General features: G+C 42.6%; 1 pseudogene; it reads right to left on the bottom strand.

The window, feature by feature from the left end:
* Window positions 1-36699: 36699 nt before the first annotated feature.
* LOC121463254 lies at window positions 36700-37955 on the bottom strand (annotated as a pseudogene).
* Between the last annotated feature and the right edge of the window lie 34134 nt (window positions 37956-72089).

Genomic DNA, 72089 nt, shown 5'->3' with positions numbered 1-72089 from the left:
TCTGCATTTTCCAATATTCAAATCAATGAATTCATTAATTATACTTAAAAGTTCAAGTCAGACTTAGTTTCACAATTGGAAAACGTAAGTGAGCAGGACGATGTAGACACTTGTCCTGCCAACATTTTCTGTGGAGTCTGAGTAAGGTCACCCTTTTCAAGTACATTGAAAACCTCCCAACAGCAGCAGCACCCAAAATAAGTCCAGGTGAAACAGCAGCTCCATTCCACAAAGACCTCAAGAACTGATGAGCCTTGCCCTGCCTGATTCTTCTAGAGAAGACAGCATGTCTAGATTACTTTTGTCAGCAGAGGTTGACATGCCCATTCCAGCCAGCAGCATCAGGAAAGAAAAGAAACTAAGTCGTGTATTATTCTTTTTCTTTTCTTTTCTTTTCTTTTCTTTTCTTTTCCTTTTCTTTTTCTCTTCTCTTCTCTTCTTTTCTCTCTCCTTTCCTTTCTCTCTTTCTTCCCCTCCCTCCCTCCCCCCTCTCTTTCTTTTTTTCTTCATTTTCTTTTTTGAGACAAAGTCGGTGGCTGGCTGACCAGCTGGCAGGGAGTGGTGATGACCCTGAAATTCTCAGTTTCATGTGGGGCTGGTAATGGAACTCAAGCCTTGTGTATGCTGGTTGAGCACTGTTGACCTAAATCCCAGCTCGCTTCTGATTAGTATTTCAATGTTAAATATGCCAGTTTCACTTCCTTCTGAATGCCCAGGACAGTCTCTTGGCCAAGCATCCTCTATCAAGGAATGCTGGGGAAAGGAATGTGTTTGGATGACCCAACCAGCTCAAAACTGGCCTAACTTCCTGCTTCTTCATCTCATTGCTCCTGCCATAGACGCACATTCTCTAATCACTAACAGAGGATGCATTTTGAAATCTTTGTTCTCTCTTCACTTGTAAAGTCACAGGTAAAAATAGGTTTTAAGACAAAATCTTAACGATAATGAAGACATTTGTAGAATCATATGAACCACCACGGTTGACTCAAAATGAAATAAAAAACAGTAGATAATGTCTGAACTCATTATCACTGGCAACAACTTTTCTTTAGTCAAGAAAAGAACTGACCCTAATATGTAATTTTACCAAATTCTCTGGTTTTAAAATCATCTCTTTTTATACCAAGTGTCACAGAGAATAGAGAGCAGTCAGTCTGCATTCAAGGGAACAGAGCCTAAGGAAGAACAGGCAGGATGAGACCAGAGCCAAAGGCAGTCACAAATCTACCTAGTGCTTATGAAATGTTAGGGGTAAAATGTGGATTTTAGCTGGCTTTATACTGAATTCTTAAGTTTACCTGGGTGGATTTCTGTTTATTTATAAAAATTCAGGGGCTGACATACTAGACATTGGTTTTAAATGTCTCCTGTTGCATTTTCTCTCTCTGATCTTTTGTAAAATATGCCTGTTCAGCTGGCAGTGGTGATGCAGAGCTTTAATCCCAGCACTAGAGAAGCAGATGCAGACAAATATCTGAGTTCGAGGCCAGCCTGGTCCAGAACACAGCTAGGTAGAGAAACTCTGTCTTGAAAAACACAAACAAGCAAACAAACAAAAGATGTGTCTATTCTTTTAGGGCTCATATGTATTATTTTACAGGTGTGTAATAAATTGTAGTATAATGAGCAGATTTAGCCTCTTTTCTAAGATCGCAAACCATTTCTGTGGCCTCTCTAGTACTGTGATGAATAGGTAGCAAGCATTTCAGTTTGTCTTTAAGAAATTCAATGTAATTTTAGTTGTAATGTTTCCTGTTGAATTAATCTGTTTAGTCAGATATTTCTTATGGTATTTATGCCCATCTTTCTTTTCTTTTGAAATATTTATATATTTGTATGTTCTTCATTGCCAGTGGTGTATTTGCTCGGGAATTTCTTCATCTCACTGAGAAACAATTTCATTGTGTATTCAATTCTCTGACTCTTGATTGTTCATTATATTTCAAAGGCTGGTCTGTTCTGCTTTCATAAATGTTACTGAAAAACCATCTCCCAGTATAAATGCTTTTTAAGTACACGATCCTAGGCTGGTTTTTATGACTCATGTTTTTTGGGATTCTTTTGTGTTTTGAAGGTTATCTGCACCGTGTCTAGGTATGAGTAGAATTTTATTATTCATTTGGGGATTTCACAGAATTGTATGAAGAGGGTGCCCTTGCAGGTTGTGTTCAGCCCTCTATGAAAGTGAAGGCGTATTCGATAGGTACACTAAAATAACCAGACCAGCTCAAAACAACAGATAAAATTTAATAATTGAAAACGGGGAAACTCACGCGACCAGAGTAAAAGTTCCGATGACCAAACGGGTCAGGCGAACACCGCGCAGAGAGCCTGCACACCTATCTCCCCTGTTTGACTACCTGGCTCCGGGTGGCTACACCCAAGCCAGATGTGATTGGCTGAGCTTCCTCATCGCCTCTAGATCTGCGAGTTCAAGTCACCACAGATCGAAAATATCTCAAACAATGTGCGTCTGTCCAGAGCATCAAACCGTTATTCTAAAACAAGAGTGTGATGCCTGCTTACATAGCCTTCACGCTGTGCTGAGTGCGGGTTGCACAACCCCTAATATGAAAACCCAAGTGCTCAAAATTCTAACACTTTTTAAGAACTGAAACCGAAGCAACTCTGGGTTTTAAAGGACTTAATTTTTTTTTTTTTTTTTTTTTTTGGTCATGGATGCTCAGTAGGAGACGTATACAGCTACTACAAAAGGAAAAGAAACAGGAAAAGAAAGAAAACTCTACATTTAAAACTCATCCAGTTCCAAGCACATGGATTAGGGACATCCAGTTGTTAGTGACCAAACATGACTTAAATCATTTATCATGCACTTCATTTTATGTGAGGGAACCAAGCATCCTCTGATGGTGTCTCTCAGGGGTCCTGGACACCATCCCCCACTATCAACTCCCAAAGATGACTGCACTTCTAAGGAACTCTCTGGAAGCTGTGAAACATTTTGTATTGTAAAACTAACAATGTTGAAATTCGAGATCTTCCTATGTATGTCTTGTTTTTCTTCCAGATTTCTCCCAAGGGACATAAATTTCTTGGACAGTGTGCAATTATTACTGTGAGTAATTTTTCTTCTGAACATCGAGTGCTAATTCTTTGAAGTGAGTTCTGCAATACCTTTTCCCCGGGGAGCTTCCGCCACAGCTTCTGACATTAAAACCAGGATTTCAACTTCCTAGGCTTGGCTGTGATTCTTTATTTTACTTATTTCCATCTTTCTCATATGGACCGCATACCTTCTTTTCTCATGAATTAAGAAAAATAGTTAATTAGTAAAAGAATTCAAGCGGAGTTGCAGGTGAGATTCCTCAGGAGAGATAACCTTTCCTCTTCCTTTCACCACGAGAAAGAACGCATGCGCGTTTTTCTCTCCGTGGTGTGCAATGAGATCCATTTTGGGAGACTATTTTGTGGAGAACTGTGGGGTCCTCTTCGAGCTGGCCTCGGGTTTTAAACTTGTCTCCTGTATCCATTTGCCCACAAAAACCAGGAACCACGTAAGGAACCAGGGTGTAGGAAGAAATGGCAGCTGTCCAGTGTGCTCCTTACCTCTATGGGATTCTGCGTCCACGTTATAGAAATATTTGCATTCCTTTGATGCTAGCTCAGAAGTTCCCTTGAAATTATTTCTAAGAAAAACTGCCAGCCACCAGTTGCCTTGAGGTCTAAGCCACCATGTTTTAGAAAACGAGGCGATCCTCTTGTGTCTGCTAATGTTTCTGGTGTGGTTATGCTCTCGCTCTCGGCTCGCTCACAAATCCCCGCCCCCTCCTCCGCTAGGGAGCGCTTATTTTCGTTGTGTTCTCTAGCGTTGCGATAAGATTTTCATGCTTGCCCATTACTCCTCTCATGACTCTTGCAAACTGCGTAGCTTAAGATCCAAATCCACAGTCTTTCTAATATCCGTGGTTCTCCACTTCTGCCCCCTGCCTCAGCCGCTCACTTCTACCAGCGAGCTCATCTGGAGCCACGTCCTTAGACAGCCTTAAACCACTTTGTAGCTTCCTTCCTATCTTTCCTCACTCATTCTCATATTCCAGTTTGAATACTTCTGTTATTCTGGAGTCCTCATGGCCCTGGTCACCCAGTCTTACTCCCAGGTTCTCGCTCCAGGGCCCCTCCCTTCGGTCGTTGTGTCTATCCTTCACTCTCGTACCTCACTGGTCTGACAGCTGTTGAAGCTGCTGAAATCCACATCTCCAGCGATCGCTCCACGTCCCAGTCACATCACGTGTTCCCTTCGGGCAACCGTTTAAAATCACTGTCTACCGGGTGATCAGAAAGGGAAAGGTCTTTAGTTTGGATCATTGTTCTTGAGGCTGGAAAGTCAAAACCTTGGTGAAAACAGTTAATAAGTATTAAGAGTGGTGAATGAAAGAAAGAAAGAAAGAAAGAAAGAGAGAGAGAAAGAGAGAGAGAAGAAGAAGGAGGAGGAGGAGGAGGAGGAGGAGGAGGAAGGAAGGAAGGAAGGATAAATGAATGGGAATTCTACAAATCCATGTTAAGAAATTCCAAATTAGAGAACTCCCCTGAGGCTGGGTGCCTGGCAGCTATGGCAACAGGACCATCAGGCTGTTTGTTCATATCTCTGTGGAACAGGAGCAGAGACAAGATTGGAAGCTAAGCTGGGACCCACTTTCTGCAGCCAGACCACAGCTCTCAAAGGTTCCACAGTCTCCCCAAATCTTTCCACCACCTGGGAGACTGAGTTTAAACACTTGAGTATATTGGAGGCCGTTTCACCTCATCATAAGAGGCAGATCCATAGTTTTGCCACCTCAGAAGCTAGTGACACATCTCAAGATACACAGACCTCCACAGAGCTACCTTCCTTCATCCTCCGCATCCTGGGCACCTCTCTGCCGATAGCACATCTATACCGACCTCCACAGAGCTACCTTCCTTCATCCTCCGCATCCTGGGCACCTCTCTGCCGATAGCACATCTATACAGACCTCCACAAGGCTGCCTTCCTTCATCCTCTACATTCTGGGCTCCTCTCCGCCGATTGCACACCTATACAGACCTCCACAGAGCTACCTTCCTTCATCTTCTGTATCCTGGGCTCCTCTCTGCCAATAGCACATCTATACAGACCTCCACAGAGCTACCTTCCTTCATCCTCCGCATCCGGGGCTCCTCTCTGCCGATAGCACATCTATGCAGACCTCCACAAGGCTGTCTTCCTTCATCCAGAGACAGTGAGCCCTGCATCCTGGGCTCCTCTCCGCCGACAGCACATCTTCAGTGCTTCACATTATACTCCCTGCAGATAACTACGGTGATGCTTAGTTACATAAATGGTTTCAAAGCTACTGTTAAGTCCAACACTTACTGTGAAACAGTTGTTCAAGTCCTTGGGGCAATAGAAGTCTTACTCAGAGCAACTCAAACTCAGATAAAGGGTAACTGGAATCAACTCATGATGGAGTTGCAGCCACAGCAATGCAGGAGGAAAGAGCAGAAGGGAGAAGCCATTGAAAGGTGCTGGGGGCTCCCATTCTTTGTGAGGGGATGGGAGGATCAAAAAAGGAAGACTAAGTACCTGTTTTTGTTTTGTTTTGGTTTGTTTTTGGAACCTTCATGTCTTTCCTGTTGTGGTGCAAAAAAAAAAAAAGCAACTGCAAAGAGAAAGGGTTTACTTCAGCTCACAGTAGCAGTGGACGCTTGAAACAGTGGGTCACATCACATTCAAAAATCAGAAACCAAAAGGGATGAGCACATGCTATTCTCCGCTTCTCCTCTCCACTTACAGTTTAGGTCCGTCTTTTCTCTGCCTTGGGATGGTCCTGTCCACAGTTAGCATGGATTTTCCCACATCAATAACAATTTACTCAAGCTGATAGTGAACACTGCCATCATGCCCTGTAATGTCACTGGTGGGACAGGACGCCACTGGGTAAGGAAGAAGCCCGGAGCAAGTGCTTCCGGCATTCTTTCCAGGAGCTGGAGAGGTATCGCCAGTCCTCTTCACACCGCTTCAATCTTGGCAGTTTGTGGGTTTCTTTTGAAGGATAAATGCTTTTATATAAAAGCACTATAAGATTGTTCTAGTTATTCTGAAGGATTTTGTAGTTGTGAAAGTTATTTTTACCAAAAAGAAGGGGGGGGCGAAGATTTTTAAAATTCTAAGCCTATAGGAGACAATGTACCTGTACTGGCTAAGGAAATATATCTCCATCAACTAATAGTAAACAAAGGTATTAAAATACACACCAATTTATTGTATAATATAGTATAGTTATATATTACATAATAAATGTATCATATATAGTAGGGTGTTATTGCAAATCAAATGAAAAATGATAGCATGTTCAATATAGCGCATAGGAGCCATAGGGGTAATAGTTTTAGTGTTCAAGGTAAAGTCCTAAATACAGGCAAAATTATTTATTTATTTATTAAAGATTTCTGCCTCCTCCCCACCACTGCCTCCCATTTCCCTCCCCCTCCCCCATCAAGTTCCCCTCCCTCGTCAGCCCAAAGAGCAATCCAGGTTCCCTGCCCTGTGGGAAGTCCAAGGACCACTCACCTTCCAGGTCTAGTAAGGTGAGCGAGCATCCAAACTGCCTAGGCTCCCACAAAGCCAGTACGCAGGCAAAATTTTTTAATTGATACAAAAAATGAGAGCAATTGTGCATCTCTCCATTGACACTTTTCCCTGCAAAACAAACAAACAAACAAAAAACAGCTTTTATGACCAAGGTTAAGAGCTACTCATGTCTATATTAACACGAACATTTAAGCAGCCATGTAACAGCATGACCGTTTAGTAAAATAATAATGGCATACTTTAGGGCCTATGACCTCCCCAGCCATAGACTTTTGCCTAGGATTGCAGTGACAAGCATGAAGTTCCCTCTTCTGGAACAAGCCTCAGATTCAGTCAGAAAGTGGTATCTCCTAACATCATGCCACCGTTACACCTTGTCTTAGCTATGTTCTGTCGCTCTGAAGAGACACCATGACCATGGCAACTCTTATAAAGGAAAGCATTTAATTGGGGCTTGCTTACAGGTCAGAACTTTAGTCCGTTACTCTCATGGTGGGGAGTACGGTGGCACACAGACAGACATAGTTGCTGAGAGTTCTACATCTGGATCTGCAGACCCCAGGAAGGAGAGACACTGGCCCTGGCTTGAGCATCTGAGACCTCAAAGCCCACTCCCAGTGACACATTACCTCCAATAAAGCCACACCTTCTAATAGTGCCACTCCGTGGTGATCACACATTCAAATCTGTGAGTCTATGGGGGCCATTCTTATTCAAACTTCCATATTCCATTCCCTGGTCGCAGTAGGCTTGTAGCCATAGCATAAAGCAAAAATGCATGCAGTCTAACTTCAAAAGTTCCATAGCCTGTAACAGTCTCAGCACTATTTAATAGTCTAAAGTTCAAAGTCTCTTCTAAGACTTCTAGTCTCTTAACTGCAACCCCCTGTAAAATCAAAATAAAAAATCAGATTACATGCTACCAACACCCAGGATATGTATTGCCATTCCAAAAGGGATGGAAGGGAGTGTAGGGAGGAAATATGGACCAAAGCTCCTGGCTGAAGCACTCCCACAGCATGTGACTTTTCAGATTGTTTCTTGTACATTTATGAAGAATGGCATTTTAATTGGGATTGCACTGAATCTACGGTTTGCTTGATAGGATGGTCATTTTGAAAATGAAGCTAATGAGACACCAACATCAGAAGCTACAAAGGCAACTCTTAATGATTATCTCTTAATTATTAATAAAAAGTAAATATGCCACATAAAAACATTAAGAGATTGAAAGACCAAGCAAGATACAGATTTGGGGCAATACAGGATTGATAGCCTTGACCAACCAAGAACTATTTTTACTATAAATAAAAAAGCATAAAAGGATAAATGTAATATATATTATAATATTAATTATAGTTATTTTTATTTTTTAATTAATTATATTTTATGAGGAAATTTTACATGGTTGATAAATATACAAAAGAAAGCTAACTGTTATTATCAATACAAGACAAATTCACATTAGAAAACTGGTTACTAAGCAGTTTTTTTTAGTTTTAAAGTTTAAATTTTATTTTATGTATATGCATGGTTTGCCTGCACATGTGTCTGTGCATTATGTGTGAGCCTGGTGCCCTTGTAGACCATAAGAAGGTGTCAGATCCCCTGGGCCTCAAGTTACAGAATGTTGAGCTACCTTGCAAGTTCTGGGAATTGAACCCAGGTCCTCTGTAAGAACAGACAGTGCTCTTAAACACCCAGTCAGTTCTCCAATCTCCTGTGCACCTTTTCAGTGTATAATAAATGGTATTACATTCTGGGTTCAAGCACTATGTAGTTAATAAATATGTATCAAAGGTTAAATTATACAAACCTCTTAACTAGGCCTTATATTTTTAGGAGTTTATTCTAAGAAACTAACCGGACACATAGTCATATACACAAAAGTAAAGGCATTCAATACAAATTGTCTATAACAAGAAAACCTCTGAAACAACTCACATTTTATCCCACAGATCCATCCTTTCTGTTTAATTCTACTCTAGCAGAAAAGGGGTTTGTGAAGAGATCCCCGCTCCGTCTCTGCACGAAAGGCCTCAGTTCCATTCAAACTGGCTCTGCCTAAAGGGAACTGAGAGGTATGTCCTTCCCTGCTGAGGAAAAAGAAATGCAGATGAGGGTCTAGAAATGTCTGCTATTAACCATTAAAGTAGTTAGGAAGAAATGATCGAAAACCCATTATTTTGGAAGGAAAATGATAAGTTTTGGAAATCATTTATTTTGACATAAGAGAAATAAGACAGGGGAAACATGCATATATATGAATTGCAAAATGTAGAAGGATTTCTGTGCTGAAAATCCTCTAGCGAGTGTGTTTGAGCAGTGGGATTATGGCCACCTTAGGTTGTTCATTGTTTGACTTGAGTTTAGATGACACTGTGTAGCTCTGTGAAGCCTGGTATGTCACATCAGGCTTCAGACGGTGGATTAACTGTTCTGACACACTTAAACCTCTCCATAACTGACGGGGACTTTGTCATCTCCTTTAACAGATAAAAATCTAAATCAGAGTTTGAGCAGTTTAACCCAATATTAGTCAATGAGCAGTGTCATGAGGTCCTGCCAACTACAAATAACCCACGTCTTTTTTTTTAATAGGTGTAGTAGAGATTTACTTTTTATATCCAATAAAATCTCTTCATCCCTGCAGACCAGGGTTCCTGGAGCCTTGCCATGTGAATCATAGCTCAGGTCTGAGGTTACTCGGGAGACACATTTCTGAGACAGCACCCTTTGTGCTTGGGAAGGTGTTTCACGTCTGCCTTGTGAGTGTGTTTGTAACTTTCCCTGAACAATCACTCCCTTTCTTGTTGATTCCCTTCATTCCTTGTAGACAGTTCTTCAAGGAGCGACTAGGCCAAAGCCTCCACCCCTTCATTTTGCAGCTGGTCCTTCCTGGGCCCTGGGCCCGCCATGCCTCCATTCTTGGACACGGATGCCCATGGACCACAAGGGCAGCTAACATAGACTCACCCCAGGCAGAGTTTCCGCTAGCTCTGTGTCCCCTGCCTGCGTTCATACCATAGTGATTGCACTGTATCTCGTGCCATGCTCTATTCCCACCTGAGCAACATCTGTTGACTTAGCAGCTGGCTCAGCCGAGCCAAGCCCTCTCTCTGCTCTTTGATTCTCTGATATCTCACAGTGTGGCAGCCATGGTGCATCGTCTGATCAGAACTCTTCTTGTACTGCTGTTCAGTCACAAAGAGGCCAAGCTTCCCCGGCTAGTGGACTGGATGATGCAGAGGGTTGGTGCTGGCCCGTCATATGGGGTGCAGGACTCTAAACTGCAGCTTCTCATCTTCGGCTTCATTTCTGTGGCTGCCAATGCAAATGACGACAGACATGGTGGGTTGAAACGATGGGAGTATATTCTCTCACAGCTATGAGACCATGAGTGTGAACTTGAAATTCTGGCAGGTGTAGCTTCATCCCAAGGCTTTGATGGAAAACCCAGTTTGTGTTTTCTTCTAGTAGCTGGTGCCTGCCAACGGTCCTTGTTGAGCCTTTGCTTATAGATGCATAATCGCCTTCATATGCTCCCCACACACACTCTGGGGAGTGGGGTCGTAAGTCATCTTACTACAAAGACTGGGGTCATAAGTCATTACTACAAAGACACTTGCCATTTGACTTAGGGCCCAGGTAGATGATCCAAAGTTATTTCATCCTGAGACCTTAGACGAGATGTGCAAAGACTTCTTTTCCAAACAAGATCACATTTATAGGTCTTAGATAAATGTGTATAGGGCAAGGCAGAGGTGAAAGCATCCGATCTGCTATGCTCAGGGACTTCAGGACAACCTGGCCAAAACTTTCCCAGAGATCCACTATGATCAGAGACCTTCTTGGCTAATCATTGTTCTCCCCTGTCTCACATGTGGTAGGCCGGCATGGTTCCAAAGGTTCTACCTGCCTAGTCTTACTCTTTTATTCTTTGTATTTTCTTTAATTAATCTCTACTTGTCTATGTCCATGTTGGTGACTGCTCTTTGGGGTTCCTGGGACATCCAATATCTATACATGATTAATCTCTGTGTCTTGTTGAACATCAATGTCATCTTTCTTCTTTTCACCCTTCAGTACAAAAGAACACAGGAGTTGCTGTAGGCACTGACCAGGTTTTGGTCAACTTGGTACAAGTTAAAGTTTTCCAGCAAAAGGAGACAGCAACTGAGGAACGGCCCCCAGCAGATTAACTATGACTGATGTACAAAGGCCCAGCCTACTATGAATGCTATGAAAGGTGCCAACCCTGGGACAAGTAGACCTGGATTATAAAAAACAAAACAAAACAAAAACCTAAGCAGGCCACAGGGAGTAAACAGTAAACAGCCTTTAAACAGCATTCAACTTCAGCTTCTGCCTCCAGTTTCCTGACCTGAGTTCCTTCCCTAACTCCCAGCAGTTCCATGGAACTGTAAGATGGTCTTTCCTCCCCAAGTTGCTGTTGGTCAGTGTTTTATCACAGCAACAAAGACACAAACTAAAACAATACACAATAGTCTACATTTTTGGTACCATTGCTCCTTTTTTTTTTTTTTTTGGTAGTTGCATAGGACAGACTTTCTCGGCATATTTCCAGTCTTCAATGCATTGCCAGATTGCTTTACAAAAACAGACTGATGTACTCAATCGAGTTCACTAGCCAAACCCTCCTCTTCTTCTCTCCCTCGAGGAAGGACATCAGAAGGTGACTTGGAGAATCTGTAGCTACTGCATCCCAAAAGTCAGTAATATGTAAGCTAGGACCGCCCTCTTCTTACTAGTATCACTTCGTTCTTATTTCTTCTCACGTATAAGTGTTGCAACATCGTAGTTAACACATATACACACAGAGATTGACAGCCTACAAATGCGTCCATCTGAGGAGTGCAAAGAATAGAATCATGCTTTATGAATGGAATCGCAAACCATTTTGCAACCACAGTAATAAATGCGGTTCGGAAAATATTAATGCACTTCAGTTGGTAATTGCATTTGCCATTATCAAGTGCTCAGTAATATAGTACTTAGCTATTCTAAAGTCACTCAGGTATGCTAGACAATTACACATGAATCTAGGGGAATTGCTGTATTTAGCTTTCCTCAATTATAGAACTGTGTATTGTATTCAGGTATTTTCTATATCAAGTTCATGAAACAAGATCATCTTATTTCTTTTTTGAGAAATTAGTAATTTTGATTGACAAGTCATAATTGCATACATTTATGGGATACAGTGTCATGTTTTGATATATGTAAACAATGTACCATGATTAAATCAAGGTAATTAGCCTATCTATCATCTCACTTATAGTGAGAATTTTTAATACGTTTTCTTATTTTGAAATATATAACATTGTTTTTGCTTAGAGTTGCCCTGCTCTGCAATCTTTCCAACCCTCTTCCTATGATTCATCTGAAATTGTGTTGCCTTAATCAGTGACGTGCCATTCACTCCATCCCAAACACTCTCCTCTGAGCTCGAATTTGTTAAGGTCCACGTGTAAGGTTGTGCAGCATTGGCTGTTGTGCCTTGCCGTGTCGCTAACATAATGCCTTCAGGCTTTGAATTTCTTCCTTTATAAAGGCTGAGTATTATTCCATTGTGCGTAAGACACTATGTATGTTACATTTTCTATCCTTGATGCATATTTAAGTTAATCCCATAGCTTTGCTATTGCGAATCATTTTGTAAGGATTGTGAGAATGCAATAGTTACTTTACTATATTTGATTTCAGGTGTGTGTGTGTGTGTGTAACAGAAATGCATTTGGAGGTCCCATTGTCAAGTTTCTGGGTAGCCTCTCTTTTCCATAATGGCTATACTGATAAACATTCTCACCAAAGATGCATGAGTTCATATTCTCTGCATCTTCCCTAATACTTCCTACCACTCCTCTTTTTAAGTATGAAGCCACCTCGCTGGATGTAAAGAATCCTCTCATTGCAGCCAATTCGCTTTCCCTAATGGTTAGCCAGGACCTTTTCATATTAAAACCTCATTAGCTGCGTGGTCTGCCGTCTGCCGCTGTTTTCTTCCTTCTCTTAGCCATCCACCTCTTCACTTTGTTGGATCCTTAGCTGCCCACAGCTCTTTTTAGTTAGATGTGGTCTGGTTCCTCTAGTCCTGCTTCTCTTTTGCCTGTGCTTTATTTTTCTTGTGTTATTGTTCCAGGGTCTTGCTATGTAGGGCAGTCTGACCTAGAACTTATGATCACCCTGCCCTTGCCTCTCAAGTGTCACTTTGTGGGAATGTGCCCCAATATCCCACACCCACATCCGTGGTGGAGAGACCACCTTTCCAACAATGTGTTCTTGTGCCTTTGTCAGAAACTCAGTAGACTGTGAATGTGTGGATTTATGTCTCAGCTTTCAACCGAACATTCCTGGTCAATGTGCCTGCTTTGAAGACAATGCTAGGCTGCTTTGATTCTTATCACTTTATGTTTTGAAATCAGGAAGTGTGGCGCCTCCATCTTTGTTCCTTTTGCTTAAGATGGGTTTAGTCATTGAGGGTATTTCACAGTTCCCCAGGAATTTAAGAGGTGGATTTCGCAATTCTATTAAATATATCACTGAGAAACTCATTTTCGTTTGCTGCACACCTGGAGTCCCCACACTCAGGAGGTGAAGGCAGGAGGGCCAGAAGGTCAGAGTCACCCTCAGCTACATCGTGAATTCAAGGCTGGTCTGAACTTCCTGAGACCCTTGCCTCAAAAAAAAAAAAATAAACAAAGCCATTCACATTTTGATCCATATCATACTGTACCTGAAGGTCCTTTTGAGTAGTGCAGCCATTGTCATAATAGTGACCCTTCCAGTCCATGATGTAGGGTAGTTTTCCATTATTTGTGTTTTCTTCAATTTCTCTCAGTATTATGGTACTCGCTTATAGTGTAGTTTTCTTGGTTGAACTCAGACCTCAGTCTTGAGTTTTCTATTATAAAGATGATTGCTTTCTTAATTGAAAAGAGTTTCTTCATATCCCCCTTTAAAGGTGTTGGCCTACTTTCTACCCACTTATACCCAAAGCAGCTTTGCCACTGTCCTTTTGTGCTTGCTTAGGTGGTATATAGGATCTTTTCTTCTGTGCATTGCTGCTTTGGCTGTCTGATAGCCTTGCTTGGTTGTGCGTGTTGGACCTTTCCTTTTACACTGTGTGCAGCTATAGGCTTTGCCATACAGCTTTACCAACTGTCTTGTCCTACCATTAGCTGGCATCTGAACTCTCACTGTGTTTTGTGATTTTGACGTCAACTTTGTTTTTTACTTTTTAACTTATTGTAGTTACAGTTGCTATTAGCAGTGTTGTTTCTTAACCTTCAAGGTTGAGATGAAAACTGCTTTATACGTCAGCCGTATAGTATTAGGGAATTCCAAGCATGATTGTCCTTGCTGGTGCCATGCGGGTTTTTATGTTTTCACGTGGATATCTTTACTTCTTGCTGCCATAAGTGAATAGTGGCGATGGTGGATGGTGGTGGTGGTGGTGGTGGTGGTGGTGATGGTGGAGGTGGTTGTGGTGGTGATGGTGATGGTGGTGGTGGTAATGGTGGTGGTGGTGGTGATGATGGTGGTGATGATGGTGGTGGTGATGATGGTGGATGGTGGTGGTGGTAGAGGTGGTGATGATGGTGGTGGTGATGGTGGTGATGATGGTGGTGATGGTGGTGGATGGTGGTGGTGGTGGTGGTGGTGGTGGTAATGGTGGTGGTGGTAGTGGTGGTTGTAATAGTGGTATTTAGCCTCTCTTACTGTGCCTGTGATAGACCATACCAATTAGGAATAAAGAAAAATGAGAAAGGGTGTTTTCACTGCTTTCTGCTTCCATTTATAGATGTGATATGACCAACTGCTTTAAGCTCTTTATTTCCTTGCCATGATGGATCCTAAAACTATGCATCAGAATAAGCTTTGTCTCCTTTCCGTGGCCTTCCTCTAGGCATCTCATCAAAGCAACTTGAAGAGAAACTAGAACAGTGTGCTGAACATCCTTAGATTTTGTTTGTCTGGGGAAGTTTTACTTTTCTTATTTCTGAAGGACGGTTTTGCTGGGCAGCCTTGATAGGTGTCTTGTTTCCCTTCAGAACTTTGCATCTCCTTACTTACAAATTTTCAGTTGAGAAGCCCACTGAGTCATGCTGGAACTCCCTTGAATGTGATAGTTCTTGTTGCTTTGGTTTTTTGTTTTTTAGCACTTGGCTGTGATGTGTTGTGGTAAAGCTCTCTTTGAACTGAGTTTGACTGTTGACCTCTGAAGACAAGCTCTGGTTGTTTTCCTCTCATGATCTGGGAAATGTCCAGTCCTTGCGGCTTTAAATGTGTCTTCTAGCCCTTCTCCCACCCTTCCCTTTCTTATGTGAAGACTTGCTCAATTAATACTGCCCCGTAACAATCCTTTTCCATTCCTTTTCCTTCTGTGTCTCTGGTCCATCGTTTTCATGGCTCCTTTTTTTTTTTTTTTTTTTGCCTTCAAATATCTTACATATGAGGAGATGACACTCTCTTCCAGTCTTTTCAAGTATTGTTAGGAGAAAATGACTTCTGCTACTTATCCTGTCTGGGGGAGCAAACCTTGGGGTTGAGCTCTTCTGCTGTGCGTCACATGGGGATACTGGCTCTTCTCCATCACCCGCTGAGACAGTTCCGACATTGTCATCAGTCAGATGACATTGCTGACTGAACTTTGTGATTGCCTCTGACTAGGAGAGTTTCCATTGTCTTCCTTATCTGAGAAGCATGGTCTTAGAAATCTGTAGTTGGCGAGGGCTATGTGATGGGCCTACAGGTTGTATTAGGTTTCTGGGGTTGCTTCTTGACACGTGGAATAAGCACAGTTAGACACAGTGTTCCAAGGATGTGTGCCAAATAGGGTTTGCATCTTGGCCTAGAATATTCTTAAGCAGGACACCAAATTTGATTGGGCTTCTGTGAAAGTGGGGCTGGTGGCATGTTCTCTGCCTAACCTGCAGTCTACAGTTGCTTCCTGACATGAGACACCAAGAATACCAGGACTTGGGTAATCTGTGGGTAGGGTCAGTGACCTCTGTGTGGATAATTGTTGATCCACAGTTGCTTTCTGGCTTCGGCAAGACTTAACACATGCACTGGATCTGTGTTGAATCCCATCTGCATGAATGTTAGAGCCGTACAGCCCTGCCTCTTGTAATTTCTGACCTATTGTTACACCTTGATGCAAAAAAGACTTCCTAAGAGTGACCTAACCATAGGGAAAGCTAGCTAGAATGCAGTCTAGAAGTTCCGTGCGTGGATTTCAAGAGCACAATGCTATCGTGTAGGCCCATATTTCTATATGGTGTGGCAGCCAGGCTCTGAAGCCATAGGCCCCACCTGAGGTGGTCACATAGCCCTGCAGGCAAGCTGTCACTGCCCTAACAAAAGGTCAGGATGTTGTTGCTCCTTTCTTTGTAATTTGGAGGATGCCTTATGGAGATGCTGATTCACGCCTACGTCACAGATAGCATACACAGCAGACAGGTAGATGCAGACGTGACAAAATGCCATTCACCTGGTTTCCTAGGAGACAGAATGCTGGTGTATTTCCCGCTCAGTTTATGTTTTGGTATAAAAGCTGTTTGGAGAATAAACAAGAGGAATTCTTCAGGATGGGAACTCAAGACTTCATGAGGGACCACTGAGAATCTCCCTCCCGATAAAGCCATGTAAGTTGTGTCTTTATTCCCGTGCCTCCATGCCAGTCAAGAGAGAGAGTTTATGTTGGGGTCTGGTCGAGAGAAGTAATTGAGGTTCCAGACTAGCACTGGACCCCGACACTATCGGCTAGTTTCCCTCACACAACAGCACCATTGGCTAGGATGCAGAGTAACTACCAAGATCTGCACACTCACCCATGTGAGATCTGCACACTCACTCATGTGAGATCTGCACACTCACTCATGTGAGATCTGCACACTCACCCATGTGAGATCTGCACACTCACTCACTCATGTGAGATCTGCACACTCACTCGTGTGAGATCTGCACACTCACTCACCCATGTGAGATCTGCACACTCACTCGTGTGAGATCTGCACACACTCACCCATGTGAGTGTGCACAGATCTGCATACTCACTCACTCATGTGAGATCTGCACACTCACCCATGTGAGATCTGCACACTCACCCGTGTGAGGTCCGCACACTCACCCGTGTGAGGTCCACACACTCACTCGTATGAGATCTGCCTTCACTGTCTATTTCTAATTGCTCTTGGTGGAACCCTTCCAGGATTCCAAAACTGTCTAATGGTCTGAGATAGAAGTGGACCTGTGTGAAAGATCCATTGTGGCAAATGGTGGGGCAGCTGAGTGTCTGCCTCTAGCTCCCTTTTCCTCGGCAGGAGCTACGTCCAGGAGAATCCTCTGCTTCACGGAGGGGTGGAGTCTTCAGAGAGAACTGTTCTGGCTGTCGTTTGAGCACAGCCTATCTCTCCTGCAGTTTAAAGGGCAGCTGGCTTCATTTCTGAGTCTGGAATATTCCAAGTTATATTCCTGCCTACAGATAGTTGCCAGGTGGATTTCTGAGGGGAGAGAGGGTGGAGCCAGGAAACTTCTATTCTCCTTGTTGATAGCTGCTTTAGAATATAGAAAACAGTTCTTATATTACAAAGCTATAACACAACTGTCTATATAAGTCTCAGAAAAGTTGTACTAAAATTACTTCCCTTTCCCAATCCCCATTAAAAAAATAATGTCCTGAGCTTATTTTAAGGGGAAAAGTTGAGGTGTTTAAATCCAAGATGGTTTTCATTGTTTACATTTTTTTTTTCTGAGGCTCAAGAGATGCTGTGTGGGTAACATGCTTACCTTGTGAAGGTCTGAGTTTGAGGTCCAAGAACTCACATACAGCTGGTCATGATAGCACATGTCTGCAACGCTTGCTCCTAGGGTGACATGCGAGGCAGAGACTGAAGAATCTAGAAGCTTGCAGGGGAGCTAGCCTGGCATATGCAGCAGCAAATCCTCAAACAAACGGAGAGAAAGGACTGGTACCCAAGGTGTTCTTCTGTTCCCCACAGGCACAGTAGCATGTAGATACCCACATGCACACATAAATGCACATGTCACATGTTGTGGGGTATTGTGCACTGTGAAGTGGTATTGCTGTGATTGGTGTGATCAAAAGCTGAACAATAAATAGTTAGGCAGGAGAGATAGGTGGGACTTCCGGGAAGAGGAGCAGGATAGTTGAGATGCAATGGAGACACAGGAAAAACTGGGCACACAGAATGGGAGAGGGGTAGAAAACACATGGTAGAACAGAGATTAATAAGAATAAGAGTGAATTTAAGTTATAAGAGCTAGTGGGACAAGCCTAAGTTAAGGCTAAATTTTCATAATTAATAATAAGTTTCCCTGTTGTTACTCGGGAGGTGGAGACCCAAAGAAAATCCAACTATAGTCACACACACAATTTATTTTTTGCTTTTTGTTTTTTTTTTTTCAATTCAATACTCCTAAGTTACGGTGGCCATGGATCACTCTGACCAAAGCTTTGGGGTACGAATGCTACACTCAGACCGCTTATAGATTAAGTGATTAATTTAGTCCCGGAACTAGCATACGCATGGAACAATATTCAGACTAAAATGAACTCTTACACTGTAGCAGTCTAACCCTGATTGGACCGCATCACAGTCCTTGTCTATCCCATTGTCCTAGTCATGTGTTTCCATAAGGAAAAACCCTGTTGGATCATATTTATAAATGTCACTCAAGCTATTTATAAAACTAAGCTTGATTTTTTTAAAAAAAATTTTTAAACACTATCCCATGTGCTGGAAGTTTTGATGTGCAGAGACACATGTTTAGCTAGGGTCTGGGAGCAGTGTACCTCAAACACATTGCAAACCTTCGTGTACTGAGAGCCCCTAACACAGTGCTCTCCAGTAAAGCGACCTCTTTGGTTGAAAAGGTCTGCCCCTGCTCATACCAATCACAAGACCGAACTTAGGAAGTTAAAAGATTCGAAGCCAGTGTGTTCCATGTACCATCCCTAGACTGAGTCGAAGGAAACTGCCTCTCAGTCAGTTCCACTACTACAACAAGGTTTTGGTTGGATCACAGAAGTACCCAGAGAGTCTAAATGTCAGCGGAAGGCCGCAGGTTCTCCAACTGTTCAACAGACATGGCGCTCCAAAGCAGAGCTCAAGGAAAGTGACTAACTGTTCAGGTTAGTGGGGTTAAGGCGCGGTTTACCATGGAAACCAGGACCCACTGCTAACGATCCCAGTTCTCCGACCCCTGGAGTCCACCGCTGCTTTTTCAGAAGTCTATGTGAGGCAGAATCACCAGGGGATAGTTAGGCTTCCCTGGAATTGTTGCAAACTTCCATGACGATTGATGGCGCTTAGTTTCCAAACACCAGGGAAGAAAATTCTGGTCCATTAGTCCTAGAGTCCGAGTTTGTGGTGTGGCACTCGGCATCCTTTCAGAGGTCTGTTCTCCCTGTCCGCCTTTCTCATGTCTGCCACCTGTAGTACTGGTACACCGGATACACCGGATACACTGGGGCGCAGAGGAGTCAACCCCTGGGGTTACGGAAATAGAACTGCCTGTTACTGGGCCACTTGCCCAGGTAACTCAGCACACATTTCTTCAGCCTTTGTTATGCAGTAACTACTATTCAGCTCCCTCCAGACACTGCAGTGAACAAAGGAAGCAACAGGAAGCTGTGCTCAGCAAGCTTATGTTTTAAAGAAAGGGAAAAGGCCAATGAAAGACACTTCAGGCTCTGCAACACGACCAGCTCCTGCTTTGAAGGAACAAATAGAAGTGTCTAATACAGAGCTTCTTAAACTGTGTAGGAACTGCCTGGGGGTTTTTACTAAAATACAAATTTTGATTCAGTGGATCTGGAGTGTGGCTTCTCAGTGATGCTCATACCTTGGTCTATAGATCACACTTGATTATCAGGTTTTGTACAGGCACAAGGGGTTACACCTGAAGGCAAAGCTCGAACATCGACCCTGCTTAGGGAAGACAGACTCAGCATTGTCACTGGTTCGAGGTCTACAAGAGAATCTTTTGTTTCAGAAAGAACTCAAGATTGAGGACAAAAAGCATGGAAATTACTACAAGGAGGGATGTTTTGGAAATAGCAGCCACCAAAGCATATGTCCCCACCCTGGCTAACTGCCAATGGTAAGACCCATTTTTGCCTTGGTTCTCACAACAGTCGTAACTGAGTGTCTGAAAGTGAACCAAATACAACTTTCTAAATTCTTAAAATCTCCCACCTTCACTTTCCCCCAGTGTGTTATTTCTTTATCCCCAACAGGATGGCCAGGACACTGGGGCTATTCATCCACCTCTGCAGGGTTTGTCTTAGAAGGGGCAGCTTCCTTCACTGCTCTCAGCTGAGCTGGGAGAGTTCCCGCTAGAGCATGGGGAACAAGAGGCGTGTGTGCGTGGATGGTCCTGACCCACTGAGACTCATCCTGGTACCACTTTAGAGCTCCCATCGGCACTCAGCAGAACCACAAGCCCTGTGACAGCCAAAGGCAAAAGTACCATTGTGAAGCTGAAGACAGCTGCTTCCACAATAGGGCTAATTGCACACTGCATCACAGACCTAAATTAGTAGTGAAAACAGTTATAAAAACCGACAGACAGTGAAACATGACTCACTTAGAAACGGCTGCCAGCCAGGCACACTGTCCTTGGCCACTGTTCAAAAGCCCACACCTGCATTTTTTGAATAGTAAACACAGAAGATGTAATTACTAGGAAAACATATGCCACTTCCCCAATGTGACACTACTATTTTCTTCCTTGCAACCATGAATGGCATGATTCTAAACTGACCACAATTCTTATCTACTCGCTGGAGTCTCCACAGAGAAACCGAACCCAGCTAAGGCTTAGGATGAGTTACTATTCACATATTAGGAACTGTCTTTAGTTTGTACAGCCTCCAATGGTGCGTTTCGCCGATACAAAACTTCTCAATGTCTTCTCAACAATCAAGGAAAACTTCAATTTTGATACCTAAGAACTATCTATTCCCAGGTGCACGTAAATACACGACTCAGCTGAAATACCCAGCAGCAGAGAGTCGGGGCGTCTTCCCTAGCTCCCTTCTCAGCTGGCCAGTAATTGCTGTCTCCATAAGAAACAGATGGTCCCCAAAGACTTCATCTGTCACTGCGGCTGAAGCACATTCTGCCTCCTCAGCTACAATGCTGTACAGTCGGTAGGTCCCCTGCGTGGTACACGCAAGTCCCACCAGGTCCAGTCAAAGGGCGACACTTTCTCCCTCATAGCAGGTAGCTTAGCACTGACAGCAAAGTCCTTGGTTTCTTGACCAACTAAGAATAGGGAATGACCTTGGAGAAAATATGCTTTGGACTATTGCCCAAGATAATTCTTCATCCAAACAGCCCGAGAAGACAAAGGGTCAGCCACCCTTAGCTAAGGCGCGACAGTTTAGGCTTTGTCATTACATCACTACATTCTCCTCTGATGCTTTTCCATATGCAAACTGTGGAGCACTGTATTTCCCAGCAAAGGGGAATTTCACCCTGACACACATCACGGAGAGCTTGTGTAATGTCCAGGTGACAGCCCTGCCTTTGGGATGTTCCTGCTTGGCCTATTGGAAACATTGGCATTGCTGATGAGGTGGGAAGCTACAGATTGACTAGTCCTGTTTCCCCCCCTGCTCGATTAATCTGTCAAACCTAAATTCAGAACCACTCATGAGGCTTCTTCTGGCTTCTTCAATACCTTAGATCAAGCACAAAAAGAACACAGTGTTTTCTTCATGTAAGAGAGGGCAGAGGATTATATGAATATTTTTATGTCCTATTATTTTGTAAGTAAGATACTCCTATAAACAAAAGTCCTATTAGCATTAACTTGAGAATGTGAGAAGTGTGTATTCAATTCTAGATGAGAGACCTGGGTTTTATGTTCATAGCTTGTGGTTATCTTTCTGAATCTCCTAATTTTTAAATATTTATTTATTTATTTATGGTTTTTTTTCAGTACAGGGTTTCCCTGTGTATCAGCTCCGGCTGTCACTCTGTAGACCAGGTTGGCTTTGAACTCACAGAGATCTGCCTGCATCTGCCTCCTGAGCTCTGGGATCAAAGGCGTGCACTACCACTGCCCGGTTTGAATCTCCCAAATGTATCCGCAGGTATTCAGCAAATCCTGTGATTTGTAGTGTTATGATCTGAACGTGCTTTGTTGGTCTCTTCAGAATTCAAGATCCACAGGTGCGGCTAAGGTGAAATTGAAGTGGAATGTTCCGGAGCAAGAGAAGCTGCCAGCATTGCTGCTGATTCTCCAGGTTGGTTGGAGGGATGGGGGCATGAATGTAAGTGATTAGATCCTCAGGTCCCATTCATTGGAGGACATTTCTAAAGGAGGAAGGAAAAGAATTTGTTAGACTTAACAAATATCTCTTCAGGGGGCAGTGGTGCTAGACCAGTGCATTCACCAGAACAATCTGGATCCCAAATCTCATTTCAGCTACAATTCTTGTAAATTATTTTGTTAAATTTGAAGATTTAGAGCTAGACACTTACAGGCTATTGTCTTCATGTCTTTATTTTATTTTAATTTTCATTTTTTACACACATTACTTCCCAGCTGTAGTTTCTCCTACCTCCACCCCTCCGAGTCTCCTCACCTCAAACTCCCCTAGGATCCACTTCTCCTCTATTTCCCTTCAGGGGGAGAAAAAAGAGTAGGCTTCCTGGAGATATCAACCAAACAAACAAGGCATAGCAAGTTACAATAAGACTGGGCACAAACCCTCACACCAAGGCTGAATAAGACAACCCAGTAGGAGGAAAAGGGTTCCAAGCACAGGCAAAGGAGTCAGAGACACGCCTGCTCCCACTGTTGGGAATCCACAAGAACACCAAGCTATGAAACCACACAGAAACCTGGCTCAGTGGAAACACCCTGCAATCTGCCAGAGTGATTCTGTTTGCATTTCTTTGCATGAAATATACTTGAACAGCATATGGAACAGATACTAAAATAGTCAAAGTTCCAGGCTGTACATAGGCTTCTAATATAATGAAGATACATGTTTAAGAAACCTAGATTTTTTTATGGCCGTATTTACCACCAAAGTAATATTAAGACATATTAAACTGCACTAGATCACAGAGGCTTTGGGATAAATATCCTTTTTAAAAAGCCAAAACATGCATATTCTCTCTCGCTAACCAATGAATGCTATCTAACTCATCTTTGCTCAGTCACACCAATATTCTTTCTCCAGGGTTGCCTTGTTTGACATTCCTTCCACCAGTCAGTTCCTCGGCCATCTTAATGAGTCCCGCCCCATTAAAAAAGAGTTTATTTCATTATCATTACATGTTTTGGGGTATTTTGCCCACATATGTGTCTGTGTGCCTTGTGCATGCAATGCCCCATCAGGCCAGGAGAGGGCATTGAGCTTTCCCAGAGCTGGAGTTATGGACAGGAGAGACAGTAATCAAACCTAGATCTCCTGGAAAAACAGCCAGTGCTCTAAATCATGGAGTCGTCCATTCAGCCTCCCTCTTCCTTTTCTCTTTGCTTTACAGGTGTTTATTTTATGAATTTTAGATGTGTTTTATGATACCTTAAAATGGGTTCTAAGGAAAAGTGTAAAAGTATAATATTTCCAAAAACTGAATTTATTTCCCAAAATGTAGACTGTATGAGTAGCTATTGAGAAGACAACGGGAACATAGATGAGCAGGGTAAGGCAAAGGAGGGGATTGGGGCACGGAGAAGGAGAGGAGAGAAGCAGAGCACTGACTCTTCTGGGAGTGTGGTGGGAAATGTGGGTCAGTGGTGGAGAGCGTGCAGTCCTCAGTGTGGTAAAACCCCAAAAGAATAAAACACAGTGAGGTGAATATTTGCCTTCCATGGAGACAGTATGCCACACAGTAAGAGTGGTAACATGGCAATCAAATTCATTAAGAATCTGGGAGTAAGGAAAGCCAAGAGCTGGGAAAACAAGATTGATTTCAAAGTGGTGAACAAGCAAAGAACCCATACAGTAAGGGAACTAGAGGCTGGCTTTGTGGCATTCCTAAGTCAAGCCTTGGTAGCCTCTTTAGTGATACTGAGTCGTTGGGATTTTATGAGGAAAAGGACAAAAATTAGGAATAAGTTCATTATCGCATATACTCACTGACATTGAAAAGTAGATATAGTTTATTAATTAAAACTGTACATGATACTATTTTAAATGACCCATTGAACATCTGTAGTGAAAACACAGATGCAATCTATCTGGTGCAGGTGTGCAATTCCTGATCCATGTGTGTTGGCCTCTCTTGATCAAAGAACATTTGAATTTGTGAAGATACTAATGTGTGTTATTCATTTTTATCCCAAGTATTTGGTGAAATGGGGACATCTAGGATCTTATGAAAATAGTGTTTATGTTATTGATAAAATATCAACAAACTTTAGTCGCCCTGAAACACAGCAGGTGTTTACAGCAACTCGGGCATCCTGCCCTTACTGCAGGGAAAATATGGTGGTGGAACTAAAGTGTTTGTGTTAATCATGTAGGAGACTTGTTATATGAGAAATTATGAAATAAAGGCACAGGCTAGAAAAGACAGCCAAAAGACTACGTGTAGTAATAAGGGGCGGGGGGGGGGGGGGCTGCGTTCCTGGCACCCCAGCCGCCTGGCTAGCTTATGCCCCGAAATAACAACACACAAACTGTATTCTTTTAGACACTGCTTGGCCCTTTAGCTCTAGCCCTTACTGGCTAATTCTGATATCCCGATCAACCCATCTCTAATAATCTGTGAGCACCGGTCTTACCGGGAAGATTCTAGGTCCATCCTGGGTCGGAGCTTCATCGTGTGTGTCTGCCCAGGAGCCGGGAGCATGGCGTCTCTCTCTCTGAGGCGTCTGCTCCTGAGAGGAGAGCTGTGGAGTCTGAGCTCACTTCCTCTTCCTCCCAGTGTTCTGTTCTGTTTACTCCTCCCACCTATCTTCTAACCAATGAGGGCCAAGCAGTTTCTTTTTATTTAACCAATGACCTTCCTCCATCAGCTATGCTTTCTAGAGGCCCTTGCTAATATAAGAGATTGTCACTGTGGAGGATTAAACGTGACGGATCTGAAATATAGAAACGAGGGTGTAAACCAGCACGTGTAGGTAAAAGCAAAAGAATGAATAGAAGGCAGCAAGGTAGCAGATAGACAGAGGGAGGGGATCGATAGGAAACATCATTAAAACAGGCGCTATGCCATCCAGCAGAGACGGGAGAGAGGGGGGGAGGGTAATTCTATCAACATCTGGCAAATCAACTGAGCGAGAAGCCACCACGCTGGATTTTCCCACTGAGAGTCTCTCCATAATGGAGCTCCTGGCTTTCCTTTCTCTCTTCAGTCATTTTTATGCCATAAGATAAATAACAGTAACATCTGTTCCAGCGGATCTCAAGGGTACAGTACTTTAAAATATCTTTAGCTGCTTACTGTTCTCCCATCCCCCCCCCCCCACACACACACAGCCTTTTCCATCACAGAGCTGGGGTGGGGAGAGTGTGGTGGAAGGCACTGCCATAAACATCATAAAGTCTGAGATAAGAGAGGGGCTTCCTCAGCTCCGGAGTCTTCCTTCTTCCTTCAACGGCACATGATGGTCTATTGGTACCATGTATATTGCACCATATACCATGTACATACAGGCTCTCTCTCTCTCTGTCTCTATTTCTCTCTCTATTTCTCTCTCTCTCTCTCTCTCTCTCTCTCTCTCTCTCTCTCTCTCACACACACACACACACACACACACACACAAACCTATACATCCACAACAACAAGAACCCTTTGTCTTTAAAATATTTCTTCACTATTGCCTCTGGGCTTGTGGGGAGGCATATGTACATGGTAATAGATAGACTGATGGATGAATAGATAGAAGATGGATAGATAGATAGATAGATAGATAGATACATACATACATACATGAATGGAAGATAGGTAGATAGATAGATAGATAGATAGATAGATAGATAGATAGATATCTGTTAGATACATGCTGACTTCTTTGTACTAGTGCCACTCTTTGGGTTACTACAGTTTTACAATGTTTAAAAGTGTTTTAAATTTGTATCTATCTGTCTATCTATCTCTCTATCTATCATCTATTTATCTATCTATCTATCTAATCTACATATATATGAGTTGTAAATATATATTCCTAATGAAGTGTTAAATTGTTTTAACAAAATCAAATCACCATTACCAATATGACATTCAATTCATGAATCTGTCAAGAATGTATTTAAGTACACACGCAGATATATAGTTTGAACGATTTATTTCTTTCCCCTCTTCCATTCATTCCATCGGAACCCTGTATATTGTAAGCATTTTTCTGTCAACATTAAAATCACTACTCTCAGAGGTTATAAAATAATTCAACAAATTATTCAATTATCCCCATGCTCCTAGAATTTTTAGTGGTAGGGCTATTTTGGCATTATTTTATTTATTGGGTGTGTTGTCACAACACGTGACCGAACATCTCTGCCTATGTCTTTGTCCTCACAGATTTCCTGACGTAGCCAGAGAACCTCTGAGTTCATGAAGATACTGATGACCAGTACTCGTGTTCTACAAGCGTTCATGCAGATTTCAGCTCCAACAAACCATAGATGAGTGTGAAACTATTATGCCTTCACGGACGATCGCACTATGATGCTGAAAAGCATGTGGTTTTTCCAATTCTGCTCATTTCAGAGGTAAAATACTTCTATCATTATTTACCGTGTCTTTTATTGGTACTGAGATTAATCATTTTTTGCTTTGCCTCTATTTCCATGTCTTCAATTTTGAATCATCAGTTCTTTCGAGTTTTAAGATAAAGATGAAACAGAAGAGACATTTTGACGGTGGGGAGCATTTTGGGGGTTAGGGAGAAACCTGGTGCCAGAGAAACTCCCAGGAATCCACAAGGATGGCCCCTGCTAAGACTCCTAGCAGTAGCGGAGATGGTGCCTCAATTGGCCATCCCATGTAATCGGATTGGTGACCACCCTAATTGTCATCATAGAACCTTGACCCAGTGACTGACCGAAGCAGATGCAGAGGGGTTCCTTCATTTCTAGCTAAAGCTAACTAGAATTTTATAGTAGGTGTCTACCTTAGCACGACTTCTCAAGTGCCTCATACATCAATATGTATCAATATATCAGTTCACATTTTGATCAAATATTTAAAGGTGGATTTTTCCCAGCATGTTTTTTTCTTTTCATTAGTTATCTATCACTGCACACTAAATTATCTGAGAAATAGCTTAAGACAATTAGTATTTCGCAGTTTCTCGTGGTTTATCTGAATCTTCTTCAGGCTTTTTCAAATGTGTTTACTCTCGAATTTGTTACTTAGTTCTGTGTTCTGATGATGGTTTCCCTGGTGGAAAGGTCAAACTCCTAGCTACTTCACAGGGCTGCAGGCAGGATTCATTTCCTTGAGAGCTGCTGGCTGGAGGTGACCCTCAGTAGTGCCGACAGGGAATCTCCATCAATCTGCTAGCTTTAATAAATAAAGCAAAAAAGATAGTCTGCCAGTATTAGGAAATCACAGTCTTAGATGCCAGGGGATTGTGGGTTTTTTTTTTTTTTTGTAAGAATACTTCCAGGTAAAACTCTAAGAACTTTCTTTCCTGACCAGTGTGTTGACCACAGCAAGGAGCTGCTTTCTAGTGTGAAAGGCTTGTGTGAGAGAGAGCTGTGTCCCAGGTAAAGGAGAGCCATTTTCTCCACCCCAGGTTTCTCCAAACTTTGCACCTCACCAAAACGAGAGGTGAAACCTTACTCTTGTCAAGTTCACAACTCAAAGAGTCATGCCTGCAGATGGGAGTCAATATGGCTCGCCAGAACGTTCCCTATTCCACATCTCACTGCCAGGCAACAAGACCCCAGGATGGAAGTACATGGGAGCTAGAGGAACCGCAAGACCCAGGTGGTGTCTTGAGGAGCACGCAGTGCTGACAGAGACCCTCCGTCAGATGTGGAGATAGAAAATGAGGCTTTGTGGCCACAGGTGTGAACATCAAACATAGCCGCATACTCTAACCAGCATAATGTAACTGAATATTCAAGCTTTTTAAAAAGGAAATTTCCCTATCGATTAGCTATCGATGCGTGTTTTTTTTTTTTTTTTTTTTTCCCCAGAAACATTATCTTCCAAAAATACAGGTGAAGTGTTTTCTCTGGTAAACAAGAACTGAGAGAGTCAACCTCAGAGGATAAACCCACAAGAAGCATTTTAAAGACTCTTCTGGAGTAAGGTCGTCTGTGTAGCTGGGAGGTCAGAAACAGATGAAAAAAGGCGGGGGTGCCGATGGAGCAAGCAATGAAAGTTAGCTGGTGTGTTTGTGAGTGCTTAAAATCAAAATGTTTAAGTTAGTGTTTTAGCTGCTTGTGGATTGCCATGGTAACTTAAAGAAGAAAGAGATTCTCAGGCTTATTGTTTTAGAGTGGACATTCATGATGCTGAGGGCAGGGTGGTAGCAGGGCACCTGAGCAGGCGTCTCAGAGGTCATATCTGCAAACACAGATTCAAAGCAAGATAGGAACTTGGTAAGGCTAGACTATGAACTGTTAAAAACCCACCCCAGGGAGGTGCTTCTTCCAGCAAGGCTGCCCCACCTCCCTAAACAGTGTCCACCCATCACCTAGGGACCGAGTGTTCAAATTCCTGAGCCTATGGGGGATGTTTATCAAACCACCACAATCTGCAATGTTAAAAATGCATTGTTGTAAGGAATGAAGGATATCAGTGTCAGAAGAGATGGAGAAAAATGGGACTGGTCCTGTCACAGGCAGCCAAGCTGACCCTTTACTGTGGTGTTATTGGAAAGTAGCTTATACTAGTTAAAAGTGTATGTTATATACGGCTGGAGAGATGACTTAGCAGTGAAGACCCTGTGTTGCCCTTCCAGAGGGTCCGAGTTCCCTTGCCAGCACCACCTCGGCACCACAACCCTCTGTAACTTCCGCTCCAAGGAATCTGCCGCCTCTGGCCTCGTTGACCATCTACACTTATGTGTAAACACACATACACCATAATATAATTAACTAAAATAATTTTAAAATCCCATTAGAGTTTTTGAGAATAAATAGAAATTATATATTAATTAATTCAATAAAATGTAATTATGCCCCAAAATTAAAACCAAAGGAGTCAGAAAATAGAGAACATAAACAAAAATAAAAATACTAAAAGAGTAACAATTACAGTAGATTTAGACTCAATTTTATTGATAGCCACCTTAGGTATGATTGGGTGGAATGCTACTCTCTGGAAGGGCAAGCCAGGGTCTTCACTGCTAAGTCATCTCTCCATTAAATGTATGATTGAAGACAGAGACTGTTAGAATGGCTTAAAAGTGAGAGCTAACTACTTTGTTTATAAGAAATTAATTTTAAACATAAAGATTTACACGGATGTAAACAGGAAGGTATGGAGAATAGCATTCCACACATAGACAAATTGTCTGCAGGAGGCAGGAGCAGCCTTGTGAACTTCAGATTAAGATGGCTTCAAAGTCGGGCAGGTCAGAAGAAATAAAGAAGAATGTTACATCATGAAAAAGTCCTTTCCCCCAGAATACATAATCCTTAATGAAGATATATTCAATGGAGTCAAAACACATGACCTGAACCTAATAGAAGCAGACAATTTTACTATCATAGTTGGGACTCCTGTAAGTGAATTCCAGACAAAGCAACAAGAAAATGCAGCAGCGTTTCATGCCCTGAAGCTCATAGCTATCCATCTGATCTCGTTGGTACCTGCAGACTACACTGTCAACGGTGGCAGGATTCCTCTCAAGATCTTCACAACAGAAACAGGTTTGGGGCCAGAGAGAACATGAAATCATACAACGTGTAGTCTCATATCACAATAGAAATCAATAATAGAAAAATGGCTGGAAATATAACCAATCAAATCTACTTCCTTTGATTTCCCCGAACACCTAGTGTACTGGTCAAACTTGAAAGAAGCTCCCACAAGATAGTGCATGCAGATGGCAAAGCCTCACCACAGCTTCAACAACAGCGCTGGTAATTTTCTATCCAAATCATGATGCAACATAGAAATCCTTAAACTTAGTGGTTTTATTGTTCATTTGGATTCTTTAAAATATTTATAACCCCAAAGAACTTTTTATTTGTATGGATTATATCTACTGATACTTAGGATATTAGAAACTTAAGAAGAGTTAAAGGTGATTGCTTTTTCATTTTCTTAAGTAACAGCAATAAGCTCCAATATTTTAACATAACACATTTGAATGCCAAATAATCATTTTCAAAATCAAAAGAATTTAGTAAAAGTGGCATTTCACTTTTGCAAGTCTCTTCAGTGTCTGGCTTAGCATAATGAAGTCTCACATGTCCTTCAGTAGCTGGTTCTCAATTGTTATTTTATATACGAAGAAAATCTAGCCTCATACAGGTACGTAGTTTGAAAGAGAAATATGGTTTTTATTGCCTTTTGAATGCTTGTGGTTATTCTTTGATATCACACCCAAACTCAGTCACTGGCAGTTTTTACAAGAATCCTTGCAGTAAGAAACCTGCAAGTGTGTCAGTGAACTTGCCCTCTTCCCTGTATCAACATATCCCAGCCACCTGGTCTATTTTGCATGTTGAATGAGGCCTTTATCCATCGCTGCTTTTCTAACACCATACGCTGGTCATTTGGGAAGCATTGCCCTCCCAATCACACAGACTTTCCCAAAGCTGACACACTTCCCAACACAGCATCACAGTCATTCGTATCACCCCAGTCTTAGCAGAAAAGCCCTTCAATATTGGGAAGCTGTCAAGTTCACAGTGGCAGATAGGAATTTTCCAAAATTCTAATTTTTGCTTGATAGCTTAAATTTTATTGTTGGCAACAAATACTGTCAGCTGTTTTCCTTGAAGTGACAAGTTCACTTTGTTCATTTTTTGACAAATGTCTGCCACACACCTAAGTATGAATAACCATAGTTTGTCAGTCATTCTTTCAAGTAAAACTGACTTTCAATGAAAAGGAAAAGAAATCTAGCTAGCTCCGCTCTCAAGCGTCTGTACAGAGCCGTACTGTACCTCAGAGCACAGTGGTGGGTACTTAGACCTCCCATTTTGACACACTCAAGAATCTAGATTTATCCAAATCAGTAATTATTACTCCTTTATCCAGGACATTCTTAAGTGACATTGGCCTTTTTCTCTTGTGAGTGCACAATGGTCTAAAAAATATGTCTGCTGGCCTACTCTGATGCCATTGGCTCAATTTGGAATAAGATCACAATATTCTTCCACCATGGCTTTCCAAACAAGAGTTCACATGTCAACCAAGAAAATGGCTTAGTCCATAAATAAAGGACATTGAGCCTATAATTCGCGATCGTAGAGAAGCAAAATAAGAAGGTGAAGCCAAAGACAAACATATAGGCATCCTCCTGAATATTAACCTTTATCAGGCGATGAAAGGAGACAGAGTCAGAGACCCACATTGGAGCACCGGACTGAAATCTCAAGGTCCAAATCAGGAGCAGAAGGAGAGAGAGCACGAGCAAGGAACTCAGGACCGCGAGGGGTGCACCCACACACTGAGACAATGGGGATGTTCTATTGGGAACTCACCAAGGCCAGCTGGCCTGGGTCTGAAAAAACATGGGATAAAACCGGACTAGCTGAACATAGTGGACAATGAGGACTACCGAGAACTCAAGAACAATGGCAATGGGTTTTTGATCCTACTGCACGTATTGGCTTTGGGGGAGCCTAGGCAGTTTGGATGCTCACCTTACTAGACCTGGATGGAGGTGGGTGGTCCTTGGACTTCCCACAGGTCAGGGAACCCTGATTGCTCTTCGAGCTGATGAGGGAGGGGGAGGGAAATGGGAGGCGGTGGAGGGGAGGAAGCAGAAATCTTTAATAAATAAATAAATTTTAAAAAATTTAAAAAAAGAAAGAAAATGGCTTAGTATTTTATCAAAATATTTTTGACCCGGGACTGGAGAGTTGGCTCAGTAGTTAAGAGTACTGGCCGCTCTTCCAGAGAACCCGGGGTTCAATTTCCAGCACCCATATGGCAGCTCACAACTGTCTGTAACTTTGTTCCAGGGGATCCAATACACACATACCTACAGGCAAAACACTGGAGTGCATAAAATAAAAGTAAATTATTTAAAATTATTTAAAAAATATTTTGACCCAATGGTATACCCTTAAAGGTTCTAGAGGATCCCCAGTGATGCTCAGGGGCCCTTGAACCTTATTCTGTAGGGAGATCAATGAGGAGACTAAATGACCTCAACCACCATTGTACACGGATGATCACCCTGAAGAAACTTGTCTACCCTTGGCTGAATTGAGATGCTGAGCATGAAATAGCCTTAATATGCAAAAGTGGATTGTTCTAATTATATCAAATAAAAAATTCAAAATGATCACTGTAGACTAGAATTGGTTCGGGTTCACTATAGATCTGGGGACTTGTAAGGTGTTTTGAGTCTTGTCATATTTAATTGTTTCTGGAAGTTTGCATTCCAAGACTGATAGACATATAAACAATTATTGTGTATTTTTAGTGCAAAAACCATTGGCCCAGATGACATGCAAAGAATCTTCATTCATATTTTCTTATGAGAGAAGAATTGCCATGTTTATGACACGTAGAGATTTTCAAGATGACTTTATGTGTTATTTGTTCATTTTTTATACCTTATGATGTTTCCATCTTTATCTCCAGCAAGCCTTTCATTGTCTTTATATACACATAGTCATTGCGTGGATGGGGGATTGAAAGTGATATTTTCACAACACACCATACAGCTGAGTTGGCAGTGTCTGTGAACCTTCCTCCAGCCTCTTTCCTACTGCCATGCTCCCTCCTTCCATGCCCTGATCATTCCGCTTTTGCTTTTGAATAAACCGCTTTATTTTGTTTAGTCCTCACAGCTGAGGAAAAAACGTTGATATTTGTCTTCCTGTCTGGCTTACTGATGTCCTCTAGTTCTATCCCTTGCCTGCAGTGGATACTACTATACTTTTCTTTTGGGCTACATAATGCTCTACTGGATGCACAAGGTTCAATAAGAATAGTGTTTACATATGGGATATATTATACGTCTTTATCCATTTATCTGTTGATGGACATGCATGCTGACTCCACATCCTAAGTGCTGCAGTGAGCATGCATATGCAGGTATCCTTGTGTATGTGCACGCTGTATCGCTCAGTCCATATTCAGGAGTGGGAAAGGCGGATTGGACGAAGGTTCTAGTGTCAGCTCTCCAGTGAATTCCACAGTCTCCCACGGTGCTGTATTGATTGACATCCCTACCAGCCGTGCCCAGGGGCTCTTTTCGCTCTACACCCCTGCCTGCATCTGCATATATGTATGCATATGTAGTAGTCATTCTCACTTGGAAAAGATGAAATTCCACTGTAGCTTTCATTTGCATTTGCCTGATGTTAGCTATGCATGCCAAGTACTCTTCATCTCTGTATCAGTCATGACACGTTTGAGAACTGTCCACTTAGATCATTTTAAGGCTCTGTTGCTTGGTTTCTTTCTTCTGGCTCTACTCTCTATTATTACACTGGGTAGAACAATGGGAATACAATGCCCATCTTGCTTCTGACATTGTTTGGGTTTCCTCAATTCAACACAATGTTGGCTATAGGTTTATAGAATGTAACCATTATTATATTGAGGTTTTTCTATACTCAGGATATTATCCACCTAAAATCTAGCAATTCTACTGAAGATTTTCTCCCATTGAAAAGATTTTTTTCTCTTCACTTTGTTGACTTTTTTCTAAGTTGATATATTTTCTAAGTATATAAGCTTTTAAATTTTTTCCTTCTATTAAAAATAGATTTTTTTTTCTCACACAATACATCTTGATTTCCCCTCCCTCTACTCCTCCCGGTTTCTCCACACATCCTCTCCTACCCAAATTCATTCTGTTTCTGTCTCTCATTAGAAAGAGAACAGTCAGGTTTCTGAGGGAAAAATAATAAACAAAATAAAGTATAATACAATAAAAACAAAGCACACAAAGAAAAGAAAAATAATTCAAGAGAAGGCACAAAAATCAGAGACCTACTCAGGAACCCCATAAAAACACTAAACCGGAAACTCGAATGTATCTGCTGAGGACCTGGTGCAAACCCGTGCACGCCCTGTGTAGCTGCTTCAGTCTCTGTGTGGTCTATGAGCTCTGCTCAAGTTGATTTAGAAGGTCTTATTTTATTTTTTTAATAATTTATTTTAATTTTCTTTTTTGTGTATTGCTGTGAAGGTGTCAGATCCCTGGGAATTGGAGTTACAGATGGTTGTGAGCTGTCATGTGGGTGCTGGGAACTGAGCCCAGGTCCTCTGAAAGAGCAGCAAGGGCTCTTAAGCACCGAGTCAGGTCTGACTTTCTTGGTGTCTTCCATGCCCTCTGACTCTTAGAGTCTTTCAGCATCCTCTTCCCGGGGTTCCCTGAGCCCTGAGGGGAGTGATTCGATGGAGACTTTCCATTTAGGGATGAGTGTTCCTAAGTTGTCACTCTCTGCACGTGGAAGTCTTGCTGTGGATCTTTATATTTGTTCTCTTATTGCAGGGGGAAGCTTGCCTGATGGTGACTGAGCAAAGCACTGAGCTGTAAGTATAGCAGAATATCCCAGAGGCTTCCAGTCCATTTGTGGAGAGTGACTATAGTCTTGGCAACAGCCTGGGTTGTTTGGGAAGCCTGAGGGGACTACTTTAGCTAAAAATTCAATTAGATGCAATCCAACCCCAGGCCTGGAAGCTTCACTTGAGGACAAAGGATGGCCAATTGGGACTCTGTCTCTCATTTCGCAATTTCATTTATATCCCCCTCATATATCTGTCTATTTTAGGAAGCTTCTACTGTATTAGATTTCCATACTATTCTTCAATTGTCACTTAACTCTAGCTGTCTCTCACCATATTCCTTCCCTTGTCCCCAACTCCCCTAATCCTTACTATTTGATCATCCCTTTCTGGCCCCAATCCATCCATAACTGTTCTATTTCCCTTTTCTAATGATATCTACTACCTCCCATAGTCCCATACTCTCTACCTAGCCTCTATGGTTCTACAGATTGTAGCTTTGTTATCATTGACTTAAGAGTCCATATTCATATATAAACAACTACCTACAATTTGTCTTCCTGGCTTTGGCATACCTCACTCAAGATGATTTTTTAAGTTCTATCTGTTTACCAACAAACTTCACTTTTCTCAATGGCTAAGTAATACTCTATTACGTAAACAACATTTTTTCATGTGTTCTATTGTAGAGGGACATCTAGTTTGTGGCTATTGTGACTAAAACAACAGTGAACGTGGCTGTGTAAGAATCTCTGTGGTAGGCTGAAACCTCCTTTGGGTGTCTGCCCAAGAGTGGTTATAGCTGGATCCTGGGGTAGATCAATTCCCATCTTCCTGAGGAACAGCCCCACGGATTTCCATGGTTGCTGTACAAGCTTGCACTTCCATCAGCAGTGACTAAGTTGTCTCCTTACTGCACATGCTCACCAGCCTGAGCTGTCAACTGTTTTATTGATCTTAGCCATTCTGACTGATTTAAAAAAAATATCTGTCTCAAAGTAGTTTTGCTTTGCATTTCCCTAATGACTAATGATGTTGAAAATTCCTTTAAGTGTTTCTTGGCCATTTAATTTCTTCTTTTGAGAATTCTCTGTTTAGATCTGCATTTCATTGTTAATTGAATTATTTGTTTTCTTGATTTCTAGTTTTCAGAGTTCCTTAAGTATGATGGATATCAGCCCTCTATCCGATGTCTAGTTGGTAAAATCTTTTCCAGCCTTACGTGTATGATAATATGATGACATCGTCTGCCATGAGGAGCTCTCAGTTTTATGCGGTCCCTTTTATTGTTGGTCTTACTTGTTGAGCTAAAAGTATTCTTCTGTTAAGAGAGTCTATTTCTGTTCTAATAAGTTAAAGGCTATTTCCCACTATTTCTTCTATCAGGTTCAGTGTGCCTGGTTCTGTGTTGGGTCTTGGATCCATCTGGACTTGAGTTTTGTGGAGAGCGATACGCATCTATTTGAATTCTTTTACATGCACCATCCAGTTTGACCAGAATCATTTGTTGAAGTACTATCTTTTTTTCCTGTGTGTATTTCTGGCTTCCTTACAAAAAATAAGATGTTCATACATGTCATTTTTTGCATCTTTAGGGGCCCACCCCCCAGCTCCCAAATAAATACATAGAGACTTCTTCTTACTTATGAATGGCCATTCTTACCTTGGCTTCTTTCTTGCCAGATTTTCTAACTTAGATTATATCAAGTCTCTTTAACTGCACTTTGCCTCTGGGCTTTTTAACCTTTATTTATTCTATAGGTCTTCCCTTCTTACTCTGTGGCTGGCTGTGCAGTAGGATGGCTGGCCACTGATGTCTTCCTCTCCTCCTTTTCTTGTTCCTCCCTCTTCTCTCTTTTTCTCCTATTTATTCTCTCTGCTGGCAGCCCTACCTATCCCTCTCTCCTGACTAGCTATTGGTCATTCAGCTCTTTATTAGACCAATCAGGTGTCTTAGACAGGCACAGTCACACAGCTTCATAGAGTTAAACAAATGCAACATGAAAGACTGTGACACATATATACATCACTAAAAAATAACCCACAGTATAAATGAATGTAACACACCTTAAACTAATATTCCACAGCAGATTTGTTTCTATGTCTTCAATTCAATGTCATCGATCAATGTGTCATTATGTGCCAATAGCATTCTGTTTTTATTACTATAGCTCTGTAGTACAGGTTGAAATTGGGGATAGTGATGCTTCCAGCAGTTTTAGCTGTTCTGGGTTCTCGTGCTTCCATATGAAGCTGAGAGTTGTCCTTTTGAGCTCTGTGAAGAATTGTTTTGGATTTTTGATGTGCGCTGCATTGAGTTTGTAGATTGCTCATAGTAGGATGGCCGTTTTTGTTTTGTTATATTAATCCTTCTAGCTCATAGTATGAAAGTTCTTTCCATCTTCTACTTTTTTGTAAGCTGAGGACTTATTGGCATAAACACAACCATATAAAAACTTAAGTTATGCAAAATACAGTCACGATGTACTCTTCCATCCCCCAAGCTCAGCCCCTGAGCCCACTTCTGCGGAGGGCCAGCCTGGCACCACCCCAGTGCATTTGGTAGTCGGTGGAAGAAGAGAGCTCACATAGCTAGCTGTCCAGGTCAATAGTGAAGTCCAAGTCACAATTGTTTTTGGCCTTGGGCTTCATGCCAAAGGTGCCAAAAATCTCCTTGCCAGTCTTTCCTGTTAGGTAGTCCTCCATGTAAAACACAGTCTGCTTCCAGTGTGTATATGGGGACTCATGACTGGTAGAATAGCCCGTCCTCTTGTGGCATCGGTGAACTCGATGTTGAAGTAGGCCACCAATGCATGCACGTAGTCATTCTGCTTCACTTGTAGGCAGAAGGGGAAGTGAAAGTCAGGTCCTCTACCTTGATTGTATGAATGTCCACCTCCTTTATGAAGCAGGCATTAGTGACCAGCTGCTTCGGGTCCACCACGTCCACCAAGGGCTCCTTGATGGCCACGTCTTTGACGCAGGACATATCGAAACCATATATTCTCCCAGCAGGGGATCTTGTAGTCTTTGTACTGTTGGTCCTCACAGAAGATGAGGCCATCGGGTGCCAACCACTTGTCATAGGCATGCAGCACGGTGTTGAGCATGGACTAGTAGGGAGCCTAGGCTGTTTGGATGCTCACCTTACTAGACCTGCAAGGAGGTGGGAGGTCCTCGGACTTCCCACAGGGCAGGGAACCCTGATTGCTCTTCGAGCTGATGAGGGAGGGGGAGTTGATTGGGGGAGGGAGAGGGAAATGGAAGGCGGTGGCGGGGAGGAGACAGAAATCTTAAATAAATAAATAAATAAAAAAGAGAGACAGTAGCCCATCCACTCACTGATGATGATGTCCACTTTCTCCACAGGCAGCTCCACCTTCTCACCTTGCCTTTGAGGATGACGTGGGCTAACTTGTTGGCTTTGACAATCTTCACAGCATAATCAGAGATGCTTGAACATTCGATCCCAATGATTTTGTGGGCTCCTGTCTTGGCCGCAAACGTGTAGGGGATTCTGGTCAGTGCCTGAGCCCATATCCGGCACTACTGTGTCTGTGAAGAGGTGCCGATTGTGAAAGATGGAGTTGTGGTATATAAGGATGCTCATCCTTCAGTATCTCCTCATGGATGCCAAAGTGGGCATAGGAGTCAAAGGAGTAGTCTTTGGTTGGCATGTTCTCAGCATTGGACTTCTCACTGCTTTCTGGTTGACCACAGGAAACCTCCATGATGCAGTTCACCGCCCCGGCTGCCGCCATCTTCACCCAAGTCTCTCTATCTTCTAATATCTTTTCAGTTTTCTTTCTTTCTTGAAGTTTTATCATACAAGTCATTCACTTGCTTAGAGTTACCCCCAGGATATTTTATGTCGTTTGAGGTTATTGTGAAAGGTGATGTTTCCTTGATTTCTTTCTCAGTCCATTTGTCATTTATATAAAGAAGGGATACACATTTTTGTGAGTTAATTTTGTATCCAGCTACTTAAAAGGTTTATCAACTGTAGGAGTTTCCTGGTGGATCTTTCGGGATCACTTATATATACTAACATATCAACTGAAAATAAGATACTTTGACTTCTTCCTTTACAATTTGTATCCCCTTGGTCCTCTTTAGTTCTGTTATTTCTCTAGCTAAGACTTCAAGTACAGTATTGAGTAGTATGGGATTGCTTTGAGTTTCTCTAAATTTAAAGAGATGCTGGATGTATACTGCCTTTATTATGTTGAGGTATGTCTCTTATATTCCTAATCTCTCCAGAACTTTTTATCATGAGGGATGTTGGATTTTGACAAGAACCCTTTCTGCACCTAATAAAGTTATTGTGTGGTTTTTGGTTTTTAGTTTGTTTTTATGGTAGATTTTATTTATCAGTTTACATATGTTAAACCATCTCTGTATCTCTGGGATGAAGCTTACTTGATCACAGTGAATGATCTTTTTGATGTGTGCTTAGACTCACTTTACAAGGATTTTATTGGGTAATTTTGCATCTAGGATCATAAGGGAAATTGCTCTGCAATTCTCGTTCTTTGTTGGGACTTCATGTGGTTTGGGTATCAGGGTAACTGTGGCCCTATAAAACTAATTGGGCAGTGTTCCCTCTATTTCTGTTTTGGGGAATAATTTGTGGTGTATTGACATTAACTCTTCTTTGAACATCTGGTAGAATTCTGTACTAAAACCATCTGGACCTAGATTTTTTTTTGGGGGGGGGAGACATTTAATGACTGTTATGTCACTGGTTGTTATAGGCCTGTTTAAATTACTTATCCAACATTGATATAGCTTTGGCAAGTAATATCTATGGAGAAAATTATATACATTTATTTTAGATTTTCCAATTTGATAGAACAGGTTTTTAAAATTTGTCCTTATGATTCTCTGGATTTCCTTGGTGTCTGTTGTTATGTCCCCTTTTTCATTTCTGATTTTGTTAATTTGAATAATCTCTCTTTTAGTTAATTTCAGTAAGGGTTTGTTAATCTAATTGATTTTCTCAGAGAACCAACTCTATGTTTTATTGATTTCTTTGTATTTGTTGTGGTTTCTATTGTATTGATTTCAATAATGAGTTTTTTCTTGCCTTCTGCTCTTTGAGGTGTGATTTCTTCTTTTTGTTCCAGATAGTCTAGGTATGCTGTTAAATTACTAGATTAAGATCTCCTCAATTTTTTTTTATGTAGCACTTGGTACTATAAACTTGCCTCTAAGAACTGCCTTCACTGTGTCACATGAGATTGTATATGTTGTATTTCCATTTTCATTCAATTCTATGGTCTTCGATTTCTTTCGTTACCCATTTTTCATTCAATATTGAGTTGTTCAGTTTCTAGGTGACTGTAGGTTTTCTGTTGCTTCTGTTGCTGTTTATATACAGCTTTAATCCTTGATAGTCTGATAGCATTCAGGGAGTTATTTCAATTTTCTTGTATTTGTTGAGACTTGCTTTGTGTCTGAGTATGTGGTTAATTTTGGAGAAAGTTCCTTGAAGTGCTAGAAAGAAGTTATCTTATTTTAAAGTGAAACAATGGAATAATCATTTTTGATTTCCACTTCTTTTTTGATATATGAGTGCATTCCATTCATTTTGTGCCTTTCTGGTTCCAAATTCATCTGACATTCTGCTGAGAAGTTCAGGAAATAGCCCAGATGACATGGGCGAGATTTGAACTCATTAAGTACAAGGTGGTATGCACAGATCTGCATTTCTATGAGGACTGGAAAGAAAATCATTCTGAGTTGCGCAGTAGACATGGGACTTCATCCTCTCTCAGAATAGCATCTTTTATGAACAGGCCTCTATTTGAGATTTATCATCGTGAGCTGGATGCAAATAAATGACTTATTACCCCACCAAAATACCAAATTATTTGAACTAAATAAAAAGGTAAGTGAGTTCAGGTCAAATTGAGGCACAATTTTCTTTCAAAAATTTTGGGAAAGTAAGGCTACAGCTTCAGATTTTGAAGTTTGGGGTAAAGGTTATTGACTATGTTGACTTACATTGGAAAGTTTACCATTAATTTAGTACTTGGTTGTGACAATATTTTACATAACAAGAAAGGAGACATCACATAGCTTATAAGATATATTTTATTCTGAGTGATGTTTTATCAATTATAATGTTATGTATCAATAATCATAAACATTGAGATAATTCTAAAAAAAAAGAAGTTATCTTATTTTGTATTTGGGTGAACTATTCTGTAAATACCAGTTAAGTTTATTTGATTTATAGCTTCAGTTACCTCCTACATCTCTCTTTAGCTTTTGTCTGGATAACCTGTCTGTTGGCAAGAGGGGCATATTGAAGTCTCCTACCTCAGCATGTGAGGGTCAATGACTGATTTAAGCTGTAATCATATTTTTTTTTCACAAACTCTGTTGCCCTGGTATTGGGTGTACAGATGTTAAGCATTACAATGTCGTCTTTGCAGATTTTTTTACTTGATGAGTATGTAGTGTCCTTCCCTATCCCTTCCAAATGGTTTTGGTTGGAAGTCTGTTTTGTTAGATCTTAAAATGACTACACAAGTTTGGTCTATTTCCTGGGAATAACTTTTCCCATCCTTTTAGCCTGAGGTGGTATCATCCTTCATGTTAAGGTGTGTTTCCTGAAGACAACAGGATGGATTCTGGTTTTGCATCCACTCTGTTTTCTGTGCCTTTTTGTTTGGAACTTGAGACCACTGGTGTTCAAAGATATAAATGAGCTGTGGTTTTTTTTTTTATTCCAAATTACTTTGTTACTAATGTGGTAGTGGTATGTATGTGTCTCCCTCTTTTGATTATTTACTGTCTTTTGGAAGGTATAGTTAACCTTTAAGTTCTAGTTTGCCTTCTAGCCCCTTCTGTAGGGCTGGGCTTGGAGAAGGATATTGCTTAGTTTGGTTTTGTCATGGAATATCTTATTCCCTCTGTCTATGGTAATTGAAAGTTTTCCTGGGTACAGTAGTTTGACTGGTATCTGTGGTCTCTTAGCATCTACAACACATGTGTCCAGACCATCCTGGCTATTTGATCTTCTCCTCTGGCAGCATATTATTATGTATTCTTCGTTCTGTATGTTTCATGTTTGGATTATTAGGTGTCAGTCTATTTGGTGCTCTGTATGTTTCTTGGATCTTGATAGGCATCTCCTCTTTAGGCTAGGAAATTTTCTTCTATGATTTTATTGAAAATATTTTTGTAGTTTTGACCAAGGTTTCTTCTCTTTCCTCCATTCCTATTGTTCTTATATTTGGTCTTTTAATTGAGCGTTGAGTTTTCTGGATATTATGTGCCAGAATTTTTTTTTTTTTTTTAGATTTAACATTTTCGCTGACCAATGTATCCAATTTTTCTACCATGCCGTCAATGTTTGAGATTCTTTCTTCCATCTCTTATATTCTTTTGGTAAGGTTTGCTTCTGACATTCCTGGTCGAGTTCCTAAACTTTTATTTTACAGTTTTCCCCCCATTTTGAGTTTTTAAAACTTGATTCTATTTCTTGAAATTCATTCATCATATTCTTTTATCCTTTTCCTTCCATTGTTTGTGTTTCCACAGATTTTTAAAAAGGATTTATTTCCTCTTTAAGGACCTCTCCTGTGTTCAGAAAGAATATTTAAGGCCTTGCATATGCACGTGTGTATGTGAGAGAGACAGACAGAGATAGAGAGACAGAGAGAAAGAGAGAGAGAGCCCCATGTAAGAATCCGTTTTCTATGCCAATATTATAAAGTATTTCACCATATTTTCCTCTCACAGCTTCAGGGTCTCAGGTCTTACATCTTCCACCACTTTTGAGTTTATTTTTATGTAATTCTTTTGGAGAGAGGATAAGAATTAGCACCAAACTTCAACCTTCTGCATACACAGACTCCCCAGCATCATTTATTGAAGAAGCTAACACTTGCAAATAAAGTTTTGACATTTTTAGTGAAGATCAGTTGGTTAAAAATATGTCCTTCTATTTCTGGATCCTCTGGTTTGCTCTGTTGGTCTCCATGTCTGGTTTTAGGCCAATGCCATGCTGTGTTAGTTAGCACAGCTCAGTAGTATGCTTTGAAATCAAGCTTTGTGATGGTTCCAGGCTTGTGTTTTTGTTCAGTTGCTTTCGTGATTTGGGGTTCTTTGTACTTCAATAAGAATTTTAGGGTTTTTAGTGCCTCAAAAAACATCACTGGTGTTTGATGGAGACCGTCATTGACTGCCGATTGCCTTTGGCAGCATGGGCACTTATTATTTCTTTCAATCCATTAACATGCATGCCTTTTTATTTATTTATTGTGCTCTGTAATTTTCTTTGTCAATATTTTTCATTTCCCTATATAATATCTTATTATGCATTAGGTATGGGTTGTGACTATTATGCATGGGGTTGCCATGATTTCTTTCTCAGTGAATAAATTATTGGTATACAGAAGCTGTTGAATTTTGTATATTGATTTTATGTCCTGTTAGTTTACTTAATTAGTTTAATAGCTTTTTGGCAGACTGTATGTTTTTCTGTATATAGTCATAGCATATGTGATTAATGATAATTTTCCTTTCGTGTTTGTGTGCCTTTTATTTCTTTTTTCTTTTTATTTTTTTATTTATTAAAGATTTCTGCCTCCTCCCCACCACCGCCTCCCATTTCCCTCCTCCTCCCCCGATCAAGTCCCCCTACCTCGTCAGCCCAAAGAGCAATCAGGGTTCCCTGCCCTGTGGGAAGTCCAAGGACCACCCACCCCCATCCAGGTCTAGTAAGGTGAGCATCCAAACTGCCTTGGCTCCCACAAAGTCAGTGCGTGCAGTAGGATCAAAAACCCATTGCCATTGTTCTTGAGTTCTCAGTAGTCCTCATTGTCCACTATGTTCAGCCAGTCCGGTTTTATCCCATGCTTTTTCAGACCCAGGCCAGCTGGCCTTGGTGAGTTCCCGATAGAACATCCTCATTGTCTCAGTGTGTGGGAGCACCCCTCACAGTCCTGAGTTCCTTGCTCGTGCTCTCTCTCCTTCTGCTCCTGATTTGGACCTTGGGATTGTAGTCTAGTGCTCCAATGTGGGACTCTGTCTCTGTCTCCTTTCACCGTCTGATGAAGGTTAATATTCAGGAGGATGCCTATATGTTTTTCTTTGGGTTCACCTTCTTATTTAGCTTCTCTAGGATCACGAATTATAGGCTCAATGCCCTTTATTTATGGCTAGGAATCAAATATGAGTGAGTACATCCCATGTTCCTCTTTTTGGGTCTGGCTTACCTCACTCAGGATAGTGTTTTCTATTTCTGTCCATTTGCATGCAAAATTCAAGAAGTCATTGTGTTTTACTGCTGAGTAGTACTCTAATAGGTATATATTCCATACTTTCTTCATCCATTCTTCCATTGAAGGACATCTAGGCTGTTTCCAGGTTCTGGCTGTTACAAACAATGCTGCTATGAACTTTTATTTCTTTTTTAACTTCTCTGTCTTAAGTTTCGATTACTATACTGAACAAGAGTAAGCCATACATGTTATCTTTGATACCTTCTCAGGTTTTTCCCTGACTCAGTGTGCTCTCTGAGAGCTTCTCATTGATAGTCTTTATTATATTGGTGTATGATCTTTTTATACCTAGTCCTGTTGTGGCCTTTATCATAAATAGATGTTGGAGAATTTTTTAAAAATCTGTTCCTTTATCATGTGATTTTTGTCTTTAACTCCCTGTATGTTTACTGACTTTTGCATTTTGAACTCTCCATCTCTGCAGTGAATGGATATCACGCTCATAGTGTATGAGAATTTCTAATGTATTATTGAATTCAATTTGCAAGTATTTTGAGGGTTTTTTTTACAATTATGTTCATCATGAATATTAATCCAATGTTTTATTGTTTGTCTTTGTCAGGTTTTGGTAGCAGAACAATGCTGGCCTAGTAGAATGGAAGAATCTCCTCTCTTTCAATTATATGGAACTGTTTGAGAATCCAACATGTCTTTTGTGTTGTTGTTTTGTTTCGTGAGACAGGGTTTCTCTGTGTAGCTCTGACTGTCCTGGAATTGCTTCGTAGACGAGGTTGCCCTAGAACTCACAGTGATCCACCTGCCTCTACCTTCTTAGTGTTGGGATTAAAGGCATGTGCCACCATGCCTGGCCAACATATCTTTTAACTCCCAAATGTAGGACTTTCTAGGAAAGACAAGCCCTCTTCCTCTTGCTGCTAACTAAATGATAGAGCCCCAGCATGCTACTGTGTGCTTGTTATAAACTGCTAATGCCATACCTAAGAATAAAACAGCTAAATAAATATTCCTCTCACCCTCCCTTTCATGGGTGCCATGCTCTTTAGCACCCAGCTCAACTTAGCAGAGTGAAACCCTTTTTTCCCTCCACTCTACCCCTTTGCATTGCTCTCTTTCTCTTATATAGTGTTAACTCTTCTTATAGTTCTTGTCTACTGCTCTGAATCTTTTCGAGTCTCTTCTAGACCTACATGTGGGCTGCGATGTACTGATTTATCTTCAGATTCATCACATTTGCCAGTCAAATCCAAGAGGGTGCCGTTTACTCATGAATACCAAGCTACATTGCTAACTATCAAAAAAAAAAAAAAGGATACTGAGAATGGAGATCATTTATATGTTTTCCCCCCATTAGGTCCCTGACACTACAATTATGTGGCTCATGACTCCCTGGCAACCTTTTACAGTTTTTCTCCTCATATACCCATCAGGCGCCAAGCTAGGACACACTCTTCTGACTTCAGAGAAGACATCTCAGAACTCCTGCTTGGAATCCTGGTGATTTTTGTGTGTGTTGTCCATCTGGCTTCAGCTCTTGAGTCCTTCTGACAAAGCTTCATTGGGGCTACGCCTGTGTTGGATGTGGAGAAGGTCTGTTACTCCAGATACTGCTTTGTATCACATCCTCTCCCTACCTTGAGCAGGAAAATCAGCTATTTCCTCATATACCCTTGATTCCTGCTGACTCCTGTCTGCTTTCATCATTGCCTAGTCTAGATAAGTTCTGGCCTTTCCTCCCCCTCTTGCTCTTCCTCGGCTCCAGACAGAGGCTTTACCTCTAGATGATCCCAGTCTCTCTTCTTGGCCAGGCTGCACCCATAAAACTAGCTACAGCCTGAAAGAGCGACCACCCTAAAAACAAATCCAATTGTGACATCCTCTCATAGCCAGAGCTGTGTAGGAGAGTTTTTTTGTTTTGTTTTGTTTTGTTTTGTTTTGCTTTGGCTTGTGTTTGTTTTAGTTTTGTTTTGTTTTTTTGCATTAGTTAAGGACTCTCTTCTGGGAAGTGTTGGGAAGGAAGCAGAAAAACTGTTTTTATTCTGGCTTAGGCCTCTATGGCATTCCTTGGCAGTAATTCAGAATGCACTAGTGCCACAGATAAGGCACTTCCTGCACACCTCACAGGGGAGTTTTTAAACCTGAAGTGTGTGTTTGTTTTTAGAAACGATCACAGTCACTATATACAAAAATATCCTATTTGTATCTTCCCAAAGATGGTTGAAGTGAGTGTAAAACACCCGGAAAACTATTTCTGTAAAATGACGGTCCTTTTTAGAAATGTTATATTTCCATGCTCAAAATAATTCCAGCTGAGAAAACTTCTTCTCAAGAACCTCAATTTCTGTTTTACCAAGAGCATCAGCCATGTAAGGCCTTGCGTTTTTCCCAGTCCTAAGAACCTGGTGATACTCGTAGTTATTGAAAGTCTACTTACTTTCGCTCATACCTTGAGTAAGGGAGACAACTGATGATTTTTTTAGAAGAAGAGAGTAGCTGGGGTGCTCACTGTGCAAGCATGAAGTCTGGACTTCCATCACTGCATAATAAACCTTGGCATAAGGGCTGGGCAGATAACTCAGTGGTAAGATGACTTGCAGTGCGATCTGACTCTGAGACCTCAGTAATCAGTTATAAACTAGGCATGATTGCACGTGCCTGTAGCCCCACTGTTGGAGGGCAGAAACAGGCAGACCCGGGGAGTTCTCAGACAACCAGCTTAGTGGAAACAGTCTCAGGTTCAGTAACACACCTTGTCTCAAAACCAAACACAATGGTGGGGCCGTATAGGAAGGCACCCACCATCCTACATACACACACGCATGATGAATGTGTGCCACACCTGTAATTGTAACACTTGTCTCATATACACGAGTCTGGAGCAGTGGTTCACACCTGTAATCCTAACACTTGTCTCATATACACGAATCTGGAGCAGTGGTTCACACCTGTACCCTAACACGTGTCTCATATACACGAGTCTGGAGCAGTGGTTCACACCTGCATCCTAACACTTGTCTCATATACACGAGTCTGGAGCAGTGGTTCACACCTGCATCCTAACACTTGTCTCATATACACGAGTCTGGAGCAGTGGTTCACACCTGCATCCTAACACTTGTCTCATATACACGAGTCTGGAGCAGTGGTTCACACCTGCATCCTAACACTTGTCTCATATACACGAGTCTGGAGCAGTGGTTCACACCTGCATCCTAACACTTGTCTCATACACACGAGTCTGGAGCAGTGGTTCACACCTGCATCCTAACACTTGTCACAGACACACGAGTCTGGAGCAGTGGTTCACACCTGCATCCTAACACTTGTCTCATATACACGAGTCTGGAGCAGTGGTTCACACCTGCATCCTAACACTTGTCACAGACACACGAGTCTGGAGCAGTGGTTCACACCTGCATCCTAACACTTGTCTCATATACACGAGTCTGGAGCAGTGGTTCACACCTGCATCCTAACACTTGTCTCATATACACGAGTCTGGAGCAGTGGTTCACACCTGCATCCTAACACTTGTCTCATATACACGAGTCTGGAGCAGTGGTTCACACCTGCATCCTAACACTTGTCACAGACACACGAGTCTGGAGCAGTGGTTCACACCTGCATCCTAACACTTGTCTCATATACACGAGTCTGGAGCAGTGGTTCACACCTGCATCCTAACACTTGTCTCATATACACGAGTGTGAAACAGTGGTTCACACTTGTAAATGGAAACTGTGTGTTCATTTCTCAGCTGCCCAGACCTGAATAATCACACAGACACTATATTAATTACAAAACTGTTTGACCAGTTCAGGCATATTCATAGCTAACTCTTATATCTCAAATCAGCCCATTTCTGTTAATCTATGTATCGCCATTACGCTGTGGACTACCGGTAATGTTCCTTCATCCTTCTCCTTTGTCAGCTCCATGGCATCTCCTGACTCTGCCTTCTTTCCTCCTCTGTCTCTGCTTGGATTTCCCACCTTGTTATATTCTGCCCTGCCATAGGTCAAAGCAGCTTCTTTATTAACCAGTGGTAATAAAACATATTCATAGCATATAGAGGGGAATTCCACATCATCTCCTCTTTTTTGCCTAAATGAAAAGGAAGGTTTTAACTTTAACATAGTAAAATTGTATGTAACAAAACAGGTATCAAGCAAGAATTACAGTTACAATATCACACACCTATAATCCTAACACCTGCCACCAACATATGGTGTAGTGGTCTGTACCTACAATCCTAATTCGGGTGATAGAGGCAGGATGACCATCCAGAAGTTCTAGCAGGGATACATAACCAGACCCTGCTCCCCACTCCGGAAATAATCCTCGAAAAATTGAAGTGAAATGTCTTTTTGTACCTACATCCATTTGACAGTTATATGTAGGTGTTGCTGATCTATGCTCCTTTGACAACGAATGAAATTTTTTTAAAAAGCCTTCGTTATATGGAAGAAGGGAGATTCTAGATTGGCATTGTGTTTATACATGACATTTTAATTTTTAAAAATTATTTCCTATAATCATTCACCTTTTTTCTTTCTGTCTCCCCTATCCCCCCACAAATGGGGAAAAGAAACATCAGCCTGCTACAGCCTAAAGTTTCATTTTTGGAACTTTGTCATCCAGATTCGAAAGCATGGGTGATCGTGTCGTGTCGGGTGAGGTCCGTTACCTAATGATGGTTCACCACATGTCTTTCTTTCCTCCCAACCCGGATGAACTGCAACAACAGTCATGGAAAAAGTTGTATATTTTCTTGAATATTTTTAGACATTGGGAAACCCATATTCAATTTCTTCCATATGGGAATATATGTTAGCGTATAGTTTCTACCCTTGTCAAATGCTGTGTGTTTCAAGGTTTTCCGCAGAAGTTCCAGGTGGCAGGTTACAGACTGGAGAGGGAGTTGCATGAGACCAGCTTTTCCTTCATCAGCTCTAGCGTGGGTTGAACAAAGAGACCTTGCAGGCCTTTGATGGACCTGACATTCTGCATTGGTTTCTTGTTTTAGTTGAAGCTTTTGTTTTGTTTTGTTTTTTGAGATGTGTTTGGTTTGGTTTCTGATTTGGATTGACTCAGTTCCTTATTGCACAGGCCAGACTTATGCCAAACTCACAATTCTCCTGCCTCAGCCTGCGGAGTTCTGGGATTGCAGAAAAATCACCCGACCAAGAAGTGATGTGTGAACCGTGCGGATTCGTTTGTGAGAATCATTGGCAGAAGCAGAAGAAAAACTCAAACCCTCATAGATTTTAATTGTTTCCAAAGAGTAACAGAAGCAACTCGGACAGGCTGCTTAGGGATAACTTACTGCAAATGAGGTCTGCTTTCTAGGCATGGGGACCGAAAGCTAAGCAAGGCTTAACTGAATCACAGAGCAGTCCCTTCTGCTATCTCATGGAAAGCATAATTTACCAGCAGTGGGAATAATGATGATAATGATTCGAATTAATAAACTTGCTGGTGAAACCACCATTCAGACACATGCTGAGTAATTTAATTAGCCCGGGCTGCACTTTCTCTGTCAATCCCAAACTTACCCGGATTGGATTGGTAAGCACATTTTTCACTCTGTGAGTCTGAGAAGTTTATTTTTACCTGGCAAATTATTTTAAACATGAGACAGAACAGGGCAGCTTTGCTGAAATCACACAGGAAGCGCATGTCCCTGTTCCGCAGGCCTGGACCTTAGCAGCCTGCATCCCTGTGCACAAAGAACTGGTGTGAATTTCAGACCTGGGGCCTGCTCTAAATCAAGGGAATGGGAGAAATTAGAAATGACATCGTTTACCCAGGGGCCTTTGCCATCGAGGGTTGTTTTATTTATTTATTTTTTTAACTTTTACACGAGACTCAGAACTCACTGGCTTCCTTAAGCCGTGTGTGTGTCCCTGTGTTAGGCAGGGGCATGATATTAGTTAGGGATAGTCTTCCTCCACTTTTTTATTTCATTTGCTTGTGGTTTCCCTCTCCCTACCCCCAAATATCTATTATATCTTTCCTCTCAGGACTAAGTGGCATTGTGTGCTGACTTTCTTGTACATTCAGGGCAAATACATTTCTCTATGTGCCAGTTTCAGAAACAAAGCCAAGGCGTCATTGAGAAAGTTGATACATTCTTGTCTCCCTCTTACCCACGTCTCCTTCCCTCTTACCCACATCTCCTTCCTTTCCCTTAAATCTTTAAGTTTTAGAGCCAAGGTGCTCTCCTCTCTCTCTCTCTCTCTCTCTCTCTCTCTCTCTCTCTCTCTCTCCCCCCCTCTCTCTCTCCTCTTTCTCCTCACTCTGTCTCTCTCTCTCTCTTTCTCTCTCTCTGTCTCTCTCTCCCTCTCTCTCCCCACCCTGAGGTGATTGTCCCTGAAACTGATATATCTATCTGATAACAATAACTTCCCTAGCCTCCCAGAGAATGCATGCCCCAGGGCTGTGAAGAACAAAGCTGGCCGCTAAGAGAAGTGGGGGTGTCGGGATGTGCAGCCTCTCATCCCAGTGGCACCAACCAGAGCCCACAAACCATTTTATCATCCTCTGGCCCTAGGAGATCAAAAGAGGCTGTGTTTAGAGAGTTGCTCTCAAGGTTGAGTTAAGCATTTGGTCTTTTGTTTGTCCCAGGGGCTTCCCTCCTCATCTTCTCGAGGACGCACTGCTGAATGGGCCAAGGGGTGTTTCTGCTGAACGGCTGCTCTGGACCCCACTGCTTTTCTTTCTGATCTGATTTAGGTGGAGGTCTTCATTGGGGGTATATTAGCCCCATGGGTCTCTGCCCCCTGCATGAATTCAGAGTCTTTTATTGGTAGTCATGCACAAGAAGAGATCATTTTTTCTTTGTTATACTGAGAATATGTTTCGCCTCCCAGTCAAGATCAGTTTTAGCTACTGTCTGTAAAAAGTTTGCATATTGTATGTATTTTTATAAAACCTTCAAAATAATATTTTGGTTTCATGGGGAGACCTATAATTCAGAGGAGTCCTTTAGTATTGTCAAAATTAATATGAATATCTGCAGAACATGTTTTACCGGAATGTAGAGTGCTTAGTGATATATTTTCTAAGTTATGAGAACTAAGATGTTCATTGTGAAGTGATAAAATTTGGAGGGTGACTGGCAAGGAAGTACCGCTAATAGCATGAGGTGTGTTTCAGGGGAAGGATGATGAAAATGATTTAAAACCAGTAGAGGTGATGGCTATGAAACTCCAAATATTACTAAAATCTTTTGAATTGTGTGTTTCCTTGGATCACCAGGAGAGCTTCAGCATTTTGCTAGCATCTAAACCCCACTCAGGACTAAACGAGCAGGCAGAGAGTAGTCTATCAGCATATTCTACGGTCCCTTCCTTCTTAAATACTAGTTGAACAATTAAACCAGTAAGTGAATGAAAATGAGGATGTGACCCTTCCAAGGTATGGCTGCGGAGAAGGAATTTATTATAGATATGATGGAGAGAACAACCAGAGGCATCTGGAAGAGTCCAGACTGAACTTGGCCATGAGAGGAGAGGTGGGGAAAAGGGAGGAAGAGAGGAAGAGAGGAGAGAGAGAGAGAGAGAGAGAAGGAGGAGGAGGAGGAGGAGGAGGAGGAGGAGGAGGAGGAGGAAGAGGAGGACGAGGAGGACGAGGAGGACGAGGAGGACGAGGACGAGGATGAGGAGAGAAGGTGAGAAAACCAAGAAGGGAGCGGAGATCAAGAAAGCACATAGGTGAAATAGCAGCTTTATATAGAATGAGAAGCCAAGCCCTTGGGTTGGAGAGGTTTGGGGTAGGGAGCGGGGTGAAGAGGTACTGGAAGAGCCTGTCCAGGGTTTCTTTAGGACCCGACGTGAAGAAGATTCACTGGGATTCCCCTGATAAAAAGCCTCACTTCTTCTCTTCTCTCCACAAACCTTGTGCCCTCCCCGTGTCCGGAAGGAACACTCTTACTGGTGTTATCTCGCTTTCTCGAGTATAATTTTCTATAGCTCAGAGGTTCTCGAATTCTAGCAAGCATCAAGATCATATCTAGTAACTCATTAAATCAGGACATCTGACTTAGAAGACCTGGACTTGGGTCAGAGGGTTACGTTTCTAGCAAGTTCCCAAAGGAAGCTAACACTGCTGAAATGGAAGCGTAGAACCAGGACAAGGAGACGAAAAAGAAAAAGAGGCTGGGTAATGAGCCAAACAACCTTATTGCGGTTAGCAGAGGTCGTACATGAGGGCTGTGCTCTCTAGTTTGTCTAACAAAGAAAACAGCTGGTTCAAGATAACCTGCAGGAACTTTTGAGCACTCGGAATGTGGTCATCATGACTGAGGACAGAAACCTTAAACTTTAACTGTAATTAAAATAGAAAACTGGTACTTGATCTAGCTAGTGGAAAACTTCAAGAATGGGAAAACACATGGTATAGCTTCAACTATAAATTTTACAAAATTTTAACACAGATCATATATTTCCTTTGAAATCTACATGACAGATATTAAAACTTTAGCATGAGCAGGTCATGGTGGCACATATTTGTAATCCCAGCACTCAACAGACTGAGGCAGGAAGACTTTATTTTTATTTGATGACAGTTAAGGCTATATAAGCTTTGTCTCAAAAAAACTAGTGTAAAACAGAATCTAATAGCTCATCAAAAGTTCTCAAATATGTCAAGACTGCTGGTGCAAGTCTGTGACCCCAGCTACTCACAAGGCTGAGTCAGGAAGATTTCCAGTTGAAGATTGCCTGAACCATGGAATAGATTGACGCCACTGTGAATGGTTGGAGCTGTAGCTCAATGGGAAATGTCTTTCCTTGTGTATTCGGAGCCCTGGGTTCTATATTCAGCACCACACACTCACACACACACACACACACACACACACACACACACACACAAAATGTTGAAATAGTTTTGATAAGATTGTTTAACTATATTAATTCTATAAAATTTAATGTGCCTACTAGAGAACTTGAAATGACCTCTAACAGCCATGTTCCTATTGGAAAGCAGGGTGAATATGAGCAGTAGCCAATAAAGCAGATGCATGTTGCTACCTAATTTTAACCAACTAGAATTCTTTGAATTATAAGAAGCATCTGTCTCCATAGCAATATTTTAAGCCTTTGATTGATGTGCCCACCTGGTGGATAACGCATCTCACTCCATAGATAGAGACCGTTGGCGTGATCACAGAAACTCTATTGAATAGCCTTGGTTTGCACTTTCAATAAATTCAAAGGTGAGGTTGATTAGGGCAGAAGATTACTAAAGTAAAAATGGCACTGGACATAGCAGACTGTAAAGGACACCACACAAAATGAAGACCACAGTGAGACAAAGAACTGTTGTTTACTAAAGTGAAGAAGATGAATAGAGGCCCAACAGGAAAATGTGGAGGGTTGCAGTGTTGAAGGAGAATGGCCTCTTCTCTTTCCCTTCCCGTTCTTCACTCCTTCTGAGACAAGGTCTCACTGAGACAGAATGGCGGTGAGCTTACAATGCTCCCACCTCAGCCTCAAAGTCAGGTATTCCAGGCATGGTCCCCAACACCTACTAAGTGGACCCACTTCAGGCAGGGATGAAAGCCGAGGTCTGACTACATCAGTGGGCAGATGACTTGGAGCTGACAGTGAGGGTGGAGCTAACAGAACATTAATATCATGACTGAGTTCTTGAGAATGAGAGCTGGTCACAGAAATGAAGAGGACAGGGACAGGACGGATGTTCAAGGCCAGGAGATGCTAGATGATTATGGTCAGAAAAGGTAAAAACTGACAGAATCTGAGGATTAGAATTCCACAGTAAGACACGGAGGAAGGGAATGCTGACCACAGTGTTTTGGAAAAAGAAGAGATGTACTGCTTCATGAAGGAGCCTTAGACTTCCTCAGAAAAGTACATCCGTGAGGTATTATCACTTCTTTAGTGAAAGTCTTTGGCTTTGTATCCAAACAACCTTTCTCCACATAGGTCCCTCAGGTCCCTCCAGTGCCACCTACTCCATCAAGGGGACAAACATGCCTGTATCTTAATCACATAGAAAGCTCTTTGATGGATAGAGTAATGTGTTCTTCCTTTTTTCCAATTTCCAAGTTTCAAGATATTTATGTCAAATTAAGGTTAATATTCCTATATGCCCAAGTACAAAGACTGGACCCACAAGAGTAGAGGAAAACTGTGAAGACACCCAGTAAAACATGACATAGCTCAAACCTCCCCATCCACGTCTTCATTATTTTTAGTTAAAAATGTGAACAAAGGCATCTTGGGGCAATGTCACAAAGCTGAGCCACATCATTACCCAGAGGAAATCCGAACAGTGTTAGGATGGGCACCTGATAAAAATGAGACAAGAGGAATGGAGTGAACGTTTTAACATCATTCACCCTGAGGGCTTTTTGTGGCTGTTGTTTTGGTTTGGGTTGGGTTTTTTGTTTTGTTGTTTGTCTGTTTGTTTTTTGCACAAGGCACTGGGCTCAGCTCTGTGTATGTGTGCAGTCCTGGCAATATTCTCAAGGAAGAATGCTAATAGGAACACCGAGGTAAAAAGCAGGCATGATCGGGAATTCCAAAGGCCTGGTGCTCAGAGCAGAGCCCACTAGGTGATGGAAGCATTGACTGGTCAGAGCACACAGAAAGCCAAGCAGGGGAAATCGATATCCACCTACATTAGGACAACAGTCTGAACAGCGTGACTGATATTTTAATCCCTCGGTACCCAGAGGTCAGGGATTTCTATGCCAGGAGTGGATCAGTTACACCGTCTCGTGGTAATATGGAGCATGTGCCTGGGGCAGCATGTCAGTCTGGGTCATCTTGGATGTCCCAGACACTACACAGGACATATGCCAGGATAGCTGGAATGCTAACATCCACTTCCTACTTACTGTGCTCGACATCCTTTTGGGGATAATTAACAATTTGGTGAAATTGATTTTGAAAAGAGGGGAAACAAAGACCACGTTTTATTTATTTCTTTCTTCTCCTTCCTAAGATCTGTTTCCCCTCTGTATCTATGCAGTTCAAGTTAGTGATGTAAACAACCGAGTCTCATTTTGTTCTTGAACTTCGGGTAACTCTATAGTCAACGGGCCATCTGGGCACATTCCTTGAAGCTCTCCTATCTATGTTTCTGGACCATCGGCGGAGACGTGCAGCCTGATTGTGCACAGCACTCTGGGAAAGGCATGGCAGTGAAATGGAGAAACGTAGCCTGTGCAGAGAGGCCTCCGCTTGGGGCTGCACATTTGGGTGTGTGCAGCCAAATGTTCATTCCACGTGACGCTGGGGGAGCCTTGGTCAGCATGTAATCCAGTGTGGGTTGGGCAAGGAAAAGACAGGAGAACATGAAACTGCCAAGTCTGGGGCCTGTTACGCAGTTGTGACCTGACCTAGAATGTGGTGCTGAGTTGTGTGCGGGGAACTCAGTCATAAAGAGGCAGCTGTGGTCTTCTTAGTTGTGAGCTCGAGATCATTTTTGCAGAAGACGAATTGCCCCTAAATGATTAATCTGGTATTTGGAGGAAATACTCTTCCCTGCGTCTTCCAAATGGAGACACTAACCAGACACTTGTCCCACACCCAGACCGGGCATTGTGGTGTGGCTTGTACCATGGTCTCTTGTACCAGAACAATGACCTTGAACTGACAGTTGCCCTTTAAGTATCAAGCTTGTATTTTTCATCTTAACATGATATGCCAGGGGCACGGAATAGCAACCTCCGTACTTTCACATACCACATGTTGGTGCCAGGTTTAAGCCGATAAAAGCCTGGGAAGAGTTTTGAGAGGTCTGAATGAGGTTGGACTTATTTAGCAAGAGACAGTAAGTCCTCCTATTTTGGCCTTAGACAATCTAGAAGAAAATTATTGGCATGCTCTGTGAGCGTGGACTCAAAGTAGTTTAAAAATGTTAAGCCAACGGACATGTCCCTTTCCTTGTTTTGTGAGGTTTTACAGCAAAATGACTTGTTTGGCGGAAAGGCTGGATTTGCCGGCTTCGGCTTTGCCCAGAAAGCTCGAGCCTGGGGAACTAGGGGGCTCACAGGAAAATAAGCAGAGGAGAGAAGCAAGACAGCACCTTAGATCAGCTGGCCAAGGTCAGAACTGCCAAGAAGCTGGTGGGGAACTGGGGCACCAGTGAGCCCGGCGTCCTGAAGTATGCACAGAAAGCTACCCATGAGTGTAGATATGGTATCCTCACACTCTGTCCAGAGTCATGATTACAGACCGGATGTTTTTCTTTGTTCTTCCCTAGCCCTTGCCCTGAGCCTTCTCCTTCCTTTTGGCCATTTCAGCCTTGGGGGGGGGGGTATGAAGGGGTAGTGACCCACACGACTGAGGTTTCTTTGGTCTTGAACATGCAGATTATTTCCAGGTGTGAAGCAAAGGGAGTCAACTGTTGGATCAGCTATTTGGTGAGAATTAAAGCGTCGATAATAAGCCTCCTGTTCGGATAGAGTTTGATTGCTACAGAGCAAGTTCCGCCCTTAGCTCATTTGATTGTCACAGAAGCTCAATGAAATCAGTTCACTCCCAAGGCCACAGGTGAAGAACCTGAGGCTCCAGCTGACTCTGTATCCCATCGGAAGTCACGGGAGTGGGGGGGGGGGTCAGGCTTGATCTGGGGAGTTCCCATTCCATCCAGTCCTGTTGTACAAAAGATCATGGAATGATGAACGGCCCTTCCTCTGACTTCATCTACTCGTCTCTGACTCCTCCTTCAGCTATGTTTTTCTCCAATAAGATCATTACAGCATTTTCCTTCTGCCTCCCTCAAGTCCCACACCTTGGAAAGCATCAAAGTCTTTCTTAACAGGATCTTTTTTGCCAGCACAGTCGGGATAGGAGTGGGTTTCAGCTCACATCAGATGGAAGCCAAGCAGATGATTACAATGTCCATGAAAAGATTTCTTCTTCCCCCATCTGTTTTCCCTGCAAGCACAGCTGGAGGGCAGTCCCTTTTGCTTTCCACCAAGAAAAAAAAAAAAAAAGCTTGCTCTTTTTAGTGTCCGCCCGTGACCTGTGGCTAGGGATAAACTGTATACAGTATCTACATTCAGCCAGCATAGAAAGGCTTTGGGGAGGCCAGCCTGGATCCTCAAGACCCTGGGGTAGTGGGAAGACATCCACGGCCCAGGCAGGTGGATCTCTCTATGATGAGCAAATGTGTGTTGGAGAAATGGGAGAGGAGGAGCAGAATGGTTGATGTGCTGTGGAAAGAGGCAGGACAGAAGAAGTGAAGGCGGTGAGGAGAGGCTCATAGGGGAGGCCTTGCTCCCCGGGGCCATGTCTGGGTCTGTAGTCCCCACAGCCAGCGGGTGTGTGGTCATCCATAGTCCATGTTGCCACCAAAGGCCACAAGGATCACCGGTGTCCGGGGCTGCCGTTAGTGGACGTGTCAGTGTCCAAGAGGAGTTCAGTCACCAGAGCCACACTGATCTTAGTGGCCTGTGCTGTTGGGTCTGTGACCCTTCAGCAGCCAGGGTCTGAGTTGCTCCTGTTGCAGCTGAGGGCCATGTGGTTGCCCAGGGACCATGCTGTATCCGGGCCATGTGGATCTAATTAGTCATCGTGAGTCTGGATCAGAACTGCAGCTGGGGGCCGTGTCTGGGTCCATGGCCCTACTGCAGCCAGGGTCTGAGTTGATCGCCATGGCTTCCATTGCCAGGAGGGCCATGTGGATCCCCTGGGTCTGGGCTGCAACCTGGGGCCATGTTGGTGTCTGAAGGCCACACTGCCTCTGAAGCTGTGACAATCTGAGTGACTTCACTGTCACTTGGGGAGATGGTGACATCCAGACTGTGGTCCCACTCAGACAGGGTGTGTGTTGCCACCAAAGGATACATGGAAGCCTGGGTTTAGGGCCTCAGTCTATGGTCTTGTTGGTGTCCAGGGGTCATACCGCCACCAGAGCCATCCTGATCTAAGTGGTCCTAAGTTGTCATCCAGGCCCAAGCTGCTGCCGAGGGCCATGTCTAGGTCTGTGGTACTGCTGTGACTGGGTCTGTGTTGATGTATGTAGCCCATGTCACCTCACGGAGCCTTGAGAACCATGTGTGATGGAATCAGAGGGCCATGCTGAGCCTGCTGTGCCCTTCACTGGCCCTGAGACAGCTGGCACTGCCCCTCACTGGATGCTGCAGCAAGGGAGCTGAGCCCAGCCCTCATGGGAGAGATAGCACCTCACACTTGGGAGAGCTGGTCTTACCCTTCCCCACAGGCGGGGTGAAGGGGCCCTGATGGCATGGGTGTAGGGAATGGCCCTGGGAGCCTGGTCTGGCGGCTCTGCTACCACCCAGAACCACAGCTGAGTCTGGGGTTAGCCCAGACTAACATCTGCCCCATCTGGGACCTGCTGGAGACTGTGAAGGGAATTGTCCTGTGCATGACTCCAAGTAGCTGTGGGTATCCCCGAGGAGTTCCCGGGAGGATCCAGGAAAGATGCTGTGCCAGAAACCAGAAGCACTGAACCGAGCAGTGACTCACGAGCAATGAACATTTGCACGTAAAGCTGATTGGACAAAAGGATGCCCTGTGTGACACGCCTGGACTCCCAGTGCCACCAGGACAAATGAAGAGGTGTTGGAGAGGCAGAAAAGACGGAAGAGTGAAAGGTTTTCTTTTCCTTTTTCTCCCCCTTTTTTGGTTGATACTGTTTTTGTTTTTTTTTCTTGTTCTTTTGTGGGTTTTTGTTTTTACTTATTAGTTTTCTTGTTTTGATTCTTTTTTAATTTTTGTGTGGGGGTGTGCAGGGGAGAGGAAAGTATATGGAGGCACTGGGAGGTGAGCATAATTGGGGTGCATGATGTGAAATTCCCAAAAACCCAATAAAGAAATCATGATTGTGTCTTAAAAAACAAAGTAGGTAGGGATAGTGAGGATGACACCTCTGGCCTGGATATGCACATACACCACATACCTGAATACATGTGCACACATGTACACCTGAGAACAAACAAAAGGACTTTTGTGATTGTGGAGGTTGGAGTGTTGTAGATTGAACACCATAGTTATCTTGGGATAGTTTTAATCTTAATACTAACCATTTATCATCGCCTCTGAGTCTGAGCTAACATCCTCTCAACTATCAGGTAAAACCCTTGGATTCTATTAGTCAGCAACCACCAAATCCCAGACTAGGAATGTCACCAAACAGCATCTGAAACATGTAGCAGAGCTATCCTTTGCTTTATTGTGACCTATGTATTTATGTTTTTGTTCTGTGACTATATAAACTCATATAACCTCTTCAAAAAAAAAAAAGAAAAGAAATCATGATTGGTGTATGTAAAAAGAAAGGGTTTGGGGGATATTTTCAGGACAGAGTTTTGTTTTCTCATGAATACTGGAATCTTCACAACTATCTCAGACGCATAGAGGGTCTTGAATGATAGCTCCTGCCTAGAATACTCAGCGAGCTCATTCCCTCATCTCCTTTGACTGTTCACTCCATCCTTATCTTTTAATTAGCTCTCATCCCCATCAGCAGTCTATTTAAAACTCGTGCCTATGCACCATCCCTCCATGGCTGGTCCCCCACATTGCCCCACCATCCCTCCATGGCTGGTCCCCCACATTGCCCCACCATCCCTCTGTGGCTGCTCCCCCACATTGCCCCACCATCCCTCTGTGGCTGCTCCCCCACATTGCCCCACCATCCCTCCGTGGCTGGTCCCCCACATTGCCCCACCATCCCTCCATGGCTGGTCCCCCAAATTGCTCCACCATCCCTCCATGGCTGGTCCCCCACATTGCCCCACCATCCCTCCATGGCTGGTCCCCCACATTGCCCCACCATCCCTCCATGGCTGCTCCCCCACATTGCCCCACCATCCCTCCGTGGCTGGTCCCCCACATTGCCCCACCATCCCTCCATGACTGGTCCCCCAAATTGCTCCACCATCCCTCCATGGCTGGTCCCCCACATTGCTCCACCATCCCTCCATGGCTGGTCCCCCACATTGCTCCACCATCCCTCCATGGCTGGTCCCCCACATTGCCCCACCATCCCTCCGTGGCTGGTCCCCCACATTGCCCCACCATCCCTCCATGGCTGGTCCCCCACATTGCCCCACCATTCCTCTGCTTATAGACTGAACTACTGTCACCCCGTGGCTGGTCCCCCTCATATTGTCCTACAATTCCCTTGTCTATAGCACGCACTACCTAAAATACCACATAACTTACTTATTTGGCGTGTCTCACATTCATTACTTGTCTCTTCCTTAAATTAGGTTCTAAGAGGGGACAGAGTTAGGTTTTATTGCTGGCTAACATATCCCAAGTCTTCAAGCAATAACCACTCAAAAATATTTTATGGAATCATTAATGTTCTCCTTATCCATGTATCTTCCCTCCCTCTATAGGCTTCCAGATTGTTCATTTTTTGTCTTCACCAATCACTAATGACTTTTACATATAATAACTCCAAAACCCCTGATTTGCCTCTACTTGTAAATATTTTCCTCTGTATTATCCACCATGCCAATTGATCATGGTATCTTTAGAACTGAGTGACCATTTATAAAGGCCCAAGATTGTGTCTCTCAGATATAGGAAGTTGTTATTCAACCACATTTGGTTAGTTCTTTTAAAACTACCTATAGATCAACAAGCCAGGGGGGACCAAGAACTATTTTCTGTTCATAAAAAGCACATGGACAGTTTTCATATTTTGATAATTATGAAATGCTAGATCTTCTCCGTCACTGGCTACCCTTCTCTCCACTTTCTGTCACAATAATAATAATAATAATGGCCAACACATGTGCTGACATTACTGTGTGCAAGTGAAGAAAATGTACTCAGAATAAAATGTGGTGGAGACAGACCAAGCACAGGAGCACATAATTGTCCGTAGAGGCCATTGCATATGTAGCTTGAATTTTAACCCTTTAAGAACTTGGCTGCTATTGGAACATATCGTGGGGAGGGGAGCTGATGCAAAACTTCATGTATCAGGCTGATCAGAATGTTGATATTACTTCATAGGGCACTGGCTTCCCAGTAGGTCAAGCTGCTCATGGAGCTACATCATTAGCTGAAGGCTGCATATGAGTGTACCTGCAAAGTGAATGACCCTGGGTCTATCTTACTGGCTGTGGGGAGAGTGCCAACTCTAGTCAGTAGAGATACAGACACTAGACCAGATGTTCACTCTAGCAAGCACACACAGTAGCATTACTGCCAACCTCTAGCAAGCACATACACAGTAGCAGGGCTGTTAATCTCTTCATCTCATGCTGATACTTTTCTCACTACAATACACATGTGTATTACATGTGTGTGTGTGTGTGTGTGTGAAGTTCACATATTAAAGCATGCTTTACTCTACAAGCTCTCAGCTTATTGTAAAGACAACTATACCTTATGCCCGTTCTAATTGATGGCACTAGTAAAAGTTGTAGCCCCAACTTGGAATAAGGAGACCACAGTAGGATTTTCCCACAACACATGTATCTTCATTTATGTATTCCTCGATGTTAGAGAATGGATTGTTACCATGACCTATAAGATCAAGTAAATTATTATTTTTTATCAAACCTAAATTCACCATTCTGATATGAGTCTGTGCTATACTATCTACAATTTCTGATAACATTCTACATGACCAGTGTTCCTATGCTATCCACTCTTAAATATAGTATAAGTAACTTATGCACTTTAAAATGTAAACAGATATGACTTACCATACATTTAATATCTGTGTGTCCAAATCCTAAGTATAGAACGAGAGGGAAAGTGTAGAAGGAGTTGTAAAGACTGACACATTTTACTACATAATGAAAGTCAACAAAGCACATTCTGAGCTCAAAAAACACATTTGCTATACTTGAAGAGAGCATACAATAAATACATGGGATAAAATGTTCACTATGAGCATTTGTTGCGATCTCGAACGTATAAAATACTCTTCTAGCATAAAGCAACAACTATCAGAGAAGAATCAAAGGCCATGAATAGGTAGTTCACATAGCACAACTTCAGATATTTGGAAAAAGGAAACCTTTATCTAGTGGCCACAGAGATGCAGGTTAAAAATACTGAGAATCTGGCTTTCAGTTTTCAGGATAGCACAAATTAAAATAAATAAACAATAAATGTTGAAATTAGTTTGAAGAAAGGAATATTACAGTTAGAGTGTAGCATCAGAATTCTTTAGAAGACTTATTTTTAAGGGAATTTTCAGTTACAGGAAAACTGAGAGTAAGATACAGAAATTTTCCACATTCCCCTTAGCTCCATGTGACACAGCCTGCATCCCCCTTGAACCCCCACCAACGTGAGACCTTTCTTAGTTACTAGACCCACAAGGACAAGTCGCTAACCACAGTCATGGCTACAGTAAGGTTTCCTTGTGGTGTTGGTCATCCTATGGATGTGGACACACACACCATCATCGCATTGTGAATATTTTCACTGCTCAAATGAAATACTTGCTTGAAGTATTTGTCCTTCCCCCTCCTCAGTTCACAGCAGCATTTTCCCTAACTTCTCACTGTATCTGTGCTTTGCCATTTCTAAGGTGTCACGTGCTCGGACTCTACAACCGATGTGCCTTTCAGATTGGTTTTTGCACTTACCAATATGCCATTAAGTGTCTTCCAAGGACTCAATGACTCGGTAGATCTTTCTTTTTAATGTCGGCTACTACTTCACCCTGCGGCTGCACCACAGTTAGATGTTTATTTGTTCACCCAATGGAGACGGTCTTCCTAAGCTTTGCAGGCAGGGGTTATTGGGTTTGTGCTACTCACCCAGAATCCTCACATCATCTTCCTTCTCCATGTCTAAATTTTTGACTTGTGTAAAAACAGAGTCATGCTGACTTGGAGTTCATCCTAATGATTCCATCTTTACTTGATCAGGTGATCAAGTAAAATCATCTCTTTCCAAAGATGACCATACTAATAAATTTGGAGGTCAGGACTTCATCTAACAGTGCTAATCAAATAGCCCGACAGTTAATGGGGTAGACTTCTTTACTTCCCAATTATGCTTCCATTACAGGCTCCTTGCTTATTAAATACCAGAATGTGAGCAGCCTTCTGGACTCACCTGCTTTTTTCCTCCCTACCTGCCCATCCCAGCAGGCCTCGTCAGGCCTCCTGTGCATTTCCACTTGGTCACAATCCCAGGAATGAACAGGATGTGTGGACTTCTGTCAACAGTGGTGGACAGCTGAGGGCATCTGCTCGCTCTTTGACAGGTCAAGAAATCACACACATTACAGCTCCTATGGAAGCCTTGCTTGAGCCTGCTTCTCTTTTCCACTAATCCCTCATAATGCCCGTGTTTCATAATGTGATTTAGTGAAATTAAGCTCAAACAGCCCCAAATTATATAATTAATTACATTTGGCTTCAATTACATTGACTAATTGATCCAAGCCTGCTCACAGGCTACCTGCAGCCTAAGGTGGAGTGAGCAGGTGGTGGAGGCGCATTAACTTAATACTCCATGTGCACTAGCTAATTTGGTTTTTAAAATTGATCCAGACTCAGATGGACCATACCACATGTCAGGTGTGTCTCGCTTAGCCCAAGTACATGGCGCTATGTGTGTTTATCAAGAGGTCTTTGTTGTACTGTCCTGTGTGCTGGCCCTTGCCCTCCAGCTCCCCACACTCTCTTCCACTCCAACAAAGCCAAATTCATTTTTCTGATGTGGGACCCTAAACGATGGTGACCTTGGACTGGGAGGCAGGGCTTCGGTTGCGTGTGCAGTAGGAATGATTACACGCCCTGGAACTCTGTCTCCACCAGTGATGTCTTTTCAACAGTTTCTAATGAATTATGTAAAAACAGCCCCGATGGTTGCTGAGAACTTAGGACTTCAGAGGCCTTCCAGGAACCACAGCAATGTTTTAGAGCTTTGGAGATATAGAATCGCGGGTCACACCAAATCCAAATCTGGAATTTAGCAAGTTCCCTGGGTGTCTTGAATGCCCTTTTGATTTTTGGGAATCTCTATTTTAAAGGAAACGTTGTGAATTCAAGTTCAGCTTCTGTGACATGTGACTTGCACATCAGGGAACCGGGTGTGAGACCTGGAGAGAAGATACACAGAGAGAGGAATGACCTTTTTAACTCTTGGCTCCCTGCTTCCCGTGATCTGCAAACCCTCTTCTACGTTTGTTCCTAGGTATGAAAGCCTGGCTGTGCTCTGCTTATAACATCTCCTCTTTCTACAGACTCTATGTGTGACCCACAATCCTTCAAAGCCACATTCTCTATAATCTGCCCAACCTAAGTTTCTAGCCAGTTTCCTCCTCCAGTTCACACTGGGTACTCCAGCTGAGTAGGCATGCCCCCAGTTCACACTGGGTACTCCAGCTGAGTAGGCATGCCTTCAGTTCACACTGGGTACTCCAGCTGAGTAGACATGCCCCCAGTTCACACTGGGTACTCCAGCTGAGTAGGCATGCCCCCAGTTCACACTGGGTACTCCAGCTGAGTAGGCATTCCTTCAGTTCGCACTGGGTACTCCAGCTGAGTAGGCATGCCCCCAGTTCACACTGGGTACTCCAGCTGAGTAGGCATGCCCCCAGTTCACATTGGGTATTCCAGCTGAGTAGACATGCCTTCAGTTTGCACTGGGTACTCCAGCTGAGTAGACATGCCTCCAGTTCGCACTGGGTACTCCAGCTGAGTAGACATGCCTCCAGTTCACACTGGGTACTCCAGCTGAATAGGCATGCCTTCAGTTTGCACTGGGTACTCTAGCTGAGTAGACATGCCTTCAGTTCACATTGGGTACTCCAGCTGAATAGACATGCCTTCAGTTCACACTGGGTACTCCAGCTGAGTAGACATGCCTTCACTTCACACTGGGTACTCCAGCTGAGTAGGCATGCCTTCAGTTTGCACTGGGTACTCCAGCTGAGTAGACATGCCTTCAGTTCGCACTGGGTACTCCAGCTGAGTAGGAATGCCCCCAGTTCACACTGGGTACTCCAGCTGAGTAGGCATGCCTTCAGTTTGCACTGGGTACTCCAGCTGAGTAGGCATGCCCCCAGTTCACACTGGGTACTCCAGCTGAGTAGACATGCCTCCAGTTTGCACTGGGTACTCCAGCTGAGCAGACATGCCCCCAGTTCACACTGGGTACTCCAGCTGAGTAGACATGCCTGGTATTCACCAAATGAACACCATCTAGTCCTCCTTAGGTAACTTGCTAGAATGGCAATTTGGGTATTTTTTCATTATGGCGTCTGTAGATAACATAAAACTCCCTGGGCTGTCTTGAGGTTTCCTGCACAGGAGGATTATGCACATATGCAGTTTTGCACAACTATCACCTACATCAATCTCCAAACATTCCCATCTCTCCTGATGGAAGCTTCGCATAGATTAGATACTAACCCCCCAATACCCCAGCCTACAACCACAGTTCTACTGTATGTCTCCATGCATTTGCCTATGCTAGGTATTTCTTTTTTTTTCTTCTTTTTTTCTTTTTTTTTCTTTTTTTTTACCATTATTTTTTTTATTTTTTAAATTTATTTATTTATTAAGGATTTCTGCCTCGTCCCCACAACCGCTTCCCATTTCCCTCCCCCTCCCCCGATCAAGTCCCCCTCCCTCATCTGCTCGAAGAGCAATCAGGGTTCCCTGACCTGTGGGAAGCCCAAGGACTGCCCACCTCTATCCAGGTCTCGTAAGGTGAGCATTCAAACTGCCTAGGCTCCCACAAAGCCAGTACGTGCAGTAGGATCAAAAACCCACTGCAATTGTTCTTGAATTCTCAGTATTCCTCATTGTCCGCTATGTTCAGCTAGTCCGGATTTATCCCATGCTTTTTCAGACCTAGGCCAGCTGGCCTTGGTGAGATCCCAATAGAACATCCCCATTGTCTTAGTGTGTGGGTGCACCCCTCGTGGTCCTGAGTTCCTTGCTCGTGCTCCGTCTCCTTCTGCTCCTGATTTGGACCTTGAGATTTCTGTCCGGTGCTCCCGTGTGGGTCTCTGTCTCTGTCTCCTTTCATCGCCTGATGAAGGTTAATATTCCTGAGGATGCCTATGTGTTTGTCTTTGGATTCACCTTATTTAGCTTCTCTAGGAACATGAATTATAAGCTCAATGTCCTTTATTTATCGCTAGAAACCAAATATGAGTGAGTACATCCCATGTTCCTCTTTTTGGGTCTGGCTTACCTCACTCAGGATAGTGTTTTCTATTTCCATCCATTTGTATGCAAAATTCAAGAAGTCCTTGTTTTTTACTGCTGAGTAATACTCTAATATGTATATATTCCATACTTTCTTCATCCATTCTTCCGTTGAAGGGCATCTAGGTTGTTTCCAGGTTCTGGCTATTACAAACAATGCTGCCATGAACATAGTTGAGCATATACTTTTGTTGTATGATAGGGCCTCTCTTGGGTATATTCCCAAGAGTGGTATTGCTGGATCCAGGGGTAGGTTGATCCCGAATTTCCTGAGAAACCGAAACACTGCTTTCCAGAGTGGTTGCACAAGTTTGCATTCCCACCAGCAATGGGTGGGTGTACCCCTTTCTCCACAACCTCTCCAGCAAAGGCTATCATTGGTGTTTTTGATTTTAGCCATTCTGACAGGTGTAAGGTGGTATCTTAAAGTTGTCTTGATTTGCATTTCCCTGATCGCTAAGGAAGTTGAGCATGACCTTAAGTGTCTTTTGGCCATTTGAAGTTCTTCTGTTGAGAATTCTCTGTTCAGATCAGTGCCTCATTTTATAATGGGTTGATTAGCCTTTTACGGTCTAGTTTCTTGAGTTCTTTATATATTTTGGAGATCAAACCTTTGTCAGTTGCAGGGTTGGTGAAGATCTTCTCCCAGTCAGTGGGTTGTCTTTTTGTCTTAGTGACAGTGTCCTTTGCTTTACAGAAGCTTCTCAGCCTCAGGAAGTCCCATTTATTCAATGATGCCCTTAGTGTCTGTGCTGCTGCTGATAGAAGAGAAAGTGGGAAGTACTCTACAGCACATGGGCACAGGAGACCACTTCCTATGTATGCTAGGTATTTCATATGCATAGATGCAACAATGCTTGTAATGTCTATCATTTTCCAACTGACTTAGCACATACAGCCATGTCTTCCAGGTCCGTCCATGTTACAGCATGCATTGGAACTTCCCTCCCATGGAAAGCTGAACAACATGCTCCATGTCCTGTTTTTCTGTTTAGCCTTCTATGGACACTTGGGTTCTTTCCTATCCCTCTATCGTGAATGCGGCTGGCTGCGAACACAGAAATTTAAATTATAATTTAGGGTTTCCCCAAGGGCTGAGCACTGTGAACATGAAGTCAGGGCGTCTGATAGGGAGGCCCAAGCTTTAGATGGGTTACTCTGTTGATTCGATGGTGGAAATGGCATCATTTTGCACATCCATCAAACTTCAGATAAGTGGATTCCGGTCATCAATTCTCCAGTCTCTGTAACACATCATGCTCGTTACTAGGGAAAGAGAATCTGAACAATGTAAAGAGACACTGTAGAAATTTCACTTCAGCATATATAGTAAAGATTGTAATCTCTTATAATAAGGATTAGCGTTTCATTTAAAAACAAGTTTCTAATCAAATCATGACACTTGATTTAGAGTTGCAAAGGCTGAATGCATCTTCACAGAAAAGAAAATATTCCCGACATTCCTTTAGCTCCCTGAAGCTCCCTACGGCAGCCCTACCTGGGCGCGTCCGGCAGCCTTGTGGTACTGAATGGGGCAGATTTTCTCCGGGTGCCTTCTATAACGTACTTACCCACCTTAGATTTGCCACCAGATCTGTGCCAAAATCCGGGCGTGCTGTTAATGGGATGCAGTCTCACTGACAGCAACTGCAGAATGGATTGCTGACCACATGATAAGATCAAGATGCAGATTTCAATGGGCTGTATTTATGTTCCAGATGCAAGCTGATTATCTCACAGCAGAGGGAGGCAACGTGATTGAATACATAAGGCACAGGGCCAGAAATCAGGAAATCTGGATTTTATTCCTGGCTTTATCACTTAGGCCGTGTATGCATGAATGTAGTATTTTGTAATTGCATTGTTCTTGACCCTAAACTGCTTCCTCCTGCCACTAAAAGTACATTATTTCGTTCAGTCATGACACCATCGCCTCGCCTCTTTTCCCTTCTATTTTTTTTCTTGTTTTTTGTCTTCCCTGTTTCTTTGTAAATGGTGTTACATTTTTTCATACAGCCAATGCATGAATACATTTTCAGCTTTTTTAACAATCAGAGAATAAATATTGATTATCACGCTCCCATTTCCACAAATCTCTCCTCTCATCGCTAATCGTGTTTCTCTACCCATCTTTTTATTTCACTTATTTTCTGACTGTCGAGTCCCATTCCTTTTCTCAGTAGTTTCATCAGCTTGAGCTACACATTACATCTTTCCTCAAACAATAATCCTCTGAGCTACGTGATGACAAACAGAGAAACATGTAACTGTGCTGTAGAACACAAAAGCAAACAAAGACGCAGAAGGGAAGACTGGAGGGGACGCAGGTAACTGCGGGATAGGATGTCAATGAACTGACACCTGCTCTCAGTTCTTCCTACCCCACTAAAAGGGGTTAGACAACAACATAATCGTGATCCAGGAGCTTCCTTGATAATGTAATGCTTCTGCATCCCCACGACGGCAGTCTTCATGGCAAAGAGAGCCCATTCCACTGCAGTGTTCTTTTGGCTCATCAAAACCACTAGGAAAGTCAGCCTGGGGCGTAGAGAAGGGGAATCTACAGCTAGAATTGCCAAGAGTGCAGGGCCCTGCAGTCAGCATCCTTTACTTTGTAACGAGCAGGTCACTGAAGAGGCCCAGCATTGGCCTATAAAAGAGCTAAGAACAGCCTTACTGCTTGGACAAAGCTTGGTGTTTTCCTAGGTCATATTGGCAAACAAGCAGAGGAATACACTGGAGAATAGTTACTTTGACAAAAATGTGCTGTTTGGAATTATATTTTTTGTTTCTTTCAAGTTCCAATAGTTATCCATGGAGCGACTGAGGGCACAGTTAGCACTCTGTAATGTTTGCAGCAATAAAATACTGTTGGCAAAAATAAAGACCCATGCTTTCCCAACCTGAGCAGTGCTCCAAAACGCAGTGTGCTTTTGATAGTAAATGTGAGATCCAATGTTTTTTGAGACACTGGGCAGTTTAGTAATCTCAGTTGTGCAAACATACACATCTGCACACATCCTTGAGGAGATGTGTGTGTGTGTGTGTGTGTGTGTGTGTGTACATAATCCCTACTTTAAAAAATGGGGCAGGCTAAAACATAAAATTTCTGACCTCTTTGCCACAGAGCAGATAGGATAAGTTAAGCGGCTTGCTGTGATCCTGTATACTCACAGATTTCTATCTTTTTGTTTGGTCTTTTCTATTATTTTTCTTTTAAGAAAGCATAAAAGGTACCACTGAAACCCTTGTCACTGCCCGGTATTCCTCTTTCTGAGAGGGAGTCAGACTTCTGTGTTAACACTGCGTGTGTCCTGAACCAACATATAACTGCAAAGTACTTTAAAAACAGTGAATTCCTTTGGAAATTATGTCATAAATAAGAAAAAAAATTGTTTCTTCCTTTCCAATAAAAATCCACTGATTCATTTAATATACATTTTTCTTAAATATGTTTTCTATATGCAACATATTTTGCAAGTTTTTTTTTTAAATATCTGGACCAGTTCACAGAAAGTAAGCAAGAGCTTCCAAGTCACTTGACAACCCTTCCCCCCCCCCCCCATGGGTAGGAGCCACTTGACCCTGGAGAATCGCTGAAGATGTGGTTCTCGGCGACATCTTCATTAGCGACAGTCAATGTTTCATGTGAATCACAAATGAGATCCGTTACCATAATAAATTATCAAGTTGGACTGTCCTTCAGCATTTGAGTTTGCCATAAATGAAACCAAACTGGCCCTGACCTTGTTGCCCTAGTTCTCAGGCGCATTGTACGCGGATTGCTGGACCATTTTGCTTTCTACGTGCTTAAAATATTCTGTGGGAAAAAAAATAAAAAGATGAGGGACCAGGGTGAAATCCAGAGAGTAAGGTCTGTGCAGGGGCTCTGCCGGCAGTGTTTGAAGATGGGAGTTGCAGATTCAAGCAGAAATTGAGTCAGTTTGGAAAAGCATGTGACTTGAAAGCCATTAAAATAAAGCCCAGGATCTGTACTCTCCCAACCGTACGGTTGGTGATGCTTGGCCCTCCGACGTGCCAGCATGGACTTGAGAAAAATCTCCACGTTCCCAAAGGTTGGATTCAGCCTGTGTAGGTATTTCCGAGTACAAAGTGCATGGCTCCGACAAAGCCATAAAAAGAATTCCTTTTCCCTGGAACTTTGAAAAACTTCTGCTGTAAGGGGAAAAATCAGGAAAACCGAGAGCATGTGCTGGCGGGTTCCACAGAAAACCCAACAGGAAGTGAGCAGTTGTGGGCAGTGCAGGACCGCTGAGAATCGGATACTCGGTCAGCACCGCAGTGTCTGGGTGGATAATACCCGCAGTGTCTGGGTTGTATTTGTAACCGATCTCTCGACCTTCTTACTCGTCTCGCTAAAGAAGCAGTTACAGTGAACCCTGACCCCGCACACCTTAGCAACCACTGCCATTAGGGTTCCCACAGCGCAGTTCAGGGAATTCTAATGTAAGCATATTTGGTGTAGATTATCTACTGGGTTGGAATTTTCTAATTCATCATGAAGGCCCTGGTCTGTAATGTTCCCTTCGATGCTTAAAAATGGGGCTAAGAGGAGTTTAGGCAATATTGTGTTATTTTAGCACACCAGACATCTCAAAGATGAAACAGAAGCTTCACTGGATGTTTGCTTTGGCTGGACCATCTCAAGGATGTATCAGTCCCAGTGAGTCCCGCAATCCATCACACTCAGCTTTCAAGATAAAAACAGACATGGTATGATTCCTAGACTAATCCTTTTTTTCTCTTGCAAGCCGTAAGCAGAGCTCTTTGCTTCCTGAGCGAGGAATGGTGGTAGTGATTCTGGCAACCAACAAGAACTTTCAGAAGAGAGGATGGGTTTCTAATGTCAAGTCTGTGCTATTTATTATGTTCAGATGGACGCAGAGTCCATCAGGCACTGGGGAAGCATGTTGCTTGATTGGTCCTTGGAGGTTGTACTGGGGATGGAAACATTTCACCCGGTAGGCACATCTCTAACAAGTAGTCCGATACAAGCCAGTTTAGAGCCCTTTTTATCTAAAGATAAAATTATGCTGCCAGTAGGGAAATAATGTCCAGCATATTCTACGGCTGACTGTGCAGGCTTGTTTTATTCAGCGTGTGGGCAACGCTTGGGGTTAGAAGACCTTGCTAACCCATTAGTAAGGGGCTCTTGGTGCTGGGTCCTAAACCAGGGGAGGACACAGGAGAAAGTGAGCAATAGAAGCCATTTCCAAGTCTACCTCAGAATGAGACACTCAGTGAGGAAATTCCGTGCTGAGGTCATATAGCGAGTCTGCATTCACTTGGTCCCTAAGTCAGAGACCAGCTTCGGCATGACTCGTACATTCCAGGGTGGGAGCGTGAGGATCAGAATTATTAAACAAAAGGAACAGAGAAGTGAGAGAAAGAAAAGACAGAGACACAGAACAGCATCGGGAGGGACATTCAGTGAATCCTGAACCTGCTTGTCCTTATTTTCCACAGGCTTATATATTTCACTTCAAAAGAGAAGGTGGGCTACAACAGCCTTCATTAACATGATATAAGGAATAGACTTGAACGCTCTGATCTTTGGTCCAGGTGGAGCAGATCCACCTCTACATCCAAAATACTAATTAGACACACCCTGGGTCAGAATCTCTTGTCTGTAGCCACGCCTGTTGTCAACAACTTTGAGAAAGCAAAAATACGCTCAAACTTTTTGTCCTCCAGTCAAGGTGGAACAGGCTCACAACTATGGGTCCCCAAAACCCTTCCCCAGCCAAAGATGGCCCCATCTGAGCACATGCCTTCCACATAGGAGGAACTCAAGAGTCTGTTGAGTTACCACAGTATAGCAAAGGATTTGAGCTGAAATCGTTGGACAGAGAGCTTCTCTGCTGACCTGGAGTTTATGCTTTCCTTGGAATAAGAGGAAGCGGAGAGCATGAGGAGGACTCAACTCAAGTAACAGTAACGTACATGTTCGCGGAGCACTCAGCGTACATCCAGTGGTAGTCTAAATACCTTGCACACATTCCTTCTCTTAGCAACCCAATGAGATGACTGCTACAATGCACGTCACAAGTTAGGAGCTGCAACCAAGAGAACATAAGTCACATATTCAAAGTCATATGGGTTATAAATGATAGACCCTGGGTTCAAACCCAGGATTTTTCATTCTAGGATCTGTAGTCTTAATTAGTTTTCCAAACCATTGCCTTTGGAACAAGGACCATGAACAAAAGCCTTGTTTTAAAACATGCATGTATCTTGAAAGGTTATTTCATGTCAGCAATAGTGTACAGCGACTTACAAAGCACTGTTCCTGGTATCAGAGATTTTTTCTTTTCTTTTTTTTTTTTTTTTTTGCATCATGCATGTCTTACCAGTGGCTCTGAGAAGAATACTCAACCTCTCTAAGCTGACATTAAACTGAAGGTAATACTCCTTGTCTCAGAGAGGGTTTCAGAGGATTAAGTAAAGCTTTTAGTGTGTTTGGTACACCT

This window comes from Microtus oregoni, unplaced genomic scaffold, assembly GCF_018167655.1.
Source record: "Microtus oregoni isolate MIOR12 unplaced genomic scaffold, Mior012 000026F_ref0000081, whole genome shotgun sequence".
Classification (NCBI taxonomy): domain Eukaryota; kingdom Metazoa; phylum Chordata; class Mammalia; order Rodentia; family Cricetidae; genus Microtus; species Microtus oregoni.
The sequence above is the reverse complement of the archived record's forward strand: the minus strand, read 5'-3'. Positions and strand labels throughout refer to the sequence as shown.